The 57,176-nt window shown below is 43.9% G+C and overlaps 1 protein-coding gene across 1 annotated transcript; it reads right to left on the bottom strand.

Moving 5' to 3' along the window:
* Positions 1-9,389: 9,389 nt before the first annotated feature.
* On the bottom strand, positions 9,390-47,350 carry cnpy1 (canopy FGF signaling regulator 1). Its single transcript, XM_015957587.3, has 6 exons — positions 46,988-47,350; positions 34,928-35,030; positions 34,620-34,735; positions 19,438-19,650; positions 9,724-9,811; positions 9,390-9,549 (listed from the first exon to the last, which is right to left on the bottom strand). Exons 2-6 carry the CDS (start codon positions 35,019-35,021, stop codon positions 9,509-9,511), a joined length of 552 nt encoding a protein of 183 aa, XP_015813073.1. The 5' UTR covers positions 35,022-35,030; positions 46,988-47,350; the 3' UTR covers positions 9,390-9,508.
* Between the last annotated feature and the right edge of the window lie 9,826 nt (positions 47,351-57,176).

Below are 57,176 nucleotides of genomic sequence, written 5' to 3'. Positions count from 1 at the left end.
GGAGTGGCACAGTCTTGCTGAAGCCGTCAATGTTGTGAGTTCTTCAGAGAGATCTGTGGTGGATATAAAAAAATGGTCCAATCGAGATTCGATCCCCAGACTCCCAAGTGAAAGTCACGCGCGCTAACCAGTCACCCAAACAGAGATCTTCCTCGTACAAGTAGCCAGGGCGCATGATCAATCGGGTCACAGTGACAGGACACACACACACCGTCACAGACGCATGACATTCTGTCTCAATCTGCCCCCCTGCTGATATTCAGGCTGTGTGTGTGTGTGTGTGTGTGTGTGTGCCTGTGGGGGGTCTTGCTCTGTTTGAAAACGAAGCAGTACAAGTGATGATGTTGCTGGATTTCATAATTGTATCCTCAGCAGCACTGCAGGTGCTCTCCATGTCCAAAATGTGCGTAAGTCAGGTCCTTAGTCAACTTAAAGTTGCGCACATTTTTCTGCCAAGTTTTCTTTCATAAATCCCAAAGTTTGTGTGGAAAGTTGCTTACGCAGTTCTCCGACCCCGTTTTGTGCGTACGCAAGCTTGATAAATGAGGCCCCTGGAGCATTAGAGATGTAGAGTCTGGATCCATGAGTCTGGTACCAGTTCGATCTTCCCACCTCCATCCCATAATAGAGCTTTAGACCTGTAGATGCCCACATTTCTGATTCTGTTTGTAACAAAGTGCCTGTTCTATCTCAGGGATAGCTGTAACGCTCTGTTTGACCAATCAGAAGTGAGCTATGGTGATGTCATCAATCATCAATACAGTTTATGTCCACTTGCAAATTGAGCGCTTGGGTAAAGCCACACGTCTCTAAACTGAAAAAAAAAGATCCTTTTAGGTCACAAAATAAGAATTTTCATCTCACACCGTTTGCAGTGTTACGTTGTGTTATTGATACAGTTGTTTCACTGACATGAGCTCAAGCAGTGGTTTGATTTGACACAAGTGCTAGCTTTGAAGCTAAACGCTAAAACTGGCTAGCTTTAAAATAACAACCTAGCATGAGGAGGGTTGTAACAGATCTGAAAACGTGTCACAACCTCCCCCCTGATCACATGAACTTTCATACTGGTCTAACTTTACAGCAGCAGTGGGCACGTCAAACAAGCAGCTGAGGTCACCCACGGAACATCTGTGGGATGGGTTACCAAGGCCCCCAACATCTGTACAGATACTGTAAAGCTGCAGAGAAGCTAAGGAAAGAGCCCCATGTAGGTCTTCAGTGAGGAACAGGAGGAACTTGTTGTTGAAGCCGTCACAAGTCCTCAACGCACCAGTCAAGCCAGCACAGGAAGAGGACAACCAGAACAGGACCAATGCAACAAAGACCATTAGGACCAAAATAAGAAAGTGACAGAGACCTCAATCTGATGACACCCAAGATGCCGACTCCTCAGACAATGATGAAAACGTTAAGTTTGCTTGGAGCACAAACTCACGGCCAAATGAAGTGTGGCTCAAACCCATGAAGCCTGCCCCCCAGTAAAGACTGCTGTTCTGGGGCATAACCACAGCTGGCTCTCTGATTAAACACAAGCATAAGTTTGCTCAGGAAATCGTTCGGTTTGTATTTCTGCAGCTTAAAAGCACACGACCCAAAGTGTTCAAATGCTTTCACACGGACCCGTTTCAGGCCACAGAACACACACACCAGCTTAAAGTTGGATTCATCTCTTAGGATGGACGCCCAGGTCAATGCAACCGTAAAATCCTGTTTTTTCCAACTCCGCCGTCTGTCTAAATTAAGAGCAGTTTTATCTAGGAAAAATTTGGAATCAGTTGTTCATGCCTTCATCACATCTAGGCTCGACTATTCGAATGCAATATTGCTGGGTGTTAATAAGTCAACTCTTGCCAGACTTCAACTCGTCCAAAACGCAGCGGCTAGATTCCTCACACGTACCGACAGGCGCCAGCACATAACTCCGGTTCTAAAATCCCTTCATTGGCTGCCCATCACTTTCAGGGTCCAATATAAAATATTGCTTTTTGTCTTCAAATCCCTCCATGGTCTTTCCCCCGTGTACCTCTCTGATCTTCTTGCGATTTATACTCCCGGTCGCACACTCAGGTCCTCCAGCCTGTTGCTCCTCGAGGTACCAAAAGCGTGTTATAAATCATGCGGACAAAGAGCTTTCTCTGTTGCCGGTCCTAAAATGTGGAACGAACTTCCAGCCGCAGTTCGACTGGCATCTTCCTTGGCAGTTTTTAAGTCTAGACTAAAGACACACTATTTTACCCTTGCTTTTAACAGCTAGCTGTTATTTTGGTTTTTACTACTCTTATTTTTTCATCCATTGTAAATGTTTTTTATCGGAACTATTGTGAGGTTTTTATCTGAACTTTTTATTGACTTGTTTCTTATCTGTTAACTGTATTTTATTGCTCTGTTCTATGTTTTTATCTCTGTTATTGTGTGACTGTTCAGCACTTTGGTCGGCCGTATGGCTGTGTTTTTAAAGTGCTACATAAATAAAGGTGGTATGGTATGGTATTCTTGATTTATTTTTGTTGTATCCCGAGTTTATGGCCCCGTCTTTGTTATTCATGAAAGTGTTTCCATACATTTATTGTTTTTTAAGCATAATTTAATCTTTCCATCCCCTCCCCATTGGTGTAACAACTCACCCGGTACTGGGATAGGCGCCATACCCCTTTGTGTTTGAATTAATCTGTGATGATGTGGTGGGAGTCCAAATCATTTATAACACACACACATGGGTACTGCATGTTCTAATGTCTAGCACAAAGAACCACTGAGCTACCTTTGTTCAAACCAAGCCCCCGCAATGCGGCTCTAAAATTGGGCCCAACCCGGAAGTACCAAAAATAGCAGTTCCACCCTCATCCACTAGGGGCTGGTGTCAGAAGCGAGCAAATCCTCATTGACTCCCATGTTAAAAATACCAATTTCACAGCAGAAATAAACATGTTTACAGCCTGGTTCCTAAACATGTTTTTGGTTTAAATGATCTAGTTTACACTCATGACAACTCTGAGGGTGCAAATTTTTTTCTCACTCTTCTGTTTAAGTGTATTAAAAGCCTAAAATTCTGTATAATTAATGAGCATCAGACCCACGTGAACACAGAGCTAGCTCCGGGGAAAGACCTCAGTAGAGCCTTGGTCTGGCTTGGAAACTGTTCTGGGATTTTGAGTCTCTGTGTTTGTGTATTCTTTTTTGGATATTTTTAGTGCAATTGTTGGACAAAATGACTTGCTGTGGCATTAATTGCACTAATAGAGCGTCCAAGGAGTCTCCACTTTTATTTTGGTAAGTAAAATTATATTTATGTATTTTAGGTCACTGCCGAGCTGAGCTTAGATTTTAACATGTACTGTTTAACCATGAAATTTAAATGTAATAGGGTAAAACCCAGTGCATTTAACATAATGCTGCAATTTAGAAAATGGGTTGAAATATAACATGTTGGTGGAGCTGGGCTCCGACTATCGGCTTGTGGAGCTCTCGGGAGACTGATGTTTTCCACCCGTTCTCCCCTCCCCGCAGCTCGGCGCATCTCTGTCTGATCGCGGCTTCTGTCTGCTGCGCGGGCTGCCGGCTTTCAGCAGCTTTCGGGAGACCTCCGTGTTCCACCCGGTTTTACCCAGCGGTCAGCCCGGCGTATCTCTGACTCAGAAGCTCTGGTGTTGTGCACAGTTAACTCCGGTTGTAGCTAGGTTGCTACCTCTGTTAGCTTAGCTCTCACCTCCACCTTAGCTTTGGGTTAGCTTGTAGCTAGTTCGACCGAGTGTCGTCAGTTGATCCCAGCCTTACAGCCCCACCCTCAGCTCCACCTCTCTTCCCTTTTGGGGAATTGTCTGGGCTTGACGGAACCTGTGACACGGTCAAAATGGCGGTGGTGGCCCCCTCCCATTTATCTTCAAAAACGTGTTATTGGAGCCTATGGAAATGAATTGTCCAGTTTATATGTCGATGGCTCAAACGCAGTGTTATAACTCCGGTATCCCCACTAAAACATCCCACCGGTTCTGTAATAAACGATTTATTAATAAAGACTCAACTGCTCTGGTTCGTTGTCCCATCACTGCCCCGCTGATGGAGGTCGAATCGTCACAAATCTTAAACTCACGTTTGTCTTCATCCATTATTATTGTAGCGTAAACTTTAGAATTAAATACAGGAACCAAAAGTTTCACTCATTACATAAAAAATGTATATATTTTTATTTTTTTTCCTTCATTAAAAACTTAACTGCAACGTCTTTGATGCGATTGGTTCAGCAGAAAGACTGATGACAAATAAACATGTCTAAGGCAATAATAATAATAATGATGTTTATTTGTTGACACCAGTGGAAATCGGGAATATTCCAGCATGTCGCACTGATCTCTGATGAAAACACACACGTATCTCATGTATTCCAAAATTTATTCATCCCCATAAACCCAACCTGCCCTGTGCTACGGCAGCGGGAAAGGGCAGACGAGCAGAGAAAGGAAAAGTACATATCACATGTATTGATGTCTCCTGTGTCTCTGTCAGACAAAAGACTGCCCATCCAGTCCCCCTTCCCCCCACTGAGAGATCTGCCCATACTTCTCTAAATGCTTCCCAGTCAAACTTGGAATATGGAATGAAGGGAATGGGGGTTTTGTGGCGGAAATATAATTATAGCCCCTGAAAGCTGGTGAAGGTGGAGAATAGAGGATGACATCAGACCAATTTCACACCCGGGCCTCGGATGGCCGGGCCAAGCCCGGGCCTCGCTGCACAAGACTGATCAAAGCCTGCAGCAGCCGACCCAGAAGCCCTTGCCAAACCCCCATCAAGCCCCCCCTCCCTTCCAGAAAGGGAAAACTTAACTATGCTAATCTCCAGGACAAATATATTTTAATCTTATTAGAAAACAAGTAAAGGCTAAAGCTCAGTGGCCACGTTTTACAGAACGAAGGGGAAAATATTAGAATCCAAAAAGTAAATTTAGTCTGAAGCAGAATTTAGAAACAAATGCTGAGCAAAGAAAAAACCCATAAACAATAACAACTCATCCATCAGCAGTCGCCCCAGTCTGAGGTAAACCTCACCCAGTCGGGAGACGGGCCACAACCGGACCTGCCAGGGCCTGAGCCAGCTCGTGGAAAATGGGCCGCTGAGACAAAACCATCTACAGCCTTTTTTCTTTTTTTTTTTTTTACATTTAATGTTTTTGTAAAGTCCCAAAACTTTGATGTACAAAAAAAAAAAAAAAAAAAAAAAAAAAACCATGAGTGGAGATGATGGGGTGCTGCATTCACTTACTCGTGTCTTCAGCTTTAAACACCAGTTTATATTTGTCCTACGCTGGGCACTACCTGATGGGCCTGGTTGTGTGTGTGTGTGTGTGTGTGTGTGTGTGTGTGTGTGTGTGGGGGGGGGGGGGTTCATTTAGGCCCTGTCCACACGTAGCCGGGGATCTGCCAAAACGTAGATATTTTTCTACGTTTTGGCCTGTCATCCAGACGAAAACTGAGTTTTTTCACACGAAAACTGATCTTTTTAAAAACTCCGGCCAAAGTGAAAATCTGCGTTTTCTCCATTTTGGGTGTCTGCGTGTGGACAGACAACACCGGAGTTTTAAGATCCGCAACGTCACTTTCTGCGACAAAACATGCTGACATCACGTGTGCGACCTGTGTTTACACTAGCCGACAGCATGGATGCCCTCAGAGATGTGCTTGCTTTATCAATTGTCCAAGCGCTTTTTGCTTGTTTGTTTTTGCAAGCGGAATTACTGCTCCTTGCGGAAGACCACAGACGAAGGACGAGGTTAAGAACGGGGGAAGTACTGCCGCCTACAGGTCTGGCATGTTCTTAACAACGTATTTATCTGGGTACGTGTGGACAGAGTTTTTTTTAAAACGAGGTGGTGTGGATGCAAGTTTTTGGAGGGGCGGATATTCGTTAAAAAAAAACCCGGCTACGTGTGGACTAGGCCTTAAGACTGCACACACAGAGATAGAGTGTAAAACCTTTTCTCAGCACAATAAATCCAAGTCTGAAAAAAAGTGTTTACTTTCACATTAAAGAGACAATATGTAGTTTTTACAGTTAATTTCTGGAAATATCTATCAAAATGTTGTTGAAGATTAATTAAATGATGCCCAGCTGTTGAAAAATAAACATACAAGCATAAAAATCAGGACTAAAATACAGAGGAGTGGGTCTAATCTCATGGGAGGCACCATGTTTCCTTCTACAGGAGCCCATGAGGACAAAATGCATTTACCGATTCGTAACAAACAGTTTAAAAACTTTTGCCATTCATAAACATTGATGTTTTCACATTTACCTCGTTGCCAGTGATGAAAGGGAATCTGATGTGCTCGTCATTTTGCTGGACGTTGCGCTCCCAGGGATTTTTTACCCTAATGGCCCTGCGTTGGTAAGGTCTTAAGCCTGATTCATGCTTCGTCTGCGTCAGTGCGGAGACACCATATTTCGATGGGAGACATGCAACGTCCTTGCAGGCCTGCTGGAGAACCCCGCAAGGACGGACGGAGTCGAACTCTCTTTTCTAAACATCCGTCAGTCGAGACGGACAACGCAAGTTTGTGATTGGTCAGGACGCCGCTGTCATCTATACCGCCGCCATTGCGCCCTCAAAAACATAAAGAGAGCCGAGGATAACTAGCGGCAGACACGGAGCAGCTTGAAGAATACCTCGTGAAAAAACTCTAAAAATATGAATGTTTAGTTCTCCCGTGACTGGAGGAGTGAAAAGATGCGCAGCAAGCATTTTATTTGTGGACGGAAATGATGGGAAACGTGGGTTTAGAGGTGGGGAGCGCATGAAGAGGTGGAGGAGGATGAGAGACAAATTTGTCTGTGTTAAAAAGTCTCTTATATACAAAAAAAACCCCACAATATAAACACACTATCTTGGACCGATACATGACAGGATACCACAGAACAGTGCCCTCTGTTGTCCTGGCGGGGAATTGCCCTGCAACACTCTCCAGGAGACGGAGAAGTATGAGAGCAAAACGCTTCCGTCAATCTGTGCGTGTCTGTCCCTTGCGGCGCTGACGGAGAAGCATGAACCAGGCTTAACTCAAACAAAAATACCACTTGCTTGCAAAGTTCTACGTATGTACTGCCCCCTATCGCCAGGGAAAATAGGCAACATCACTGAAGTTGAGTTTTGGCTCTTCTGTCCGTGACCCTGTGCCCTTGGGGGGGGGGGGGGGGGGGGGGGGGGGGGGGGATGTAGTGTACCAAATGGCCATGTTTTTCACCAAAATGACCAGAAGTTATGAACCCTTTGAGTTAAAGGCCCTCGAGCGATCCAGGAGGTCAAGAGGTCTTTATGGACAAACTGCCGGTGGCATGGACCTCTGGGTAACGAAACCCGTAATTTAGCTCCGGGTACCACCCGTCTACTCTGAGATACCTTCAAGGTGACGGCAGGAAGCTGGCATATCTATTTAGCATCTGATACCACTTGCAAGCATTGCCGAGAGGCTTCGAGTCTAAAGAGAGGATGGTTCCAAATGCTTGCTTAAGCCGGGCGTACACTGTGCGACTTTTTCACTTTTTGGAGCGATTTTCCAGTCGTGAGAGAATCCACGACATCGGGGCGAGTTTTGCGCCGAGCGTCGTGTAGTGTACAGGGGGTTACGAGAGGCGATTAACACCACGTGACCAGCTGCCGATCAGCAGTCGTGAGGTCGCACGGTCTTCTGGCGTGTTTAATATTTCGCTCTTCCCTCGTGAGGGTATTGCACTGTTGAAGCGGCGCTGCGAGCAGCTGCGACCCAAAAAGTATCAGAACTGTTCACGGTGCATGCGCAATCCTGCATCAACACCGCTCGCTATTTCCCTAATAACACACGCTGTTCGTTTTTGTTTCTACCCGTTTTTTACTCACAAAGATTGTCAAGAAAGCGTGTTTGTCGTGTTCATGTCAAATTAAACTGATCACAAAACACAGATTTACTTTCTTTATTTCGTTTTCCTCATCCAACCCCCATAAATCCCTGTGTGTCCTCCTGCAGCACTCCCGAAGGACAACAGGCAAGACAAGACAAAAAAGTCTGACGTGTTGAGTAAAAACTGCTTTTTTTAGCATATTTTTAGGTCCGACGTGTTGCTACCAGACGTACAGTGTGAGCAGTCAGGTCGCATGCGAGAACTGGGTCGTGCAGTGTGAGCACATGACTCGTGAGATCTGCCCTGTGAGGAAGTCGTACAGTTTGAGCTGAAGCTGAACGCTGCGAGTGAAAAAGTCGCACAGTGTACGCCCAGCTTTACCCGGTCGGCCGAATCGGAAGGCGGCGGAGAACTGGCTAGAACAGGAAGTGACCTAGCCTTTATTAACTACTGTTGACAAATTTAGACAAAGTTTAAAGGCGTTACAAAAATACCTCAGGAAATAACCCCTTCACCCAGATACTTGGAGGTTATTCTTAGTGAAGTAAATATGTTGAACAGATTATGTGAAGCACAAATGTTTTAACTACTTATGATAATATGCTGACATTACTGGGTTCATACCGATAGATTAACATTAAAATCAATAAATCCTAATTAGGCATAATTTAAAATCTGAAATAAATCATTACAGGATCTTTTGTTAATGTACAGTATAGGACACATTATTAAAACACTTTGGATTTAAACAAATTGTCCGTTTAACATATGTTTATATGACGTTTCAAAGTCATTTATGAGCCGGGGAAGACGAGCTTTATTCAAAGAGGATAGATACGAGGTCCTGCGTCTCTTGCAGCCTTGAGGACCCGTGACACACAACGGTGTCGGACTGGCCTGGATGAAGAAGTTTGGCCTGTAAAGTTTACAGCTAACGTCTGGTCATTCTGTTGAAAAACATGGCCATTTGGTACGCTACACCATGGCGACGTCCTGAGCCTGAAAATGTCAACTAACGGGAGATCCATCCGTGCATTCCAGCCCTGTTATCTCCTGCAGCACCAACCTGTGCTCCCTGATGGGTTTGCTGCTTTAGTTATTGCTGCAGAAAGATCACTAACTTTATAATTTCACCAGCACATCTACACAATAACAACCCCCCCAGACTGAAGCCGTGTGACTTTGGCCAGGGGAATGAGAAAACAAAAAGCTATTCTGGAGTTTAATCCTGAAGCTCGGCATTAGCGTCTCGCTATCACACATCGGAACAAATGAACCTTTTTTTTTTGTGAAAAGCTGACTCAGAAATGAGTCGATAACATTTAGTAGATTCTGTGTAGTCATACAAGATTTGAGCTTGCTTTAAGGTCTCCACAGTTCTTTTTATTGTGCTGATGAACACGAACCAAACAACATGAGTTGAGTCTGCAGAAGTCATCAGAAAACTACGAGGCACAATCCTTTACTGTGATATTGGTGAACATGGTGCACATAGAAGCAAACTAATGGTCTCAAGATGTTTTTCAAGATGCATTCTTTTTATTTGTTTAAAAAATTGTTTCTGCTCGACAAAAGTGCTTTTTCTCAGACGTGCTGAAGGTCTCTGCAACACGAGTCCCACTGAGGTCCTAAATCACTACAGCTCCTCATTGGTGTGGCGGCCATCTTTGCAATAATCTGAAATAACAAAGAGAAAGAAAAACATGAAGCTGGTGGGATTTCATCATCATGCAATCATCCTCTGTAGTTCAGCGTAGGTCATTAAACAACCAGCACCGCTCTGACAGGCCTGAACATGATGCACCTTTATGTGGTGGTAGGCGTGACAATATATGAATGAATGAAACCTACCGCTGCACAACACCTCATGCACATTTACTCCACCCCGGCTGAACAGAGGGATTATGTCCTCCTCCAGCTCCTCCACCAGTGTTTCACACTGACAAAGAAAAAGAGAAAAAAGATGAGTTGTTTTAGGGACAGAGGTACCGCAGTTTGCTTCCAGGGCGGCGGCCATGTTTCTACAGGATAAAAACTCTCCCCATGGCTGCAAACCATTGCCTTCAGTGTCTAAAGTTGATGCAAAAGCTGTTTGAAATGGGTGCCGTTAGAGGTGTGAATCCACTTGCCTCCTGATTCGATTACGATTATTGGGTCAACGATCCAATTCGATTCGATATCCCGATGTATCACGATTATTTCATATTGATTTGTTTTCATCGACAAATAAACAATGTCAGATAATTGCTTTTATTTATTTATTTATTAATCAAAAACGTAACTGACACAACCTGCCGTCTCTGAAAAGCTCTCCATTCACAACAGGTCAGGACAAAACATTTTAAACGTTTAAGAAGATTTAACAAAGTAAAACATCTGTTTCCTCGTTCAACACCACGCCTCAGGCTGAGAAAAACACGCTTTGCAAAAACTCACAAAATCTAAAAAAGTACGTAAAACTTACAGGACACATAATGTAATAATAAAATCCATAATGTGTTCATATATGAGTGTTTAATGTCTCTGAGCAGCTTTAGAGTCAAATATTTATGCTGCAGTTGAAGGGTGTCAGAAATAACACCAAATAAAATGTTTTACTTAGTTTATTTTATTTGAACCCAGTGGTTCATTTCTGACATGTTGGAGAATGAATCAAGTTCTGTTTGATGCAGAAAATAATAAAACATAAAACAATTCCTACACTTAAAATCATATTTAAAGGGACTTTACGGAGTTTTGAATTTCTATGCTCGCGATTGCCCCCTCAGGCCAAAAGCGTAACAGCAGCTTCAATAGTAGGCTCGTGCACGAGGCGCGCATGCTGTACGTGCACACTCCTTAACGACAGTCCCTTGTGTGTGTGGCCCAGAGGACAGGAGAACGTGCAGCTAATTAATTAAATAATTTGGTTCTGTACCTTTCTCTTCAGCACAGCCGACAAAGGTTTATGATGGGTCAGTCCTCCTGCATGCTCAGATCATTCCCTTCCCTTGCTTGAAAAATTGTTCCAAAATGAAAGTTGAACCCACATCTTTTTTATCTGTGAATTCAATGCCGTTCGGCGAGTCTCAAATAAAAAATTTGGGCATCTTACTGTAAAAAAATATACCATTAATGTAAAAAATAAACTCTACATGAACTATGTTCACATCCAGAATCGAACCTGGGTCTTCTGCACGAGAGTCCGACGTCTTGCTAGGTGAGCTAAAGCGCCAGTGACGTCTATTGTATCTGTAACTTTTATATCCTTGATGACAGCTGAAACAACGTTCAAAGAACGGTTCGGAGTGAAATTGGCTATTTTGTTGCTAATTAGCAGGAAATATCTAGAAGAAAGTTCTACAGAAAGTAGCTAAGGGTCCTCAGAAATGTAGCTAGCTTTGTCACTAGGCGTTAGGAACAGCGACAAAGTGGCACTGCCTCTCTCTCTGCTGCTAAAGCTACGGATAGCAAATGCTACGGGCGATGCCTGAGCGAGAACGCGCATGAAGCAGCCTGCTCGACCCGAGCATCTCTCTTTTTCTGTGATTTTACAGAAAAACAGGCAATCACAGTAAAAATGCCAGGGCTCATTCTACAGGACCAGGGCATTGCAGGAGAATGTATGAAGAAGACATTTATTATTTCTATACATGTTTTGGCTGTCAAACTTCCATAATGTCCCTTTAAGATGTGTGTTTTATTCTTTCTGATAATAACACCAGCAGAAGGCTGTGGGCTGGATTAGGATTAAATTACCCAGCTGATGGATCTCCTTCACTAACCAGCTAACTACAAACCTTTCCACTAACCTGTCCTGTGGGACCCTCACCATGTAACCCTCATGTCCATGCTGTCTCTGGAGGAGCAGATAGGAGACAAGACCTCCTGCAACCTAAAATGAACCAAAGCTTCCTTCCAGTTTCTCTTTAAGCTGAATTCAACATCAGTTTATCTTCATGAAACAAAAGAATAAAGTGGAACAAGAACTTCTGTCTTCCATTTCTCTCTCCTTTTAACTTCTCTGTGTCCCTAAATAAAAGAGACAATCACGCTGCAGCCGCCGTCAATGACCCCGCCCCCTCCCCAAGACCGGATTTCCCTACATTACAACAAGCAGTCTGACTGAGCGCTTCCAGGAGAAACAATAATTAAATTATGAAAATAATAACACGGGTTTGGAGCATCGGTTTGGAGGAGCGTCCTCCGATCCTCTCTCTTGTGTGAGCAGACAGTGTCTCTCCCTCTCTCAGTTGCTGTGCGAGCGAGCGGAGCGCGCCGCACGACAACCCGCTCAATTAACTTAATTCACGGCCCAAATCCAACAGAACGGTCGGGCTGATTCGGTTCCGGTTCGGTCTCAGGTTACAACTCTAGCGCTCAGCCCTGCAGTACCACATTAAGGCGGAACCACTTGGTAAATGTGGAGGACGCTCACTGACAGATTTGGATGCTGCGCTGGTGTCGCCGTTAAAAAAACAAAACTACATTCCACTATAATCGGTTATGGCGTACTCTTCTATGATGCAGAATCGTTTATGTTCGCATCCCGATGCATCGATTATTTGATTATTTTCCTCAGCTCTAGGTGCCGTTCATGAGCAGACGCCAGCTTTGTGGCTTTTCTCCAGAGCCCACCTAACAAACGTACAGTGCTGTGATTGGCCTGACACAAAAATGCCCTGGCCAATGGCAGAGCAGCTGAGGATGAAATGGAGCATGGCTAGCCGAACCTGCAGAGCAAAATCTTGTTCTGTTTGGTCTAGATTTCTAGGCTAAAATCTACCCATAATACATTTAAATACATCCCATTTCTAATCACCTGTTGCTTTAAGTAACATTTGTGGTACTTAATCACCTCGTGGTTGTTGGTGTACCAAGCTTAGCATCATGGCTCCTCCCTCTCTGGCTCTCATATGTTGTGTGTATCAGATGTTTATGTCTCTGCTTCCTTTACTGATAATAATTCATGTAATAAATGCAACCTTTGGTATCGAAGATCAGCTCTGTGCTGCTGAAACATCTTTTGATAGCCAGCCCGCTAAGCTAGTCTGGTGCTATCAGGAGCCAGAGCCCATAGCGGCCCTCCAGCAGACCCCAAGCAGCTGATGCTCAGCTCAGCTGGGCGACTGTTAGAAGGAAGTGTAAAACATCTGTAGTTCACCACTGTTTCCATGTTTCTCCTGGTTTTTGCTCCACCCAGTGACAACCTGCTAGGAAACCAACTCTGGTTATCGGCGATTCCATATTTCCAAACACGGCTTTCGAGACACCAGTGAAAGTAAAGGCTAAAGCTTGGTTTATGCTTGACACGTGTACGTTTTGCAAGGAAATGAGACTCGTGGATGGAACGTGCATTGGAACTTTCAGGGTTTATGGGTCCTTCCTACCCTCTGCGGCTCGTCTCCACTGTGAGCCAATATACTCCCAGACTGTAGGGGGCGGCATGGGGCTCTATGGCATGCATCGAACACTACACCATAGTAGAAGTATAAATCACTGTTTACAACATTTTTTCACAGTGTCCTCGTCTTTTCCGACGAATCATAAAGATGTCTGTACTTAAGAACCTCCGCCACGTTTTCCATGCAGTACTGTTCGCTTGGTTAGAAAACTTCCTAGGTGCATGGTGTGGAAACTTTGGGTCATGTGGAGGCCACGCAGAGGGTGTGGTTGCTGAAATGACGTAATTTGGCAGTGCGGACCTCGCCGACACGTCAAGCATAAACCAAGCTTTAGGCCAGTCATTTATACAGTCAGGCTGTTATTCTTGTGGTGTTAATATGACACTTATTTCCGTCAATGGGAGGTCGTTAATATTAATGCTTTTTCAGGGTGTTTTTCAGTTTCTCTAGTCTCCACAACATCTGAACAGTGATGACATTTTTAACCACATGTTTCACCTCTGGTCACCTAGGTCAGTGGTTCCCAACCTGGGGTAAATGGTAAATGTAAATGGTAAATGGCCTGTATTTGATATAGCGCCTTCTAGAGTCCTAGAACCCCCCAAGGCGCTTTACAACACAATCAGTCATTCACCCATTCACACACACTTTCACACACTGGTGGGGATGAGCTACAATGTAGCCACAGCTGCCCTGGGGCGCACTGACAGAGGCGACCCACAATTTTGTCTGTGTTGAGGTTGTGAGGTTGCCAAGTTTCTATTAGGAAAAAATACATTAATGAAATCCCAATATCACACCCAAAAGTAGAACCAAAATTTCTGCATGGCTGTATAACTAATATTTAATTCAAGTTTATTTATATAGCGCCAAATAATGACAAGAGTCGTCTCAAAGCACTTCCCATAATAAACATTCCAATTCAGGTCAGTTCATTAAGCCAATCAGTAAAATGTTTCCTATATAAGGAACCCAGCAAATTGCATCAAGTCACTGACTAGTGTCAGTGACCTTACAGCAATCCTCATACTAAGCAAGCATTTAGCGACAGTGGAGAGGAAAACTCCCTTTTAACAGGAAGAAACCTCCAGAGGATCCTGGCTCAGTATAAGCAGCCATCCTCCACGACTCACTGGGGATGGAGAAGACAGAGCACGCGCACGCGCACGCGCACGCACACACACACACACACACACACACACACACACACACACACACACACACACACACACTCACACACTCATAACTCACTGGGGATCGAGAAGACAGAGCAGACACACACACACACCAACACCAACCCAAGCCCCCATAATTTGGGACAGAAATTGAAGCCAATGCGAAAGTGACAAAAATTGCAGTTCCACCCTCATCCACTAGGGGCTGGTGTCAGAAGTGAGTAAATCCTCATTGACTCCCATGTTAAAAATACCAATTTCACAGCAGAAATAAACATGTTTAGAGCCTGGTAACAGAACATGTTTTATGTTTAATAGATCTAGTTTACACTCATGACAACTCTGAGGAGGGTGATTTTTTTGTCACTCTTCTGTTTAAGTGTAATAAATGCCTAAAATTCTGAATAATTAATGAGCATCAGACCCAGTGACCACAGAGCTAGCTCCTGGGAAAGGCCTCAGTCTGAGCCTCGGCCTCGCCTGAAAACTGTTCGGTCATTTTCAGTCTCTCAACTTAGACCATTAGGTGTAGCGTTTGTGCGTTCTTTTTGGATATTATTGGTGCAATTGTTGGACAAAATGACTTGCTGTGGTATTAATTGCACTAACAGAGCGTCCAAGGAGTCTCCAATTAATTAGTAAGTAAATTTTTATTTATGTATTTATGTCGATGATTTTAGGTCACTGCCGCTCTTGCACTAGCTGAGCTTAGATTTTAACATGTACTGTTTAACCATGAAATTTAAATGTAATAGGGTAAAACCCAGTGCATTTAACATAACGCTGCATTTTTGAAAATGGGTTGAAATATAACATTTTGGTGGAGCTGGGTTCCGACTATCGGTATGGTCCACTCAGCAGCAGCTCGGCGCATCTCTGATCGCCGCGGCGCCAGTTTGCTGCACGGCTGCCGGCTTGTGGAGATTTCGGGAAACATCTGTGTTCCACCCGGTTCTCCCCAGCGGTCAGCCCGGCGTATCTCTGACTCAGAAGCTCTGGTGTTGTGCACAGTTAACTCCAGTTGTAGCTAGGCAACTACCTCCGTTAGCTTAGCTCTCACCTCCGCGTTAGCTTTAGGTTAGCTTGTAGCTACATCGCTTCAGTTCAACGGGTGTCGTCATTTGATCCCCAGCCTTACAGCCCCACCCTCAGCTCCACCACTTTTCCGTTTTTTGGAACTGTCTGGGCTTGACGGAGCCTGTGACGGTGGTGGGAACCTCCCATTTTGGCACAGAAACTTATAATTGCAGTCTATGGACACAAATTGTCCAGTATATATATCGATGCACCAACCCACCCACACACAAACACAACCACACAAAAACACACCCACACCCACCAGATATACGAAGTAGTGTCTCTATGGTTACATTGTGATTTCTTAATAAATATTCTATTTGGTGTGAGATCAACTTTATTGTATTTATCCTAGTGAATCTATAATTAAACGGGTAAACTAGTAGTAGCACATTCAATGTCAGAGAAAGTAAAAAGTTATTATCAGGAGAGGGAGAATGTTTAAGTGGTTAGCAGCAGTGTGCTAGATGATGGCCCCCTCCATGAGGCCACCACAGCTCAGCAGAACATCATTGTAGCTTCTTCTGGGGAGAAAAACACTTAGCGAAAATAAAGTTAACAGCTGAAATTGCAGAAAATAATACAGTTAAAGAGCAGACTGTAGAAGAAAGTAATCAAGTCTGGAAAGTGGTCAGTGTATCCTCCAGCAGTCTAAGCCTATAGCAGCATAACTACAGAGATAACTATGGATAAGCTAGCCTTTTAGATGGAGGCATGTTGGAGGCAGGGCAAGGGAGAGCCGTCTTTACAGACTGTACACTCCACCTCCCTCTACTCCCCCACTTGTCCAGATCTAGGCTAAAATCAGATTTTAACCATAGGCTCTATCAAATAAAACTGTTTTGAGCCTAGTCTTAAAAGTAGACCAGGTGTCTGCCTCATGGACTAAAGCTGGGAGCTGGTTCCACAGGAGACGAGCCTGACAGCTAAAAGATCTGCCGTCATAGGCAGTGAACGTTTGGATTTAAAATGACAACTTCAGTTGTCAATGGCAGTGAATGAGTTAAATAATTTGGTTGGGATTGGATCTAAAATGCAAGTTGAAGGTTTAGATGAAGCTAATATTTTTGATAACTCTGAAAGCTCAACTGGATCAAAACGGTTCAAACACAGATGAGGTTCTACAGTTACCTCTGATGCTGCCTCTCACTTACTTAGGAAGAAGAAATCCCATTAGAGAGGATGCTAATGATTTTGTTTCTAATAGAATTAATTTTACTACTGAAAACTCCCATAAAGTTGTTGCTGCTGAGGGCTAAGGGAATATATGGTTCAAAGCTATGATTCTGTGGAAGTTTGGCAAGGGCACTGAAAAGAAATTTAGGATTATTCTTATTTTCCTCAATTAACAATGAAAAATAAGCAGTTCTAGCTCGTCAAAGCTTATTTTTATAAAGCAAAAGAGAGTATTTTTCCAGGATAAGTAGGATTCCTCCTGGTGTGTAGGACTCCTGGTGTGTAGAGCCCATATTATGTGGGTACATGAGCAGGAGTTTGGGTTGGAGGTCCTTGGCTGGTCTTGGACACAAGCAAGGTGGTTCTCAAGTAAAAAAGGTTGGGAACCATAGATCTTGGAGATGTCCTAAAAACTATGTGGGCTTCGTAGATAACTGGCAAATGTTTTGGAGAAAACCTAGCTTAATTCAGAGTAACGACATCCATCCCACTTTGGATGGTGCTGCTCTGGTTAGTCTAGAAATCAAGGCCGACAGTAGCAGAAGCAAAAGGATTTTGCTCTGAAGTTCGGTCAAGACACTCCATGGGAACCTCATCAGGCCTGAACAGTCTTGTGCCATGCCAATCACATGTATATGTGTACGTCTCCTATATACAGTACTCAGTATAAATGAGTACACCCCACTACATTTGTCAGAAAACCTTTAGTTTCCTTTCAGAATCAACATTTTCTTTGAGATGCCATACTACAAAATACTCCCACAAATGTGAGCCGTTTATTACAAACAAGATTTGTTCATTTTAGGGTTAAAACAGCGAAACAATAAAATCTATAAAAAACGTGTAGGGAAACGCATTTCTTTATCGATTCGTTGTTGGTGTGCGCTGCTTATCTGTACGTGGCAGCAGAGCAGACTAAGGCAGATCAGAACGAGAGAGACATATGTCACACATGCAAAAAAACTCTGTGTACTTGCTTAGTATGAGGATTGCTGTAAAGTCACTGACACCAGTCAGTGACTTTACAGCAATTTGCTGGGTTCCTTATATAGGAAACTTTTTTCTGATTGGCTTAATGAACTGACCTGTATTGGAATGTTTGTGAAGTGTCTTGAGACGACTCTTGTCGTGATTTGGTGCTATATAAATAAACTTAAAAATATTCAATTGAAGTTTTTCATTTTTTCAAGTTACTTTTTTCCCCAGAAATTTATTGAACAGGGTAAGTTGCTTGTTATTGTGTAAGGATGATGCTTTTTACTGATGCACAATGTGCTAATTTAGTGCTGTGGAGGAAAACAGAGAGACCAGCAAAGACACAAAGTTTGGGATCAAAAGTGCAACTACGAGCAGATTAGCTATTGGTAGCTGGTAGCAGGCTGACAATCAAGTGGGGTTCCAATAAAAGATGATGGTCGTGAAGCTAAGAATATCTAAACTCTACAAGTGGAAGAAAAGACCCCATCTTCCTGTTTATTCTTAGCTGTAGCATGTAATTCACAAATGCATCCATCGTCGTCGTCTTCCTCCGGTTATCCGGGTCCGGGTCGCAGGGGCAGCATCCCAACTAGGGAGCTCCAGACCATCCTCTCCCGGGCCACCTCCACCAGCTCCTCCGGCAGGACCCCAAGGCGTTCCCGGACCAGATTGGAGATGTAACCTCTCCAACGTGTCCTGGGTCGACCCGGGGGCCTCCTGCCGGCAGGACATGCCCGAAACACCTCCCCAGGGAGGCGTCCAGGAGGCATCCTGACCAGATGCCCAAACCACCTCAACTGACTCCTTTCGATCCGGAGGAGCAGCGGTTCTACTCTGAGTCCCTCCCGAATGTCCGAGCACCTCACCCTGTCTCTAAGGCTGAGCCCGGCCACCCTAAGGAGGAAACTCGTTTCGGCCGCTTGTATCCGCGATCTCGTTCTTTCTAGCTGTAGAAATTAAATGTTATTAGCGTTTCCAGTATTTTTACTGATCATAGTTTAATTATGGATGTTGTGATAGCATGTTGTTTTGTACGCTATTGAACTGTTTTCTAATCATGTTCTGTTGTTAAAGTAAAGGAAGGAGAAAAAACGTTCCCCTGGCAGTTTTTAAGTTTTCCAGTTTAATCAGATTAATCGAGTCGAGACCCCGTCTGATTAATTGATGATCCAAATAATCGTTTGTTCCAGCCGTAGTTAATGTGCACATTTTCCTAACACACTGTTCATGAATCATCTCTTAAGGTCACGGATTGTCTTTAACACATATCCCAAGTAAGTTGTATCATAAAAAGTTGATCTAAAATGATGAACAACACCTTTTGAATTGAAGGCAGTTTTATGTGTTTTGTTTGAATTACTGACTGGGCCAACATCAGCTACACTGTTAGGTTTAAAGGTGAGGTCTGGTTCACAAAAGCACTTGTCCGAAGGAACACAGTTAGCAATAAAAACCTTTCATACAGCTTAAAATGAATGGAATAGTCCTCTCTGGTCTGGACCTTTAAAAAGCAGCTGGAGACCCCTTTATTTACTAAATCTTTTATGTTTATCTTCTTCTTTTTTTTAACTCAAATGTATAATCCTCTTTCATTTTGTTTTATGACATTAATAATCATTTTATAATTTCATGATTTAGTTTTATTTATCTGATTTTAATTTATTTTATTTAATATTTGCTGTTTTGTGTTCTTTTCAGTAATGTACTTACTCTCTTAATTCAAGCTGCTACAATCCTACTGTTTTATAATTCAGTAAGGCGGTTTTTTTACTCACTGCAAATTTCAGGGAGTTGGATGCCTCAGGTCCATCAAACTGAAAGTTTTTCAAGTCTGGGAAGTTGCTTGAATCCCCGCTGTCCCTGGGAGCAAACCTCTTGTAGCGCTTGTTCTGGGTGTCTGGGTCCTGGTAGAGGGCGTAGTCACTCATGCTGCTGCACACCTCATCCAGAAGCTCACTGAGGTGAGTTTCTGAGCGAGCAAATGGGACCTGGTCACACACAGCCAAAGAAAAAAAAGGTAAATGACCTGTATTTGATATTGCGCCTTCTCGAGTCCTGGGACCCCCCAGGGTGCTTTACAACACAATCAGTCATTCAAAACAATAAACAAAAACAAAAAGCCCATTTAACATATCCTAATCATTCATGTTATTATTATCCTAATGACTCATATCATTGAATCATTGGTTACAAGAGCAACCCACATTGTTCCGTTCCACCTCTAGTGCCATCATAGATTCTCAGTGGCGCCTGAGTAGCTCAAAATGTTGGAAAAACTCAAATATAGAGGAAAAGAAAGGAATAAACCCAAACAACAAAAGGTGTAGTGTTATGGTGAAGGGAAAAGCAGGAATGCTGCCAGCTGCCAGTCATCCTTAGAGTCTGACCCAAAGTCAACTGTGCAACACCACAGGGCTCTGGGAGGGTCAGGAAGGTGACCTCTTGTTTCCGCTGTGTTTTCTGAGTCTGAGCTAACAAATGTTACCCTGCAACTCTGACTTTTAACCTGCATGAATACCCCCACCACCACCACCACCACCCTCTTCACTATAGCCCTCTTCCTGTCCCCATCACCTCCCTTCTCCCTTGGGACAAAGCAGCTTGGCAGTGGTGTTTAGACGAGTCAAGAACAGTGCAGTGGCCCAGTCTCACCATCCCTGGAAGTATATGTGGTGACAGGGGTGAGGGGGCACAGACGGGGCCTTTACATTTCCAACTGGGTTTAAATGAGAAATTAAATAAGGGTGGGGTTACTCTCCTAAAAAGGATGGGGTCATTTCTGGAGCTGGTGTGAGCAGGGCTGCGGCTCAGTGTTAGTCAAGTGCAAAGCAAACAGCTCCGGTGCTGCTTCTGCCCATTCATCTCCTCCATCCTCTGCTGATCAAAAGAGGAAATCCCTCTTGTCTTCTTTGATCCAAATGTGACAGGGTGGAGCTTGGGTGTGGGGGTTGTAGAAGGGAGAGGGTGGACTAAGGTGAATCTCTGGATCTTTAACAGTGACGATAAACTATTCTGACTTTTTATTTTTCCTGCCAAGTTCCCCTCAGCACTAAGTTAACCGATGCACACACATGGGTTCTGCTGGCCAGAGACCACATGGATCAACATGCAGGGAAAACTTAGTCATTTAGGGAATTGTAATCCAAGAAAGTTCAAAAGAACAAGTACAAGTAGGAACTGAAAAGTATGAAGTTGTTGGTATTAATTAGGGTTGAAAAAGTTCAAATATTATTTTAACTAATCACAAAACCCTTAAATGTGTTTGTTCATAAAAGCATTAAACACATGAAAAAGATAATAAGGTATTAGGGCCGCACAAACAATTGCTTGGATTATCAATGAATCAGATAGGGCCTCGCCTCGATTAATCGATTAATCAGATTAAACAGGAATATTTAAATCAAATCAAACTTTATTTAAAAAGTGCTTTTCATATAAAAAATGCAACTCGAAGTGCCTTACAGATTAAAAAGACCCCAAATATCCCACAAATGTCATTAACTAAAATACTCGATTAAAAAGTGCTAGGAAAACATTTTTTCTTTCCGTCTGCGCATTGACTGTTAAATAAAGGTTGTGAAACATGAAAAAAACGTTGAACATAACAAATTGATGACAAAATGTGTTGCATTTTGTCATCAATTTTTAACTATTTTATCGATTCATTGTTGCAGCCATATAAGGTATACTTCAAATATGCAATTTTTCAACAATTAAGTCACGTGATTGATTGTTTTATTGATTGACAGCCCTAGTTTCAATCAAACTTTGCCAATGATGACTTTGGCAGCTTGGGTGCCTTTACACCACCAATGATAAAATTACTTTTGCAAAAGTGATTTTTGATCTCAAGGAGTACTTCCTTGTTAAAGGTTACAATAGCAAACAGATGCACCCTACAGGCGCTAGCTTTTAAACACAAACACAGTCAGAACTCTCAGCCCTCAGCCACGTCCGCTGGATACCAGAACCTGCACTGCCAGAGTAAAAGACATAGCGTGAAACACCAGTCATCATTTCCTAGACGAAAACATTTTTTGTTGTCACTGACTTCAAATGGTGTTTTTCTTTTTGGGACTCTGGTACTTTGTCCTAAAGTTGAAGTGGTATCAGCCGGCTGTTTCTCCCTCTCTGATATTATTGAGCGAAGAACCTCTCACACCAGTGGTGTTCTGTTGATGGTTGACAATTTCTTTTGGTGGTTCAGTGAGACAGAAAACTGGATTCAGACCTGAACGTGTTTTTAGACAAATGTGAAAAAACCACTTGATCAATGTTTTTCATTTTTCCCCATCCATCCATTATCGGCAGCTTATCCAGGGTTGGGTCGCTGGGGCACTAGCCTAAGCCGAGAGGCCCAGACTTCCCTCTGCCCAGCTACTTAGGCCAGCTCCTTCAGGGGAATCCCAAGGCATTCCCTGGCCAGCCAAGAGACATGTCCTAGGTCTTCCCTTGAGTCTCCTCCCAGTTGGACGTGCCCAGAAAACCTCACCAGGGAGGCGTCCAGGAGGCAGCCTGAGCAAATAGCCGAGCCATCTTAACTGGCTCCTCTTAAAATGGAGGGGCAGCGGGTCTACTCTGAGCCCCTCCTGGATGATGATCTTATCACCCTACCTCTAAAGGAGAGCCTAGCCACCTTGTTGAGAAAACTCATTTTGGCCGCTTGTATCCACAATCCCGTTCTTTTGGTCACTACCCAAAGCTTGTGACATAGGTGAAGGTAGGAACGTAGGTTGACTGGTAAATCGAGAGGTTTGCCGTCTGGCTCAGCTCTCTCTTCACCACAACTGATTGGTACAGCGCCCCCATTACTGCAAACGGAGCACCAAGTCACCTATCAATCTTAAGCTCCATTTTTCCCTCACTCATGAACAAGACTCAGAGATACTTAAAACTCCTCCACTTGAGGCAGGACCTCATCCCTGACCTGCAAAAGGCATTCTACCCTTTTCTGACTCAAGACCATGGTCTCTGGCAAAAGCTGAAGATCACTGTCTGATGAAGCCAACAGAACCACACTTGCAAAAAGCAGAGACCTGATCCTTAGGCCATCAAAATGGCCACCAAACGGGAACCACCACTCCAGTCTGCCAAACCAGTGGAACTGCCCCTGATGTCCATGCGATACTGCAGAGCAGCGTCAACCAACAAAGCCCAAAAAAAATCCAGAGCCTTAAGGAACTCCAAGTGGATCTCAACCATCCCTGTGGCCTTGTCACCAAGGAGTTTTTTGCCCACCTTAGTGACCTCAGCCCCAGAGATTTGAGAGTTCATGGTCTCACCAATCTCCTCCCACGTCAGGGGTTTTGCCAGAGTTTTTCGTCTTCGTCTTCGTCTTCCTCCGCTTATCCGGGTCCGGGTCGCGGGGGCAGCATCCCAATTAGGGAGCTCCAGGCCGTCCTCTCCCCGGCCTTGTCCACCAGCTCCTCCGGCAGGACCCCAAGGCGTTCCCGGACCAGATTGGAGATGTAACCTCTCCAACGTGTCCTGGGTCGACCCGGGGGCCTTCTGCCGGCAGGACATGCCCGAAACACCTCCCCGGGGAGGCGTCCAGGAGGCATCCTGACCAGATGCCCAAACCAGAGTTTTTTTTTTTTAAATCTCCACAAAAGGTTTATGGCTATATTATGTCAGAACGTTGTTAAGAAGCATGAAAAAATGTGTTAAGCTAGCTTGGTTTACATATTTACCATTGTAGCTCGAACTAGAAAACCTGATGTGACAACAGATTTTTGGAACATTTCTGTGTTTTGATGAAGAGACATCATCAAGTTGATTGTAAACATTAAAAGAGACTTTAGAATGCAGTTAATCAGTAATCCAAAACTGACCACTGAGCCTCTACAAAGCATGTAATGATGCCTTGTTCAAAAGTGAGGGAAAATTGGAGTGAAATCGGCAGGTGGATTTGTGCCGAGTCTGCAGTGATGCGTTCATTGTACTGGTCTGTCATGGTGAAGAGAGAGCTGAGCCAGAAGGTGAAGCTCTCGATTTACCGGTCGATCTACGTTCCAACCCTCACTTATAGTCACAAGCTTTGGGTAGTGAAAAGAGTTTTCTTCGCAGGGTGGCTGGGCTCACTTAAAGACAGGGTGAGACGCTCATCATCCGGGAGGGGCCTGGAGCACACCCACGGTTCCTCCCCATCGAGGAGCTAGCTGAGGTTGCTTGGGCATCTAGTTTGGATGCCTCCCGAACGCCTCCCTGGTAAGGTTTTCTGGGTACGTCCAACCGGGAGAAGACCTAAATGAAAACCTGCTGGCCAGGGAACACCTTAGGATTCGCTCAGAGGAGCTAGCCCAAGTGGCTGGGGAGAGGGAAGTCTGGTCCTCCCTGCTTAGGCTACTGCCCCGGCAACCCGACTTTGGACAAGCAGCTGAAAATGGACGGATGAGCATCAGCATTGATAAAATTAAATGTCCTTTTTTATTCTAAAATTCTACTAGTGAGGTGATCGCTCATTCTCAATGGCATCTCCAAATCTGTGGAACAAACTACTACTTACCCTGTGCATGACTACTGACATTACATTTGTAGGGCAGCAGTGGCACAGGAGGTAGAGTGGGTTGTCCAGTAATCAGATGGTTGCAAGATCAATCCTGGTTCCAAGCAGAGAATTTTGCTGTTTTGCCCCTCGAGGGACTGGTGGTGCAAGACTTTGGCAATCTCCCCTCTGCCAGTGTGCTCTTGGGCAGCTATGGCCACAAAGTGGCTCATCCCCATCAGTGTGTGTATGTGTGTGGAATTGGATGACTAACACACTGTAGTGTAAAGCGCTTTGGAGTCCTCTGACTCTGAAAAGAGCTGTACAAGAAGAAGAAGAAGACGAAGAAGAAAAAAATTTCATTTCTATATCTCCTCTCAAGATAAAAATCACGAGGCGCTTCACAAAAACAAAAAATGTAAAAATATAAAAAAGAATTTAGAAAAAGTTTAAAAATATATTAAAATGAGCAAAAATAAGCAATTGTGATTAAAAAATGTTAAGAAAGAGAGAGAGTGAACAGGAAAGAGGGAAATCAGTGGATCCTGAGGAAGGTGGAATAGGTGGGGAGAGCAGAATAAAGAGAGAGTGGTGAAGAAGGTCATACAAAAGCCAGCTTGAACAAGTGAGTCTTCAGCTGCTTTTTAAAGGAGACCACTGAGTCCACTGATCTCAGGCTCAGGGGGAGAGTTCCAGAGTCTGGGGGCCACAGCAGCAAATGATCTGTCACCTTTGGTCTTTAGCCTGGTGCTGCACAACCAGTAGGCTTTGATCACTGGACCTCAGGGACCTGCTGGGGGTGTAGGGACTAAGAAGATCACCAATGTAAGATGGTGCTTGTCCATGTACGGCCCTATAGACCAGAACCAGGATCTTGAAATGAATCCTGAAGTTGACTGGCAGCCAGTGAAGCTGGAGGAGAAGCGGGGTGATGTGGGTGTGTTTGGAGGACTTGGTCAGAAGCCGAGCACAGGCATTCTGAACCACCTGTAGACGGTTCAGGGAGGTTCTGCTCAGACACGTGAAAAGAGAGTTACAGTAGTCTAAGCGTGAGGAGATGAAGGTGTGGAGAACTGTCTCAAGTTCAGAGCGGGACAGAATGGGACTCAGCTTAGCAACGTTCCTGAGATGGAAGAAGGAAGAGCGAACAAGAGAACTGACATGAGAATCCAGGGTGAGAGCTGGGTCAAAGGTCACGCCAAGATTCCTGACAGAAGGTTTGGTGTGAGAAGCAAGCTGACCAAGAGAGTCTCTGACTTTGGGAACCAGCTTGTCTGGGGCACAGATGAGGATCTCGCTCTTATCTTCATTCAGCTGAAGAAAGCTCCCACCATCCAGGTTTTGATAGAGTCTAAGCAGGTGTGTAACAGCTGCAGCTTAGACATCTCATGGGGCTTAAAGGAGATGTACAGTTGGATGTCATCTGCATAAAGATGGTAGGAGATTCCTTTGAAGGAGCTCAGGATGTGCTGAAGAGGAAGCAGATAGAGGAGGAAGAGCAGAGGCCCCAGCACAGAACCTTGTGGGACACCATGGGTAAGGGAGGTGGTGGAGGACATAAACTTGGAGACGGCCACAGAAAAGGAGCGCTCAGAAAGATAAGAGGAGAACCACTCCAGAGCAGATCCTGATAGGTCTACCCAGTCTCTCAGCCTCTCCAGTAGCAGGTGATGGTCAACAGTGTCAAAGGCTGCAGTCAGGTCCAGCAGGACCAGAACAGAACAGTCCCCTGCATCACTGTGAGTCAGAAGGTCATTAGAGACCCTAAGAAGAGCTGTTTCAGTAGAATGAGCTCTACAAAAACCTGTCTGGAAGCCATCATAGATGTTATGTTCATCAAGAGCAGCTGTGAGTTGTTTAGCCACAACCTTTTACAAAATCTTGGAGATGAACAGAAGTTTAGAGATAAGTCTGAAGCTGCTATGAAGAGAGGGGTCAAGACTCGGTTTTTAAAGAAGCGGGTGGATTACAGCGTTCTTAAAGTAAGCAGGGACCTGACCAGAAACCAGAGAAGCATTAATTATAGAGAGCACACTGGGACCGATGGACTGAAAAGCACTTTTAAACAAAGATGAGGGTAAGATGTGGAGGGGGCATGCAGAGGTCTTCATAGAGTTAACTAGTTTGGTTAACTCAGGCAAAGAAACAGGAGCAAAGCTATCTAGGATGATGGGCCTGGTTGGAGTCGGGAGGGGCAGTGATAAGGCTGAAGGAGAGATGCTAGATCTAACCTTATTGACTTTGTCCACAAAGAAAGACAGAAAGTTCTCACAGTCTGTAACAGAGTGGATGGAGGCTGTAGGAGAGGCAGGAGGGACGATGCTGCTGATGGTGTTAAACAGCACCTCGGGGCTCCCTTTGCTCTGGGACACCGGGTTGGAGAAATAGGAAACTCTCGCGTCTCTGACTGCAGAGTTAAAAGATGTCAGAAGATCCTTTAGGGGCAGCAGATGGACGTGGAGATGGGTTTTCTTCCACAAATGCTCCATTTTTCTGCACAGGCGCTTCAGACTGTGAAGGCAGTTATTAAATCAGGGAGTAGGGTTCACTGCAGGAACTGATCTGGTTCTGACAGGACAGATGTCCAGAATGGAGAGGCAGGGCTCGTTAAACTGAGAGGTTAAGGAATCTGGGTCGTTATCAGAAGAACAGGGTGGATCAAAAGCAGCGGAAACATTGCTAGCTGTGCTCTCATTAAGAAAACGAGAACTAACCATACGGCAAGCAGGAGGTGGGGACGCAGAAACGGACAAGTTAAAGAAAATGCAATGGTGATCTCAAATATAAACGTCCTCAGGATAAACACTGTCAGCATTTAGACTCAGGGTAAAACAAGGTCCAGAGTGTGCCCCCTGGTGTGTGTGCGGCCAGAAACATGCTGGGTACAGCTGAAGGAGTCCATAAGGCTGGAGAAATTCATGGCAAAGTCATCGGAGAAATCATCAACGTGGATGTTAAAGTCACCAAAAATCACCAGTCTGGACAGCTTCACAGTGGAGGATAGAAAGTCACTAAACTCCTGAAGGAAAGAACTGTTTGGACCAGGTGGACGATAGACCACAGCACAGGAGAACGGGTCCTTATGCCCGACTTTAATCAGCTGCAGTTCAAAGGAAGCAAAGTGACCAGAGGTTGTAGAGCTACATGGAAGATGGTCTCTGAAAACAGCAGCTAGGCCTCCACCACGACCAGAACCCCGGGGCTGGCTAAGAAATTAATAACCACTCGGGCAGAGTTCAATCAGACCAGAATAATCAGATGTTTGCTACCAAACTTCAATCAGAAACAGAAAGTCCAGGTTTTTAGAGAGAATTAGATCATTGAGCAGGAAGGACTTATTGTTAACAGAGCGGGTGTTTAATAGAGCCATGCTGAATGAGGTGGAGGAATCAGAAACCACAGAAACAGCTGGAGCTAGTGGACATAAATTAGCAGGGTTAGATCCACGGTCTTTATAAAAACCACTTGTGGAGGGAACAGGAGGAGAAACCACTGAGGAATGATGATAAACCGACCTTAAAAAACTTGGACGGAGAAACCGCGCCGCAACGCGGCCTGGCGGGAATGCGGAAGTGCCGCTCAGGTCGCCAATCAAAGGAAGAGAAGCCAGAAGATCACGCCGATGTTTACTAGATAAACCATGCTTTAACAGAAGTCTTATTCGCACCTGGATTCCTGCTCATTTACCTCTTTTCCTCCGACATTTTCCCGGGACCGGATAAGCATCGCTGGAGGCGCGCAGGTTGGTTGTTGTTTGGCTCCGGGCCAGTGTGCAACTCAGATAAACAAAGAGGGAGGTACGTCCTCGGTGCATCTTGGGCGATCGTGAACAAACGGAAGGATAAAAGAGTCTGGCAGTCATAGGAGATGGTAGCAGGGACACTACTGAAGAGTATCGCAGACAGGAGCAAGGTGGAAAAGAGGAGGTTAGTGGAGAAAAGTTAGAAAAAGTGGCCGTTGATTGCGGCATCTTGTTACCGACCGGAAGCGGCTGTATCATTACTATTTAAATCAAGACTACAAACACATTTATTTTGCAGGATACTCGAGTGTTGTGGTTTGTATCAAATTTTCTGTTCTTGATTTTAGCATTTTATTTTTATTGCTGCTTTTACAGTGGTTCTTACATTTTCTTTTTTTAAAAACTCATTTTAAATGTTAAGCACTTTGGTCACCCTTTGGGCAGTATAAAGCACTACACAAAGGAAGATTGATTGATAGTTCTGGGATGATATTTGGGTTATGAAGCTTTTTAAAATATTTTTTTTTACCAATCACAACATTTCTTTTGTTCTTTGATGATTATTTATTGTTTAATACTTTACCATTTCTTGTGTTTTATTTCCTAAATATAGAGCATAAAGCCACAGAAGAACTCCTCTTCCCCTGCTGGATAATAAAATCACATCAGTCCATCTGAGCCAGCGGGCTTAGGTCTGAGTCATTATCATGTCATGATATAAAATGGTTTGGAATTAAAGCCCTTCCTTGCCAGTTGAAGCCTTGTGAAAGGGAGCTGTCGGTCACAGTGTTGTTTGAAGAATGGGGTGGGGTGTGACCAGTTAGGCCACAGAATAGGCTTCTCAGGGATGCTATCTTCTATTCAACTCCCATTGGACAGGGAGCCATTATTGCACAAGAGTGGACAGCAGCCTTTCAATTTCATTGTCCTGCTGATACAGGCATGTGAAGATCCACAGATCAATAATAACAACAACAACAAAAATAATAATAACAATAACTGTTATAATAATAATAGCAATAATAATCTTTTAAATGTCAATCCTAACACAATAAAACAAATACATACTTTTTTCCATATGTTTGATGTGAGACATCAAATGGCCGGCTAATATTAACAGAGCTAGAGGTACAGTGTTCCTGGCCTTATGAGTACATTTAAAATAATCATGAATGACCAGTGAAATGTGAGTAAACCCCCTACCCTCTCCTGCTCAGCTCCGCGTGAAATGTCAGTTTCCTAAGTGAGACGTTAGGCGACCCAGTTAAGTTTCCTTAACATGCAAAACCTTTTAAAACTCAAAGCACTGGATATTTTTTTATTTCTCCAGTTACTGTTCTGACATGTTTTAAAGTCTAAAGCACAACTCCTGCATAAAGTTAGCCACTGCTTTTTTAACAGCAGAGAGATATTGTCACATCTGGCAGCACGAGACAGAAACCAAAGCTAAATCTCGCCACCAGAGATGGAGATTGTATTTGATGAACAGCTGCTCATCCATCTCTGGCATTTGTTTTATTTCACTGAGCTCATACTGAAATCCTGCAAAGAGACAGAAATAAAATAAAGCCAGACCACATGTCAGTTCACTCACTCAGCTGCCTTTGTGCATCCTCATTCTCAATGCATGACTTCCCACTGGTCACTGATGCACTCAGCGCTCCAACTAAGTTCAATGTCTTTGGATGGCTTAAATGTGTTATTGTTACAACAGGCAGGTTTAACTTTTGTGCCACAGAACAACCCCATGCCCCCAGGAAGTCCTACCGCGAAAAGGCCAAAGAGCAGAGACTTAAAACCTAAAATCCTCCTCACTGATGGCATCTAAGCTGTGACATCTCTCCCTATCGGATTCACACCAGGTCAAACGCTGCTGAAAGGAGGGAGCTCAGAGGGCATAGGATCAAGGGATGGCTCCTTCTGTGGCTCTCTAACATTTGATTAAACAAACAATAAAACAGGTGGAGGCTGGTGTCCACCAAGGACAGAGGAGGAGTCGGTCCCTCAGGAAGCTATCAATCATGACTCAGTGACTGAAATGATCTGATATTTTCAGAAATAGCAACAAAACTTCATCTGTAGTGATTTACGTTTACAAAGATTCTTGCGATTAAAGACAAAACAGGAAGGATGTTTCTGGAAAACCTCAAGGTTAAAAACTGTTCCCATCATGTTAGATAAAAACAGGAAGGAGTCCGTTTTCTGGTGGATGAGAGCATTTGATGGAAATGTTGTGTAATTCATTTATATTGAATGTAGGCACAAAATGTATATGACACGTTGATTTTAAAAAACCATAAAAGTGTTATATCTATATTTTCTCCCCTCTACATTTGAGAAGTGAACCGTTTGCATGTTTTCATTTTTGAGAATCACACACACTTAACGAGTGGTCTTGATTAAATGTTACAAATTAAGATATTGGACTAACCTTGGTAATGTTTATTGAGATCAGTGGGCTCAATGGTCTCCATTTAAAAAGCAGCTGGAAACGCACCTGTTCAGGCTGGCTTTGGCGTGACCTTTGATTCTTCATCACTATCCTCTCCTTTCTACCAGTGCCACCTTTCCACTCTGCAGTTACATGACCGACACCTAAGCTGATCCAGGTCGATCCTATTGTAATAAGCTGGGAGTCTTTATCCAAGTTTACATGCGCATTAGAAAATCGGCCTCTCAAATAACGTTTGTTCCACTCCGGTACAGTAGGTGGCGATATTCCCCTTTTCATATCGGCATTCTCCTGGTTAGCTCATGGCAACACATGCGGTAAACACAGGCTGGCAGGAGTGAAGCAGATGGGATTGACACAGGATATGCACAATGACTAATGCCCGGATCACACTGTGCGATTTTTGGCCGTCTTTGTCAAATCCCTCGTCCTGAGCAGAATCGTGACAAAAAAACGGTCAGCGTCAGGGTGATTTGCATACATGACCACCATGCTGTGAACGGACAGTGTGACCGGCTCTGCGACAGCTTTCTGAGCCGTCTTACGACCAAATCAGCCTCAAAAAGTCTCCAAGCACGGCTTGAAAACCCACGACTCCTGTCTGCAATTGACCAATGAAAACACACCTTTGGGGTGCCGCAGCAGCAACACTCCGCCTCTCTGAGCTTCGGTTTCATTTTGATTTTAAAATGTGGATTATAAACTACACACCAGATTTATTTTTGTTAATAGCCCAAGTTAAACCGAAGTTATACTAAAATAATTTAACTACCTTATTTTGACCATCAGCTCAATTGTGAAAACCATGATTCTATGATCTGTGAGAGCTGCGAGGAGATGAGCTCACGAACATAAAAAATTAAAACTCAAAAACATGAGATCCCTTTGCTGTTGGTGGAAATTTCACATATTCAACCGATAAGGATGATTCTGTGGCGTTTTGTTGCAGGGGAAGCTCCGAGACAGCGGGTGTGATCTGTCATAGCGGAGCAGTGAGACAGAATTCCCGGCAAAAGTTATATCGCAGCGATCTGTGACAGATTGTTACTTATCTGTAGTTTAGCGGGTTCTTGTGTATAAAAAAGGAGAAGGACGAATGACCAGCTGACAGCTCTGCTGTTTAGCTGGAAGACGGGAAAAGGAGACCCGCAGCCGGAGTCTGATGCCAAAGCGAGGATTTTAAAAACGAAGCTTCCTCTTTGAGGAACAGGAGTTGGGTCATGAACCAAAACTAAGTATTTATATTTTTTCAGCTTAGCTGCGGTTAGCGATCTGCTTAGCAACGTATGCTTTGGGAGGTGTGCTAATGACGCAGCGTGTCCTGCCGGAGAGAGACGTCGTGCAGTCTGCTTCACGAAAATCTTGCGGCATACGGTGCAACACCTCTCTGGAGTTCTCACAGTGTGACATGAACAATCCTGTGCGATGGCCAAAAACGCAGTGTGATCCGGCCTTAAAGAGCAAATTGCAGGTTAAAGACTCCCATGAACCAATGTTTAGAGAAATTATAGAAACTCGTTGATATTTTAGAGTCATTTTTGTGAGAAAGGTTTTTTTTGCTAAACCAAGTGACGTCGGCTGAGGGAGTCCTGTTAGCTTAATCCAGAGAAGAAATATGGATTCTAATGCGGCTCTGACACAGAGGAAACTTTAAATGTTTATAATTCTTCTTCTGATGGACCAAAACCATAAAGTTATGAGTTTGCTCATAGAGACAAACCAGAGGGAGAAACCATCGGCCAAAGCAGGGAGGAGAAGCAGGAGACAGAGTCGGAGAAGAGGCGTGGGTCAGAACCAGATCGGGACAAGCAGGTACAGGGAGCAGGCTGGAGACGTGGTAGTAGACAGGCGAGGGCCATGGCGGCAGGCAGAGTTCAAGGCAGGGGTCAGGCAAAAAAACAAGGACCAGAAGCTGTGAAGGCAAGGTGCAAGGCTGGAAGATCTACTAATAAAAAGTTTTCAATAATCTGGCAGGGGACTGGTGGCTGGCTGGTGAATATATAGCAGGGGGAGCAGGTGTGTGTAATGAGCTGATGACAGGGACAGGTGAGATGAATAAAGTGGCTGAGGGCTTGATGAGGAGGCAGCAGAGGCAGAGGAGAGTGAAAGACTGGGAGTCATGACACAACCCTAATATTTAGTCATATTTGACATCGCTTAGCCGTTTTTTGTACTCATTCTGTCACCCGTAGTTTAGTCTTTTTTCAGCTGCGTTTTTCACCGAGGCTTTTTATTATTTTATATGTTAGATTTGTTTTTGTAAATAAACCAGAAACCAGGAAACCTAGAAAGAGGAAACTTCCCTCAAAAGTTGTTGGTGAGGAGCAAGATGTGCCCATTGTTTTTCCATCCCAGATGCAGTAAGTATCTCTGCACTAAACCCGTTCCAGTTTCTATTGTCTAGTATTTCTGCTAATACTACTACTATACTATAATATACTACTACTTCCAGGAAAACAAAAGGTCCATGTACATCTGTGGTTGAGGATTCAGGTGTGGATGAAGGTGATTTGCCATCACAGCTGCAGTAAGTTTATCTACAGTTCAAATGTATTTCAAGTCAGACCCAGGTACCGCCGACCCACCAGAAGAACCCCTGGCTATCAGCTACCTCTCACCACCAGCTCCACAAACAAATCAGCAACAAGTAGCAGAAGGAGGCCCTGAAACATCAACAATTTCAGGAGCAGCCGTGTGCACAGGATGAAAACCCTCCAGTGGCCTCTGCTCAAGGTCACATCCCTGTCCCCTGGACCAGCGGACAAGGAATGGACAAAGCACAGAGGGCAAGTCAGGGGTGAAACAGGTACACTCTGTGCAAAATAAATTTAAAAAAAAAAAACACTCCCTGGATGTGCAAAGAGTACAAGAAAAAGTAAAGTCTGCCGCAGGACAAGAACTGCTCTGCAGAATACAACAGCTAAGAACACCTGAGCAATGACAGACAATATCTACGGAAACTCAGACACTGAAAGTTGTACAAATAAATAAATACAGGTTGTAATACATGGAATTGATAAAGTATCTTTGATAGATTGATGTTATGCTTGATGTTATGCTTGATTTCTGCTATTTCAGATTATTGGTTCATGCACATTTACATTTTCTATTCAGAAATTTCTGAAGAAAAATAAAATGCTTTTTATATTACAGTTATAAAATACTGTTTTGATTTAAAATCCCAATTATAAACCACACACCAGCTTTAAATGTTAATAGACCGATAAAACCAGAGTTATACTCAAAATAATTAAATCTCAGACCATCAGAAAGATGGTGACCTTGACCACTGTCTTGATACAGGAACATTTAACCAGTTGTTGTCATACTTGTTCACATGCACTTAGCCCCTTTATTATGGTATGTGTGATGTGAACACCCAGGGTGGAGGTCTGCACTCTGACTGCTTTCTAGTTTTTATTAGTTATATTTCTTGAGTATTTAATTTTAATACTGTACCAAGTTTTGCTTGCAATTTGTGACAATTCATGGTGTGTTTATAGATCATCAATTGCAGTTTATCAAAATAGGGGGGCCCAGAACATTGTCTTGCATAGGGCCCCCACAATGCTAGAAACGGCCCTGGGGGCCATGGCAGAAAATAATTAAGAAGCACTACTTTGATGCAGCAGAGTGTGTGTGTGTGTGTGTGGGGGGGGGGGGGGGGGGGGGGGGGGGTATTCACAATGAGTACAATATGAAATGTTTCAAAATATGAAACTTTAAAATAAAAAATTTCTAATTGGAGATATTTACACATTTTTAAATGTGTTGACATGTTTTACTCTTTTCATTTAATTACATTTAAATATTTCTCATTTGTTGTCACTCCTTTCCAGAAAGATAAATACTTATAAAACATTCATTTAAATTTCAGTGTCTGAAGCAACTAAATCTGAAAGAGGTCAATCCGCGTCCTCGGTGACGACTCCGAGGCTATATGGGCTGAGTTGCCTCTAAACCTGTGCCAGTCATGTTCTCTGATGCTTTTAAGTCTCGTTTGAAGACACATTTGTATGTCATGGCATTCCAACAGTAGATGTTGTAGCACCATGTTATTGTCCTGTTTGTAATGTGGCTTTTTTTTATTAGGTTTTATGCTTTTATGGCTGTTTCATGTCGTCTTATTTCTACCTGTTGCCTGCTTTATTGTCCAGAACGTTGGATGTCCAATAAGGTCGTGGAAGGGACTTTACAAATGAATTGAAAGGAAATTAAACTTTTCAATTCTGACTAGCTTGGAGCTGACAAAAACAGAACACCAACAATGGTGGATTACCTTTTTATCCTGCATAGTTCCATCAGGGCTGAGTGAAAAACCACCAACACTGATGGTCTTCTTTGGGTCAACTTGACTGATTGAGTGGGTTAACTCATCCACTATTGCCTCGCATGCTGGAAAACAAAAGGTAGACCTCAGTTACGACAATGAAACAGTCTTTGACAATCAAAGCTAATAACACTTTCAGGGTCCTGATCTTGCTTTGGGACCATCAGTAAAACCCTAAAATGCCAGCATTAGGAACTTTTATTTGTACATCATCCCTTTAGACGCAGACAAATCGAGATGAAAAGCTCATCTCTTACCAGAACAGTAAAGCGCCGCATCTCTCCTACTCTGGGTACCATGTATGAAGGCAGATAACACCATCACAGTGATCTGAACTATCCAAGATGCCATGCCTGGACCCTGAGGAAATAATCAGACAACTCTTTACCAACACATTAAGCATAAACTCATTCATTAATGAGTTAACCAGATCCTTTATTACTACCACCGATTCAGGGGAAAACTGGACTCTTCACACAGAGAAATTACAGGTACAAATGTAAGTTTGAGTTCTGTTGGCAGTGATGTTGTTTACTGGTCTAGAAATCTAGACAAATCGTTGCAAAAGATTTTGCCCAGCAGGTTGGTCTAGCCATGCCCCGTTATAGTCTCAGCAGGTCTATCACTGGCTCGGCTAAGCAAAGGCCTGGCCAATCACAGTGCTCTATGTTTACAGGTACAGCAGCAGCTCAGGAGGTAGAGCGGGTTGTCCAGTAATTGGAAGGTTGCAGGTTCGATCCTGGCTCCAACCAGGGAATGCTGCTGTTGTGTCCTTGGGCTAGACACTTAACCTGCCTTGCCTGCTGGTGGTGGTCAGGGGTATGGTGGCGCCATTTTTTGGCAGGCCTCGCCTCTGTCAGTGTAAGTAAGTATATTATATTTATGTAGCACTCATCACAAACAGAAAATCACAAAGTGCTTCACATAAATCAAAACAAAACATTAATGAGCTTACAACAGAAATAAATTAAAACCAAAACAACAAAGTCATAAAACACCATAAAACAAATGAAAGATGATTACAAATTTGAGTTGAATATAAGAGAATAAAATATTTAGGTAAAAGCAGCTTTAAATAAAAGGGTTTTCAGCAGTTTTACAAAAGTGTCCAGACTGTCAACACTACGTAAGCATAAAGAAAGATAATTCCAAAGTCGGGGTGCAACAGCCTGGAAGGAGTGATCCCCTCGACTTTTATATCTGGTCTTTGGAACTTCTAGAAGGTTCTGGTGTGTGGACCTGAGGGCTCGGGTTGGAGCATAAAGGTTGGTTTATGCTTGACGCGTCCACGAGGTTCGCGCGGCGAAATTGCGTCATTTTAACAACCACGCCCCTCCACCGCGCCTCCGCACGGCCCAAAATTTTTGCACCGCGCACCTAGGAAATTTTCTAACCACGCGGACGGTCGGACGCGGAAAAACATGGCGGACCGGCAAGAACTAGTATGGCAGAGGTTGGTAAATACAGACATTTGTATGATTCAGCTCTCAGAGATCACCGTGATCAACATGTTGTTAATAATTCTTGGAGAGAAATAGCTCGCACTGTCGGAAAAGACGAGGACGCTGTTAAAAATGCTGGAATGCCATGTTGTAAACAGTAATTTTTACTTCTACTATGGTGTAGTGTTGGATGCATGCCGTAGAGCTCCATGCTGCCCCCTACAGTTTGGGAGAATATTGGCTCACCGCAGAGACGAGCCACATGAACCATAAACGCTGCGAGTTGTGAAGCGCGTTCCATCCGCGAGCCGCATCACCAAGCGGAAAGTAAATGCGTCAAGCATAAACCAAGCTTCAGGCTTTAACAGTTCAGTAATATAGGGAGGAGCTTGACCACGTAGAGCCCTGAACGTTATAGTCAGGATTCTAAAATGAACTCTAAAGTCAACGGGTAACCAGTGCAGAGACATTAGAATAGGAGTGATGTGTGCTCTTCTGTTTGCTCCAGTTAGGATCCTCGCTGCAGAGTTCTGGACCAACTGAAGGCAGTCAAGGGCTTTTTTGTTAAAACATGTGAAGAGTGTGTTACAGTAATCTAGACGGGAGGAGATAAAGGCATGGGTAACCATTTCAAGTTTGAAGCGGCAAAGATGGTGCCATTGACAAATTTACAGTAAGCAGCATCCTGACCAATCGCAAGCTTGCGTTCTCCATTTCTTTCGACGGACAGTTAAAAATTGGGGCATGTCTCCATCTTCCTATGCGATAATGTTAGAGGGCTCTTGCGTCCACGCATAATGGCGTTGCATGTCTCCGTCCCGATGGAGACGGAGAAGTATAAATTAGGCTTTAGGGCTGCATAAAAATACATCACAGAAATGCATCGTGTTCTGTATGATGACAAACTAAACAAACGCTTCATTATTTAAGGCCCTGTGTGTGAAATCCATTGAAACCATGATTAAAAAATGTAACTCTGTATTGTACTGCTGCAACGGTGGCCCAAAAAGGCAACAACCTCCAGTTTAGCATGAGCTTAATTGTAGAATCAATTTCCAATCTCTCTAGCCTAGCCCACACAAATCATTTAACTATATGACTAATTAAAAAAGCATTTTTAATTATGACTGTTATATCAGCCTACCAGTCCAGTACCAGGAAGGTTAGCTGGAGCTGGGGACACGCCGTGCATGTTGTGCATAAACTGCCACAGATTACCAGCTGAAGGAGACCCACATTTGAGAAGAAGCCCTCTTAGAAGCAGGTTGTCTCAGTACCGCGCGGAGAAGTTCATCACCAATAGTAGTATTTGTGGAGATCAAGTAAACAATGCAGACTTAGCCACCGGCTATGAAGTAAGTGGACGAGCGCAGCTTTTCATTTTTTTATTATCAGATTTATTGACAACAGAAAATGTATCTCAATAGGAGTCAGAAACTTCGATAATGATACATTTTCGATTTATTGCCCAGCCCTTGGCTGGAGTCCAGCTAATAGTGGGCCGGGATCTCATCACATGCGACTTCCGAGTGTTGGACAAGACGGCCTGACAAACTTGACGTGTCTTTCGATTTCATTGTTTGTTACTGAAACTAACAAAGTACAGCAACCGTGTAGCTATTCTCTTCTTCGTGGTTGAATTAGCAGACTCCATGCTTCCAGAGCGCACTACTGCCCTCCGCTGGTTCTTTCAGGTTATAGTCATAGTGCAAACGTGTAATGAGGAGCTCGTCTGTCCCTAAACAGCTACTGTATTTGAAGATGGAGCATGACCATGGAGCGTTGGCCACAGTTTATGTATTTAAAATATAAAACTTCAAGCTGAAACAAATATTTAGTATTGATGTTGGTGGATAATATTAATGAAAAAGGACAAGTTTGTGAACTGGATACACAGAATTTGATAGTAAACAGGTAAAAATATCACACACTGGGACTTTATATGCAGCTTGCAGATAGCAGCATTTATCTGATCTCCATAGACATCACTGCTGTCACCTACTAAACTATAGCTCACTCTAGGGAACATTAATGTGCCATGCCATTAGATATGACATGATAATGTTAGAACATGAGGTCGCCATAAGGTTGTCTCTTTTCTCCAGCAGGAATGAATGTAATGTTCTTGCAGGTCAGAGCTACAGGGGTGTGTTTTCACACAATCAGCAAAAAGCAAAGCAAAACACTACCTCTGCTGCATATTTGGAAGCACAACAGTGGTGGACCATTGTTTTAACACAAATGTCAGGAGTCCCAGTAAGTTCAAATAAAGGCAACTGCACTTTGTTTTCTAAATACTTCTAACGCCGGGGACACACCGGCCGCGGAAGCGCCGAGAAGCGAATCGCTCACGAAATTCGGCCGCTGCTCGCCGCTCCTCAGTTCAGATCAGACGCGCCCCAGTCGAGGCGCGCCTCGGCTCAGCTGTAGTTTTTCTTTTAAACACTCGGTGTCCTCCATTTCCTCTCTGCCTTTTCTCAGCTCTTTTCCTCTACGTTTGAGTGTTTGTGTGTGCGCGCGCGCGTACGTGTGTGTGAAATAATATTATAAATAAATATTTTCCTTGAACGTGGACACACCGTGTGTGTGTGTGTGTGTGTGTGTGTGTGTGTGTGTGTGTGTGTGTGTGTGTGTGTGTGTGTGTGTGTGTGAACCTATGTTTCTGCCAGTTGAATCTCTTGGAACCCGCTCCAGTTCTGCAGCTGTATCCTAGCAGTTTCTTCCGAAATGGATACGTAAATAATTATGTTTTTCGGGGGTCGTACATCTCCTTGTGTTTCTCAACTTCCATAATTAATTTAAAGTCATCCATCTTAACTGCTTGCCTCAGACTTTCTGCCTCTCTGTCCTGTTTGCTCCGTGAAGACACCCAAAACCACACACCCCTTCACGTGTTCACACACGCACACAAGTTCGATGTGTGTGTGTGTGTTCGTGTGGTTTTTCTGCAGTGTCTGATTACGAACACATTTGATTGCGTAATTTTATTTTGAAATGCTTTATTTTGTTAACTTTACCGGCCTGCCTCTTATGTCTAGGTTTGACTTCCTGCCAGAATTGACGCGATTCACCCGCGGCTCGCGAAAAAAATAGAGCCGATGCCGAAATGATCGCTGCACGGCGCGGGCTGGAGCGCCGGCGCGAGGTGATTTGCGGCGCTTCGGCGGCCCATGTGGTCTATAGAATAGCTTAACAAGGGCGCCGAATGAAGGCGGTCCCATTTTCGCTGCGCTTCGCGACCGGTGTGTCCCCGGTGTAAGGCTTCATATCTGGCAGGTTTAGGTTTAGGTTTAAATATCTCCAAGGCTTCTAATCTGAGGAGATTTCGGTTAACAGAAGAAAGTATGGAGTAAAATTGGCTCAGCTAATCTGAAGAATTATCTAATCTTAATCTGGGACACAAAAGTGCTCGATTTCTAAAGCGGTTAGGAAGTTCAATTAGCCATAGAACAACAAGGACTCACATTAGTGACCGTTTTAGTCTTCTGAGCCTTCATACCTGGTTAGTCAGTCAGCAGGCCATAAAGCACAAAATACTTTAGCTTGTTCTGGAATCCTGCCTCCTTGTTTACGGGGGTGGGCATTCATTCATCCAAGGAATGATGGGCAGAGCAACAAATTAGAGGCCCTTTCTCCACATGAATGTTCGTTTCCCTCTCACAAAATCAAGAAGCAACTTTTGTTTCTCCTCTACCACAAAGCTGCCCCTGGAACCTCTAGCTCCCTCTGTAGGTCTACTTCAACATTACATCTGAAATCACACCAGTAAACTCCAGTTCTCACAAAAACTTGTTTCGATTGTTATCGACACTACTGTAACGGCAGGGGCACTGTTCCTTTAAGCCCAGTAGGGCACACTGTGGCTCCGCCTATTTTTTACTGATACGGTGTTCGGAATAAAGATGAGGTGAGGATGGCCTTGCTTCTTCGATTGTTTGGATGGATCACAGTGAAACTGTGGGGCTCTGCAAACATGTCAGCAAGTCGTAAGCTGCCATTTTAAATCTGTTTAATTAAACAATATAAATAATTATCATTCACTGCTGTGAAACTTAGATCATATAAGAGGTCTCTTTGAAGCTTTGCAGTAGTGATGCACCGGTATGAAACTTTTGGGCTGATACCGATATTAAGATCACGGTTATGGTCGATAACCGATATTTGCCGATATCGATATACTGACATTAATGCTTAAAATAAGCAGACTTTGTATAGAATAAAAATGATAAAAGCTGAATTTAAGTTATGTACACACATCACACACATTTACGCTTCTGAGATGATTACAGTCACTGAGACTTGACTAAACATTTACACATCACCCCCTTCACCCTCTGAAACAGGCAAACAAATGGTGACAAGATGAAAAAAATATCGGTTGATAATATCAGCACAGTTTTTTTATCAGACCGATACCGATATTGATGCCGATATATTGTCCATCCCTACTTTGCAGCACATTGTCACAATTTAGCACCCATGGCAAGGGAAACAAGGTATGAATGAACCCTTCCACTGTCCTATCAGGTGACCTGTCCAGGACAGGGGAGGGTTTAACATGGCTGATGGTTTATACCTGGCAAGGGTGAAGTGGTGCACTCCTAAAAAATAAATTCATTAAAATAATAATAATAATAATAATAATACATTTTATTTCAAAGCGCCTTTCAGGACACCCAAGGTCACTTTACACAAAACACGTAATAAAATACAATAAAACAATAATAAAACCCAAAGAAGAAAAAACAGAGAGAAACATTTCAATAAAATCAGAGGTTGTAGGCAGATTTAAACATATGTGTTTTGAGTTTTGATTGGAAAAGGGTAAAACTGTCGATGTTCCTGATGTCTGGGGGAAGTGAGTTCCAGAGTCGAGGAGCAGAGCGGCTGAAAGCTCTGCTCCCCATGGTAGCGAGACGGGCAGAAGGAACCGCAAGATGGATGGAAGAAGAAGATCTGAGTGAACGGGAGGGGGTGTGAATACTTATAAGGTCTGAGATATATGGAGGAGAGAGGTTGTGGATTGCTTTGAAGGTATGGAGGAGAATTTTGAAGATGGACCTGAATTTAACTGGGAGCCAGTGGAGCTGCTGGAGAACCGGCGTGATGTGGTGAAAGGAAGGGGTTCTGGTGATAATACGGGCTGCTGAATTCTGGACCAGTTGCAGTTTATGAAGGAGTTTGTTGGGGAGACCATAAAGAAGTGAATTGCAATAGTCGAGACGGGAGGTGACGAGGCTGTGGACGAGAATGGCGGCAGTGTGAGGGGTCAGTGAGGGACGGAGACGGTTTATGGAACGTAGATGGAAGTATGCTGACCGAATTAAGTTATTAATGTGAGCCTGAAAAGAAAGGGAGCAAAATAAGCACCTGGGGCCCATCTCACCCCACTAACAACGCAGGAGGGTTAAAAGATGTTGTTTATAGGTTTTGTCTTTAAAATCACGAATCATGTGTTGGATTATCTTCTGTACCTGTTTTCACTGTGCTTACACACCTGTGTGTTCTGTTGGGATAAAAAGAATAAACAAAAGGATGGCATTCTCTTCACTTTCTGGACTGGCGACAGCAGCTCCAACTACTAATGATGACGGTAAATGTTTTATCTATTTAGCAGATTTGATTCCTAATTAACAGGCTGGTACAGTAAATACACTGCTCAACACAACACAGTGTAACTCCAAGTCAATCACACTTCTGTCCATTAGGAAGCAAAACTGATTGACAATCAATTTAACATGTTGTTGTGCAAATGGAACAGACAACAGGTGGAAATTATAGGCAATTAGCAAGATATCTCCAGTAAAGGAGCGGTTCTGCAGGTGGTGACCACAGAGCACTTCTCAGCTCCTCTGCTTTCTGGCTGGTTGGCAAATGTTCCACTGGCACACTGTGCTCTTCACAGATGAAAGCAGGTTCATACTGAGCCCATGTGACAAATGTGGCAGAGTCTGAAGACACCGTTGGGAACATTCTGCTACCTGCAACAACCTCCAGCATGACCAGTTTAACAGTGGGTCAGTAATGGTGCGAAGTGGCATTTCTTTGGGGAGGGATCTATGGTACTGGTCAGTGAGTACAGGGCCCACTAGAGGACGTAGGACCCTTGGGTCCTCAGGCCCCCCTCATATAGAGAAAAACGAGAAAAACTGATTTTTGTAATTGTTTCTCTTAGGACTTTTATCATCTCTGGTGTGAGTTTAAAATATAAGTGTGTTAGCACTGTGTTGATTATCCCTAATATGAATAAGTGTTTATTTATTCAATGTTTCTCTTCTTTAATACGCAATTGAAGTTATGCTATTCATGGATAAAAAATCGTGATAAAATCGAAATCGTGATAAAATATTGGAAAAATCGTGAGATTCTATTTTTGCCATATCGCCCAGCCCGAGCTTGTATAACCTCTGTACACTCCAGAGACACCTTTAACTTTTAAAGGTTTTCCTTGTCTTAACAGACCTGCTCCACTGCTGATTTGGTTGGATGGAAGTTTCAAAGGTTCATGAAGTAAGAATGACATCCTGTGGTCAAATGTGGGCACTGCAGTCCGTGTATCAAAACAATCGAGTCCGCCCTGAGCAACAGTTACGGATCAGCACCAGAACATTCTAATTGACAAGTAAAAACAAGTCATGCACAGTAAATTGATAAGTATTGTGGAAGACAGAAGACGGGGTTGCCAGATTCTGGGGGCGTGGTGACTGGACGCCGGCTGGTGCTTGTCAGGCGTAATGAGGCCAGAGTGGAGAAAAGGGTGGCAGATCTACCAAGGTGTGTGTGTGTGGTCGACCTGTCATTGTGGCACCCGGTTCTGGGGGGTGGGATCGTTCGCAGTTGGTTAGGATTGCCGGCGATGAAGACAGCTGAGTAGGTGGGCAGTGTTCCAGCGCTAGGAGGGGAGGCGTGACGCCTTCTTTAGGTAGTGAGGGCTGGGAGTTTTTGGGTGCCGAGACCATGCCGACATCTGCCGCCGCAACTCCGGCAGCCGGACCTGAGCCTTGGACTCACCCGCTGTCCTCGCAAGCTGAACCCTGGGGCGTTAGACGGTGTCAGAAGCTCAGACCCCGGGGAGGGGGGTCGCATAAACTGGGCCACCTAAGTACCCGCTTGCTTGATTTTACTTATGCTGAACAGCTGGTTTTATCGTGAAGGAACTTGGCCGTAGTGTTTTATTGTTGGTTGTGTTAATAAAGGATATTTTTGATAAATTGCTGCCTACTGGTGCCTTTTTTAGGTTCTGACAGGAGGGTAAGATATTCTGCCCGTGCTCCCACTGAAACTTATATTACAGTATATAAATACTTTTTTAATGTAATATCAAGATGTTGATAACTGAAAACAGTAGCTTGAGATATTTCTATTGACCCTTTGCACGTGACGTCACGCCACTGTAGCGTTATGAAAATGCTATTTTCTGCCCTTAACAGCTGCCCTTTAACACAGTGACAGTGTGCATGAATTGCCACGGTCGTGCGCTTGCTTTGGTGTTTACATTCCAGGAAAGAAGACAGAAGAAGGTCGAAGAACGCTTTTCATTAATTAATCAAAGAACTTTATTTGTAATAAAGCTAATCAAAACAAATGTTGGTCAATAATAATCAGGTGACTGATCTGTGAAATCAATGTAATGATTTATGTGTTTATTGAATAACAGGATTAACTATGCCAGACATTCTGATTCACATAAGGTAAGCACAGGACACATTGTCCGCTCATTCCAATCAGAACCTCCGTTCTGTTGCGGGGCAGAGTCTGTAGTGTTTATTTAATCTGTCCACTCCGATTGGCTAAGAATTATAAACAACTGACTATATTCCGCTACACCACTCATGTGACCGCCCCCTTCGCCATGATGGACGGCAAAAAGACCGTTTACACCCGTAGAAACTCCAATGAAGGTAAGCAAAACAAGCCAGTTTGTAGCCTTTAATGGCTTTTATTTAGTTGATTTGACAGTAAAATGGTGTTAGCTTGCTGCGTGGTCGGCTGCACTAAGAGGCAAGGATGTAAACTCAACTCGTTTCTTCTTTTTAATAACTTTGATGGCGACTGAGGACGGAGATGAACTGCAGCGATCAATCAATCAAGCGGACTAGCAGGCCTCAGATTTGCAGCGAACATGTTATAAACAGGTAAGATTAACGTTAATTTATTTCACGAGGAAGACGGGGACAGGGATAAATGTGATGCGTTTATACTAGTTATTGATCATCCTGATGGACGGGTATTTCACCACGGAGGCTGCGCTCCGTCCACTGTAGTGTAGAGCGAGACAATTATTAGCGATATTAAAGCTCCGATGAATGATTACGTGTGTTAAAATTATGTTATTTATTTATTTATTTATTTATATGAGCGTCGGCGTTCAGAGATCTCATTCCGGTGTGAGAGCAGCAGCTGGACCCGGTAACACCACCAGCAACAGACGCTGGTAGGGATCCGGACTTTTTAACAATCAGCTTTGGTTTAAAGTGAAACGCTGTTTATAACATAAAGTTATAAATCCAGCGGGGTGAATTTGGGCAAAGTTAGCAACATGTTTACATCGGTGAACAGTTCCAGAGAGAACGTAAGCTAACGTTGGTAAGCTAGTTAGCATACCGCTCTCTATGAGCCCCCGCTAGATGCACTACTTCTTATGATAACTGAACTGGGCATGAACTGGTTGAAGGATTGCTGGAGGAGTTTTGTTTTTGTTTTGATCGCAAAAACAATTTCAGGCTCTACTTTTCCCTTTGTTTAGTAATCGTGTCGCTCACTGTTTACATGCTTTTGCCGTCCACCATGGTGGACCCAGGTAGGGCTGGGCGATATGACGATATTAGACCGTTTTACGATCTACACATCTGACGGTCTGTCATTTTTGAGAGACCTTTTTATCACGATTCACAGCTCTGCTGTTGAAATTCTGCCTCTGAATGAAAAGGGAACTTACCTCCGGCGAATGACACGCCTTTGTTTGACCCTTAGCCAATCAGAGTGAGTCATATTAATATATTAGAGCCCCGCTTGTTTTCACCTGTGTGTGAACAAACATGGCTTCGGCCGCGGCTGAGAGCGACAACGAGGTTTTCGTTCCGAAGAGGAACGCCTCGTCCGTTATATGGAACTGGTTTGGTTTTTCACCAGATGACAAAGAGCAGCGAAACGTCATTTGCAAAGTTTGCAAGGAGAGCGTCAAGGCAAGTGATGGCAACACCACAAACTTGTTTAATCACTTGAAAAGAAGGCATCCCAAACAATGCAATGAGAGCCAGCTGGCAGCTAAAGCTAAAAAGCCTGCGGCTGCAGCGGCTAGTGCTTCTTCCAGGCAGCAAACGCTAACAGAAACACAAAACTCACTCCCTACGACAGAGACAGCAGACGATGGAACAGCGTGACCGATGCAGTGACGTACCACTTGGTTAAAGATTTGTGTCCCGTGCGAACAGTAGGAGTGGGATTTAAGAAAATGATAAAAACATTGGATCCGCGCTACGAGTTTTCCGGCCGCAAGTATTTTTCGAACACAGCCATTCCACGCATGTACGCTGAATGCAAAGTGAGTGTTGCAGAAAACATTCAGAATGCGCAGTTTTTTGCTACCACAAGCTACATTAGAGCCGTATTAGCGCTTAACTATCCACTACATGAGCAACTGGGAGCTACATAGTATTTTGAACAAGTTAATGTTTGCACAATACGTTTGCAATTGACATGTTTGCACTTTAAATATGTTTACGATTTTAATTTATGTTAAGTTACTTGAAAAACGAGAAAAACTGATTTTTGTAATTGTTTCTCTCAGGGCTTTTATCATCTCTGGTGTGAGTTTAAAATATAAGTGTGTTAGCACTGTGTTGATTATCCCTAATATGAATAAATGTTTATTTATTCAATGTTTATCTTCTTTAATATGCAATTGAAGTTATGCTATTCATGGATAAGAAATCGTGATCAAATCGAAATCGTGATAAAATATTGGAAAAATCGTGAGAAAGAGGAAATTCAAACCATCTCTTCCATCGATCATAATGGGCAATGTGAGATCACTGGCCAACAAGATGGAGGAACTCCAAGCCCTTTCAAGGACTCAGCCAGAGTTTCGGCAGTGCAGTGTTATGTGTTTCACTGAGACGTGGCTGCAGGACCACATCCCCAATTCCAGCGTCTCTCTGCCAGGATTCCTGACTGTATGAGCAGACAGTTCACGTAAAAAAACGAACAAATTTACAAACGATCGTTCAATGAACACGTTCGGGCACAACACTGCTGATTGTAAACTGTGACTACGTCTCTCTTCGGCCTTTCCAAAGGGAGAAAAACTGAAAATCCCCCAGCCGGCTGAGAAGGAAATCTGATTCAGTATAACCTTCCTAAAAACATGATTCAGACTGTTTTGTGGGTATTTCACTGTACAGTTTTTACATATTGTACCTTTAACACACCTGCTTGGCTGGGTTGGAGAGATTTTAAATGAGCCTGTATAATAGCTTAGTGTGTGTGTGTGTGTGTGTGTGTGTGTGTGTGTGTGTGTGTGTGTGTGTGATATTCAGACATTTCTCTGCTCCAACACACCTGATTTGACCCCGTGGGTGGTTGACAGGCTGAATCAGGTGTGTTGGAGCAGAAAACAGCTAAAATTGCATGGTGAAAAACGAGGACCAGTGTTGGAGACTCTTGTCCAAGAGGACACCATGACAGGCACTGGTGAAAGACACGTTGTTTCAAATTAAACTACTTGTGTTTTACCTTAAAGGTGAGAGAACAGATGGGTTCCTGCCTTCACCTGCTTGTCGGCAAACTAAACTCTCTGAACTTGTGCTCGTTGTCCTGAAACTTAATGGTTCCGTTTCACTGGGTTTCCATCGGGGTAGAGCCGGTTACTCTTACCTGAAGCGCAGCAGGTTTCTTCCAACGGCGGTTAGGAGGACTATAACTCAGCTGTCATCAGGTCGTTACCCCTACTCGTGCCCGTCTTTGCTCGTGTTACCGATTCCCCTTAACGGATCTTAACCCGCTCATGTACGCAACAGTACGATTTCCGGTTATTACTATCAAAATAAACGTCCAGCAGTCGCCTCTGCTTGGAGTTTCGAGGTCTTACTGCTAGCCAAGTGGAGCTGTCCGTAAGCAGAGCCGGTTACAAGTTTTCTACATGACTCAGTGTGTTAAATTTCAACTCATTATCAGTTTGAGAAGAACTTGTTTTACTGTAAAGGTCAGAAAAAGTTCACTTCCGCTCTCACCCTATTTAACTTGACCCCGTCTGCGTCTCTACGTGTCTGACTTCTGCGCAGCCACGTTCAGTCAGTCACCCAATCACCTGTCCGGTCGGTCAGCTGATCAGCCAATCACGTCCCGGACACCATAGACATGAATACGTGACGCCCCATAGGGCGCTGGAAAGCGTATGGGAACAGCGTTGCCGCCATTTTGGATGGGTCTCCTCAGTCTCCAAAGTGAATTCAGAGTTGGCAACAATGGCCGTTTCTGTGCATCCTGCAGTTGCAGTAACCTGCGTACTATTGAAAACAGATCATGTGGGATTACTATTGACTTTTCTAGGCTACCTAATACATATTATAATTTATTTTGTCTAATTATATGTATAAATTAAGTATGTCATACCATGTGTCTGATTTTGTGAAAAAGCAAAATAAAGTGTGTGTTTTAGTTGTGTAAGCAGCACATTCAACAGCAGAAATGAATACACTGGAGCAGGGGCGCCTCCAGAAAGTTTTGATGGGGTGGCCAGACGAGGCCAAAGAAATTGGTCCTTGTGGTAACTCTGGGAGAGTTCAGCCTGTGGCGATGTATTTCATTGCTCCTTTATTTGTTTATTTTTTTAAATACTTATCCCAAACATTTGGATTAAAATTTTCAAACACAAACATTTCAGAAAACTACTTTTCAGTTATTTAAAATAATATTTCAATTTTTATTTTAAAATGTTTTTTGTTTAATTTACCTGTTGCTGTGTTCACAACAAACTATGAAATTAAAAACTTTTAAAAAATGGCAAGCAGCAAAAACATAAGTATTGTTTTTTTATCCTGATTATTTCTTTACTCATTAATTGTATTATTTTTATTTAGTTTTACAATTATTTCTTGAATAAATAAGATCAATTTAGGGTTTGAGTAAACAATAATGTGATTTATTAACACTGACATTGCTGGTGGAACCAGCAATTTTCTAGGGGTGGCTATGACCACCCCTGGCCAACCCTTGGGGGCGCCATTGGAATGGAGACCCATTAAAAATGGCGGCCGGCCACTTTGGCAGCTCCAATAGGCAGCGCCAGTCCACAGGGTGTCTGTGTAAATGTGTTTGTGCCAGACACAAACCTATGCCACGCCTCATTCACAGCAACGTCGTACATCAGCACGTCCCAGCACGGACCCTCGGATATTGTCTATAAAACTTTAAGGTTATAAGAGCAGAATTCCCATTCCCATTTTTCCCAGAGGAAGTTTAATATATTTCCAGGAATTGTAGGTTTAGATAATAGCCTATAGGTGGCATCAACAATAGGATCATTGAGTCCTGAACAAGAACAGCTGAAAGCGCATTCTGTATTTGTGTCTATGTGAGAAATTCTTAAAATTTGTTTCATTAAGATCTCACCTTTGTTACAGATGCAACCCTCTCCAATCACCTCTTTGGAGTTTGAATCTTTGTGGAGAAGACTTTGGAGCTGAATCTGAATAGAATAGTATAGACTTTATTGATCCCACAGTGGGGAAATTTGCGTGCTACAGCAGCACCAACACTTAAAGATCAAGTCATCCCAAATCAACTTTTTTTCTGGTAAACTATATAAATGTGTGTCTAATCGTGTTGCAGACACGTGTAGTCAGTAGTTTTGCACTTTAGTGAATTTTAGTTAAAAGTTTAATTTTCTGCCTGAAACTGTCAGTGTTGTGCCGTTGTCAGGTAAAAACTCTGCACTGCATTTGAATTAAAATCTGCCATCACTATTGGCTAAGAGGTCCCCTAGAACATTAGCTGGTACCATATGATGTCACAATGTCATTGTGAGCCTGTGTGTGTGTATTTGTTAGTGGCTCCGCCCTCTCGGTCTGCTAGGCAAGAGCATTTGTTGCATTTTTCAAACAGGAAATGGGAATGGAGTAATAATCTGGTAGGGGGTGACTTGCTCTTTAAGAGTATAATTTGAAGATAAATAATAACAAAGGTACACATATATACACAAATAGGCAATAAGCTACTATTGTAACCTTCAACCAATAAATACCACAAATAAAACCGAAGAACTTGGGTTCTAGAACTATGCAGCATAAGGGACGCAGACGCACTGTAAATCTGGTATTGCACAAATATTGAACACATACTGAGTATTGCATTGATGTCATTATGTAACAGGATACTGCCAGTACAGCATAAACTGAGGAGTTATACACTGTTACATCAGAGGGGATGAACGACCTATGGTAGTTTTACATCTCGGAAGTCTCAGTCTGCCTCTGAAGGAGCTGTCCATGGTCTCCACAGTGGATCGCAGTGGGTGGGATATTTTGTTTTAAGATGGAGGTCATCTTCCCCACCATGCTCCTTTAACACATCTTCCCAACTGAACCCAGTGGGCATCCCAGAGCCGAGTTAGCTTTGTTAACTAGTCCATTCTCTTTCTGATCCAGTCAGAGCTGCCTGCGCCCCAACAGACCACAGCAGAGTGAGAAATGGACATTAGCAGCTGGGAATTAACCCCGGATGACCTCAGCCTCCTCAGGAGGTGGAGGCGGCTTTGGCCCTCCTTATACAGTGCATCTGTGTTGTTGGACCGGTTCAGGTTGCTGGTGAGGTGAACACCCAGGTACTTAAAGGTATCCACCACCTCAGAGTCTGCACCCAGGATGTTTACCGGTGAGTGAGGAATGCATGGAGGTAAAAGAACACATTCCACGAAAAACACCTGCTACCTACAGTAAAACATGGTGGTGGTCCCATCATGCTGTGGGCTGTGTGGCCAGTGCAGGGACTGGGAATCTTGTTAAAGTTGAGGGACGCATGGATTCCACTCAGTATCAGCAGATTCTGGAGACCAATGTCCAGGAATCAGTGACTAAGCTGAAGCTGCACCGGGCCTGGATCTTTCAGCAAGACAACGACCGTGAACACTGCTCAACATCTACTAAGGCATCCATGCAGAGGAACAAGTAGAATGTTCTGGAATGGCCGTTTAAGTTCCAGACCTGAATACTATTGAAGATCTGTGGTGTGACTTTAAGAGAGCTGTCCACGCTCAGAAGCATCAGACCTGAATGAACCACAGATGTGTTGTAAAGAAGAATGGTCCAAAATACCTTCAACCAGAATCCAGACTCTCATTGGAAGCTGTAGGAAGAGTTTAGAGGCTGTTGTTTCTGCAAAAGGAGGATCTACTAAATACTGAGTTTATTTTTTTGTGGTTCACAAATTTATGCCCCTGCCTGATTTAGTTTACACAATTATTGTACAGTTCCTGTAAATCCTATAAACTTTGTTTCACTTCTTAAACATCACTGTGTGAGTTTCCTGTATAACACACACACACACACACACACACACACACACACACACACACACACACACACACACACGCATTTGAGTTTTGATATTTCTATTGGCCTCACTAAGTGCTTTTTAGCAATATTGGTCAGATTTTTTCAGAGGCTGCTGCCCCCGCCACCCGACTCCGAATAAGCGGCTGAAAATGGATGGATGGATAATGCAATTGAACAATTTTTGATAATTGTCATGACTCCCAGGCCTAGTCCACACGTAGCCGGTTTTTCTTTTAAACGAATATCCGCCCCTCCAAAAACTTGCATCCACACCACCTCGTTTAAAAAGAAAACTCTGTCCACACGTACCCAGATAAATACGTTGTTAAGGACATGCCAGACCTGTAGGCGGCAGTACTTCCCCCGTTCTTAACCTCGTCCTTCGTCTGTGGTCTTCCGCAAGGAGCAGTAATTCCGCTTGCAAAAACAAACAAGCAAAAAGCGCTTGGACAATTGATAAAGCGAGCGCAGCTCTGAGGGCATCCATGCTGTCGGCTAGTGTAAACACAGGTCGCACACGTGTTGTCAGCATTTTTTTGTCGCGGAAAGTGACGTTGTGGACCTTAAAACTCCGGTTTTGTCCGTCCACACGCAGACACCCAAAACGGAGAAAACGCAGATCTTCACTTTGGCCGGAGTTTTTAAAAAGATCCGTTTTCGTGTGAAAAAACTCAGTTTTCGTGTGGATGACAGGCCAAAACGTAGAAAAATATCTACGTTTTGGCAGCTCCCCGGCTACGTGTGGACAGGGCCCCAGTCTTTCACCCTCCTCTGCCTCCTCATCAAGCCCTCAGCCACTTAATTACCTTCACCTGCGCACTGTCAGCTCATTACACACAGCTGCTCCCCCTACTATATATTCACCAGCCAGCCACCAATCCCCTGCCAGATTATTGAACGCTCTTTGCCAGTAGATCTTCCAGCCTTTCACCTTGCCTGATCACAGCCTCCGGACCTCGTTTTTACGCCTGACCCCTGCCTAGGACTCTGCCTGCCATCGACCCTCGCCTGTCTCTGACCTGTTCCCTAGCCTGCTCCATTTACCTGCTTCGCCTCGTTCTGGTTTTTGACCCACGCCTTCTCTCCGACTCTGTCTCCTGCCTCGCCCTCCTCGGGTAATGCCACATCTAATAATGACTTTTTATTGAACTTCTACTGTGTTTGGTGTCATCATGGGTCTTCCAAGTCCTGGTTGTGACAAAAATACTTTAATTTGGGTAATTTTACAACACAGGGCCATCTCTGGTTGTGAAGTAAAACTCATCCAAACCTAAGGGAAACTGCACACTGATGCTGGTATTTGGCATCCAGCCTGCTCAGGACCATGAGCCAACTTCCTGATTCGTGGTGGGGGACTCGGTGGGACATTACATTGACACTTGAAGGAGAGAACCCAATAAGTTTATAATAATACATTTTATTTAAAAGCGCCTTTCAGGACACCCAAGGTCACTTGACAGAAAATACTTCATAAAATACAATAAAACAATAATAAAACCCAAACAAGAAAAAATAAAGAGAAACAGTTCAATACAATCAGAGGTTGTAGGTAGATTTAAACATGTGTGTTTTGAGTTTTGTTTTGAAAAGGGTAAAACTGTCAATGTTCCTGATGTCTGGGGGGAGTGAGTTCCAGAGACGAGGAGCAGAGCGGCTGGAAGCTCTGCTCCCCATGGTAGCGAGACGGGCAGAAGGAACCGCAAGATGGATGGAAGAAGAAGATCTGAGAGAACGGGATGGGGTGTGAATACTTATAAGGTCTGAGATATATGGAGGAGAGAGGTTGTGGATTGCTTTGAAGGTATGAAGGAGAATTTTGAAGATGGACCTGAATTCAACTGGGAGCCAGTGAAGCTGTTGGAGAACCGGGGTGATGTGGTGAAAGGAAGGGGTTCTGGTGATAATACGGGATTAGCAAAACTTGGATCACATTCACTGTATGTCTGAGAATATAAGAAACATGTATTTAGGTCTCACTTCATTATCTGAATGGATATATAAACCAGTACAACTCACAGATGTGGCGACAGTGGGAAATGGGCTGTTTTCTCTGTGATATTAAAGCTATTTCATTTGAATGAAAACGGTTTTATAAACATCTGACAGTCGGTTTAGACTCAGTGTTATTTTATGAGTCTGATTGCAAATTGGCTGTGACTCAGTGAGAGGCGCAGTCGTCTGCCAAATGAGAAGGTCGGTGGTTTGATCCCAGCCACCACATGGCAACGTGTCCTAGGCACACTGAATCCAAGCCCCACAATCTGCAAGTTAGGGGTGCGAATGTGTTCACTAGTGAGCGACTGTGGTGAAGATTTACCATTTTTATAAGAGTTGTAGTGCGGTCGGCTGTCTGATCTGGGAGGAACACCTTGTTAGCTCTGGTGGTTCAGCTCTGGCTCTGAACAGCCAATCAGAAGAGATGTGTCACAAAAAGCTGACTTTCCACACTTAAGAAATTCAAAACAACAAACAGGAGACTGAGTCGATGTAGCAAACACATCAAGAATCAGCTCGTATGCAACACAGCTCCCAGAGTAGGGCTGCTCTTCGTGGATGATATTAACCGCTGACTCATGAATCTGACGAATGAAACGTTTTAAAGTTTCTGATTGTCCAACTAGACAATAAATAAATAAATAAACACTAAACTTGTTCCTCCAAACCACCAATCTTCCCAGCATGAATCAGTTCAGTTCCACTCCAGTCAGCTTTCCTCAGGGTTACCATGGTAACTGGAGCAGGTGGCCCACTGACAGCTGGGGGTGGGGGGGGGTCACAGTGACCTCGCCATGTGGAGATGGTTGGATCGCACCTGAAAGTCGGAAAACAGCAACGTTCAGGAACACAGTCATGCATGTGTTATATGACACCACTGTTCCTCACTGAGGGACGTAAAGGCATGTTCTACTCTACTCTACTCTACTCTACTCTCCTCTCCTCTACTCTCCTAGTGTCAAACTGTGAACACTGCAGCAAGTGAAAAAGGCTAAACTGGATGTTTTCTGCGGAGCGACTCTGAAGCTTGTGTCATGCACGACGTTTTGCTCATTCCGGTTTGTTCAGGGTTAGGAGTCCTCGGGGTTGGTGTTGTGATGACATGAGTTAGAGAGAATTAAACAAACCTTTAACTGTGATTCTATAATAATAATAGATACTTTATCCATCCCCTTATTTTTCTGCTTTTGGCCCGTCGCTGACGAGCTGCGGACCTCCGTCTGTGCAGCACATTTACTGTAGTTTTTTGACCTTTGACAAAAATGGCTTCTTTTATTTTTTTCACATGTCCAGCTGGACATGCTGAAGGTCCCATAGAATATAAATACCAAGCGGAACCTTGGTCTGGTCTAACATGTTTGCATTACCTGTTGGAAAGGTTGGTTTCTAAAGATTTGCTGTGAAAAAGAGCCTTTCTGGACACTCGAGTATCCTTTTTACAAAGTCCCTTTGAATTCTTCAGTCTTTTTATGACTGCACTTTACTTCTACTGGAGTAAAAGTACTAAAGTAATGATACTCTTACTAGAGTACAATGTTTGGCTCCTTTACCCTCCTCTGGTTACTTATGTTTGGTGGTTTTGTCCTCTGGAGGAGGCGGGTTCTGGGCTTGACTACATGTGGGTCATGTTCCATGTCCCTTGTGTGTTAAACCCAGATAATATTCCGCTTCCTTCATGTTGTCCGTGCCTTTTCCCTGGATCGTTCCAGCGTTTGGATCCCCACTTCCACGAATGATATGGGCTGTGCCTGTTAACCCTTTTTTTGTCTGATTTCTAGATTTCTTTGTAGATAGAACAAATGCCCATGTGGGCTTTTCGAGGTTTCTGTGTCCCTGATTCGTTTTTTTCTGTCTCTGTGGAGACATTCTGATTCCAGTGGTGTCAGGTTCTAACTACAAAAGTCTGCGCTCCACTGGCTGGTGTGAGTCTCCATCAGGGGTCGGCAATTCTGGTCCTCAAGGACCGCTGTCCAGCAGCTTTTAGTTGTTTCTCAGCTTAAACACACCTGGTTTGGATTTACTGGTGGTTAACAGGCTGCTGCAGAGCTGCAGGTGTGTTGAAGAAGGTAAACAACTAAAACCTGCTGGATAGTGGCCTTTGAGGAGCAAGATGGCCCACCCCTGGTCTGAATGGTCCCCTCCTTGAACCGACATCATACAGTGGAGCTCTGCTGCTCTTGCCGTGTAATCTCTGGTGGGGTTTGTCAAAGCGGTTCCAGCCTCCAGGTGAAGGGAGAGATAAAGATGATTAATGGAGAAAACAACAGAGAACCAATGGCCCAGATGGTTATGGGGTTCCTACCAGGGGCGGCGTTAGGCCCGGCTACTTGGGCTCAAGCCCCGGATGTTTCATGAAAAGCCCCGGATCTAAATCGCGGAAGTAACATGCAGTACCAAAGTCCAACAGAGAGGGAGCAGCTGGCAGTAGTTTGTATACAGCCTGCCTGAGCCTCCACCACCGAAGAAGAAGCTCTTCAGCAGCCGGCTTCTTCTACACTCTCTGCCTGAAACGCATGAGTGAAGATGGACATAAGGACGTTTTTAGACCAAAAGTACAACGACAGAACCCCAGCTCTGATGAGACTGGTGCTGACTCAGGTTTGTGAGTCTTATTTGAAAATATTTGTTGTGCTGCTGGTTTGCCTAAAGTTAGCTTATCAGGTAAAGTTGTTGGAGAAAGAAAGGGAATATTTACTATCATCTCACACTAAACACTAACAGGAACAATACTCTGCCCTGAAAATGCTTAATATGTAGCTTCAGATTAAAAATTATGTGGTACAAGACAAATATATATGATGTTGACTAGTGTGTGTCACGTGTGTGTGCGTGTGTTAAGCCCCGGATGTTCTTCAGTCTTTAATCCGCCCCTGGTTCCTACCATGGAGCCAGGCCCAGGTTCAGGTGTCTAGTGGCTTGAGCCTAAACCCTGACCCGGTGTTCTGACTGTCCATGCTTCCTCGTCGAATATTCCTACCGCAGCGTGTTGCAACAGTTTCGCTCTTGTTTACTGCATAGTAAAACGCCTATTAAGCATGGTTGATTTTAAATTGTTGATATTACTCAAAAATACAGAACTGTAGTACAATTATTAGCCAAAATAGACAGTGTTTGTCATGATTCCGTGAATGATGGTAAACAATGGGAGACATATCTTGTTTACAGTTGTTTACGAGCCATTTACAAGCTAATTGCTACAACAAGCAGCAATATAACAACTTCCAGAGGTGGCGCATCTCTTCAGGTAAACAGCCTGCGACGTAGTAGTTGGTCTGCGCATTTCACCATTAGCACGGATAGTCGGAACACCGGTTACGTCATCCTCTGGTGAACCCAACGCCTGCAGGTGGAACATAAAGGAACCACTATTACTGAGCAGGTCGGCAGACAAAGGCAGAAGGACAGGTGGTCCAAGCCCTGGACACAAAAGATGTGGGATGTCTGGATCTCTGGTGGCGATAAAACCAGACGCACAAAAACAGCTGAAAACGGGATGGTGGACCACGTCTGGCAATAAGGAGCAACTAAAAGGGCTGGAAGGTAAAGAAACAAACCCTGTGGGTAGAACCAAAGCACCCACGTGTTTTATTTATTGCTCTGTAAGGTTAGAAACAACCTCAGCCTGGTGACTTTTGTTATTTTCCGGCCTTGTTTTGCTCTTTGGTTGTAAAACACAGAGCTCGTGTTCACCTCTACACGTGTGCGGGGCACAGAGCCAGATTACCAAGGTGAGAGAGCGAGGAGGATGAGAGAGGAGAGAGGAGGAGCAGCTGAGGGGATGCGGGATGCTGAGATGGGACCAGTTCTGGTATTGGTGTTTGTCAGTTCAAGGGCTTTTCCCATCATGTTCCAGTGTCCTGCAGAGATGAATCTGCTGACAGCAGAAAGCTCCACTCAGCCGGGTCAGTCTCTTCCAGGTCTCCCGTCAGCTCGCTGAGACCCTGACAAAAGGAACACTGAAGGCTGACAGAACAGGGAAGAAACATGGGCATTAAACTGCTGAAGGTCACATCAAAGGGCAAAAGAGAGTAAACCATATTCGTAAGAGCACTCACAGGAACTGGGCCAGACAACAAAACCAGGTTCAACACCAGTCATCAGAAACCCAGCTGTGTTTCTTCTTTCTATGGTGACACTGGCCTGGGTCAGTTCACCTGCAAATCAGAAAATCACAGCCCTCCAAACCGTGATCCAGATCCAAGCCTCAGGGCAGACAAAGGCGGAAAACCCAAAATGCCTCAGAACCATGGGACCGGTCAGGGTGAGGCAGGGCACTTGGTCAGAGGCAGGCACGGCTCAGGTACATTCTCTTTGTTATGCTAAATGGTCAAACCCTCTCAGGTTTCTGAAGAGGTTTCCACCACCGCCATCTTGGCCACTTCTTGGGTTTCGTCACTCCTGAAAAATACAAAAATGGGCAATAAGGTGGAGTCAAGAGAGGTCTGTGAGGGTGAGGACAGATTAATGATACCCATCAAAGCGAGCCGATAGCTACGGGCTAGCCGAGCTAACCAAAG

This window comes from Nothobranchius furzeri, chromosome 11 (assembly GCF_043380555.1).
Source record: "Nothobranchius furzeri strain GRZ-AD chromosome 11, NfurGRZ-RIMD1, whole genome shotgun sequence".
Classification (NCBI taxonomy): Eukaryota; Metazoa; Chordata; class Actinopteri; order Cyprinodontiformes; family Nothobranchiidae; genus Nothobranchius; species Nothobranchius furzeri.
This window is presented reverse-complemented; position numbering and strand designations above follow the sequence as displayed.

Coding starts and splice junctions, on each gene's coding strand:
- cnpy1 (XM_015957587.3), bottom strand. CDS start 35,021: ATGGCATCTTGGATAGTTCAGATCACTGTGATGGTGTTATCTGCCTTC. Junction 34,736..34,927: donor TGCGGCGCTTTACTGTTCTG/GTAAGAGATGAG, acceptor TTTGTTTTCCAG/CATGCGAGGCAATAGTGGAT. Junction 9,550..9,723: donor GCATGAGGTGTTGTGCAGCG/GTAGGTTTCATT, acceptor TTGTTATTTCAG/ATTATTGCAAAGATGGCCGC.